The following is a 72,089-nucleotide window of genomic DNA, read 5'->3' as shown; positions in this document are numbered from 1 at the left end:
GAAACTTAGAACTTATCTTGGGGCTTTGTCCTAAACTCCATGCTGGTGATGAACTTTGAACCTTGTATTGTTTGACCATGTTTGTGTTTGTTGCATGACATGCATTCATTCCCATCATTTCAACCTTTTTTCCAAGGAACTTAAAGTGAGGATTGCAAATATTGCAGGAAACATGGATTTTGGACGGAGAAGTGTGAAAAAGTACAATCTCATCAATCCAAAGATAGATGAACTAAAGAAACTGGTTTCTTCGATCGCAGATCCTATTGGTTTCAGAGACAGATATGGGGCACTTATATCTTTATTGACACTTAGGATGGAAGAAGGGTTATTGCAGACATTAGTACAGTTCTATGATCCAGTCTATCACTGTTTCACATTCCCAGACTATCAACTCATGCCTACATTGGAAGAGTATGCCCAGTTGCTTCACATCCCAGTTGCTGATACAGTACCTTTCTCTGGTTCAGAAAAGTTACCCGAGCACAGTTCTCTTGCAAAAGTGTTGTACATGAAGAAGTCAGAATTCAAGAATAACTTCACCACCAAAGGAGGACTTCCAGGTTTCACTGCCAAGTTCTTAATGGGGAAGGTTTCTTATTTTACCAGTCAAGGTTGTGATATTATTGTGGAGCATCTGTTCGCCTTGTTGATCTACGGTTTGTTACTATTTCCTAATATTGAAGGTTTTGTGGATTCATATGCTATACGCATCTTCCTAAGTGGTAATCCTGTTCCAACTTTGCTCGGAGACACCTATCATTCCATCCATTACCGTACTTTGAAAGGAGGAGGAACCATAGTCTGCTGTATACCGTTACTCTACAAATGGTTTGTCTCTCATCTTCCTAAGTCAGCTACTTTTTGGGATCGCAAGTCAGGACTTCAGTGGTCACAGAGGATTATGTCTCTTACCCAGTCAGATATTGCATGGTATAGTAGAGTTTTAGACGATGTGAAGATCATTGATAGTTGCGGGGAGTTCCCCAATGTGCCCCTCATGGGCACAAAGGGAATCATTTCTTATAATCCAGTACTTGCTAGGAGACAACTCGGTTACCCTATGAAGGACAAGCCTCCTAACATTCTTTTAGAAGGTATTTTCTTGAGGGATAACGAGGAGGACCCTACCATGAAAGAGAGAGTAGTAAGAGCTTGGCATCGTGTTTGTCGCAAAGGGAGACTTGAATTGGGTAAGAAAGATTGTACCTCCTATGAGTCGTACCTCCAGTGGATCAGAGCCAGAGCTATACAGTTGAAAATGCCATACCCACATCATGATCCTATCAAACCCGCTCCGTTGAAGACCCCCTACCTTCCGCTAGATGACAAAGAAGAACTCCAAGCCACCTTGGAGAGGGTCAAGAAAGAGAGAGACGCTTGGAAGGATAAGGCCCAGGTGCTCGAAATGGAAAATGAAGAGACAGTTAAAGGAGCAGAGTGGAGAAGATCGTGCAGGTAAACGTCCAAGGGTGCAAGAGGATTTATTTTCCTCAGGCACAACAGATTACTCCCAGATTCCACAGTCCTCAGGTGCATGGAAAGGTCTTGTAGACAGTTTGGTGAAGGAGAAAGCTTTTATGCAGAAGGCCTATGAAGAAAGAATTGAGAGACTTGAAGGACAACTCCTACTTGTTTATGCTCGTCCTGATGACACATGTCCTTAAATGGTTTTCTTGGTTGTATTTTGGGTTGATAACTTTGTTTTGTTATCAAAAATGTTTGCAATTCTATCTTTTCCTTCACTTAGAGTTCCTTGGAAAATCATTCATTTTGCATATCCATGCATCACGTGCATACGGGTTGTCTGTCTTGGTCCAGTCTTCTAACAGTTGCTTCCCGCCAGCAGATCCATTTCAAGCTGACGCATAATTACAACACAAGAGCTAACTACAAAAGAAGGCCCCAGATTTGTGACACCAGGAGTAGTTATGAAGAACTGGACCGCAGTCGACATCCCACATTGTGTCCACATATCAAAGTAATTAAGCTTTTCAGTTTTCAAAAATCTTCCGCTTTAGCCCAAAGCGCGAAGCATTAATTTTGTAAAATGGGCACTTTTGTCAAAAACGTACTATCCATGAAAAAGATCTTTTGTGTTCCTATACACTTGTGTCCTTTTATCTTTTCAGCTTTTTCGGAAAATGGTAACACAAAAAAAACCTTAAAAAAAACACATTTTTGCATGTCATGGTCAGTCCTCTAAAAACAATTGTTTGTACAGGTTACTTAAACCCGTTGAACACAATGACATCATGCCCTCTCCCAACTTTGAACATTCTGTATTCAAAGCTGAAGAGGAAGAGTGGGATGAGATTCCAGAAGAGGTCGCCCGCCAGCTTGAAAATGAAGAAGACACTATTCAGCCATACAATGAGCCTTTGGAAACAGTCAACTTGGGTTCGGAAGAAAATGTGAAAGAAGTAAAAATTGGAGCATTGTTATCCCCACAGGTCAAGGAGCAATTGATCAGCCTGTTGAAAGAGTATGTAGATGTGTTTGCTTGGTCTTATCAAGATATGCCTGGTCTCGACACTGACATCGTAGAGCACAAGCTACCTTTGAAGCCAGAATGTCCACCGGTCAAACAGAAATTAAGAAGAACACATCCAGATATGGCCGTCAAGATTAAAGAAGAAGTTCTGAAGCAAATAGATGCTGGTTTTCTTGCCACTTCAGTGTATCCAGAGTGGATAGCAAATATTGTGCCAGTTCCTAAGAAGGACGGGAAGGTACGAATGTGTGTCGACTATCGTGACTTAAATAGAGCAAGCCCAAAGGATGATTTCCCCCTGCCTCACATTGACATGTTGGTAGACAATACAGCAAAGTTTGACATATTCTCCTTCATGGACGGATTCTCCGGGTATAACCAGATCAAAATGGCTCCCGAAGACATGGAAAAAACTACATTCATAACACCATGGGGAACATTCTGTTATCAAGTGATGCCGTTTGGGTTGAAGAACGCAGGTGCTACTTACCAGCGAGCCATGACAATGCTCTTTCACGACATGATGCACAAAGAGATTGAGGTTTATGTGGATGACATGATCGCGAAGTCTCGTTCAGAAGAAGGTCACTTAGTAGATCTATTGAAGCTGTTTCAACGATTGAGGAAGTTCCGTCTTCGCCTCAATACGAACAAATGCACATTTGGCGTCAGGTCAAGTAAACTCTTGGGCTTCATTGTCAGCCAAAAAGGCATTGAAGTTGATCCAGATAAAGTAAAAGCTATCCAAGAGATGCCCGCACCAAAAACAGAAAGGCAAGTGAGAGGTTTTCTAGGACGATTGAATTACATATCCCGGTTTATTTCTCACATGACTGCCACTTGTGAACCTATCTTCAAATTGATGAGAAAGAGTCAGAATTGTGTTTGGACAGAGGATTGTCAGAAAGCATTTGACAGTATCAAAGAGTACCTCATGGAGCCTCCTATCTTGTTACCACCTGTTGCTGGAAGACCGTTGGTTATGTATTTGACAGTGCTTGAGAATTCTATGGGCTGTATTCTGGGTCAACAAGACGAAACTGGAGAGAAAGAGCATGCCATTTACTACTTAAGCAAGAAATTTACTGACTGTGAATCACGATACTCCTTACTCGAGAAGACATGTTGTGCATTGGCTTGGGCTGCTAAGAGATTGAGGCAGTATATGTTAAGTCACACCACTTGGTTGATATCCAAAATGGATCCAATCAAGTACATTTTTGAGAAGCATGCACTCACTGGTAAGATTGCAAGATGGCAGATGTTGTTATCAGAATACGACATTGAGTATCATACCCAGAAAGTTATCAAGAGCAGTGTGTTGGCTGAGTACCTTGCTCACCAACCCGTTGAAGATCACGATGATAATGAGGATGAGTTTCCTGATGAAGATGTCATGTTCCTAAAATCCAGAGATTGTAAAGAGCCACTTCCTGAAGAAGGGCCTGAACCAGATTCTCAATGGGGTTTAGTATTTGATGGAGCTTCCAACGTTTATGGACATGGAGTAGGTGCAGTCATTATCACTCCAGAAGGTTCTCATATTCCTTTCACGGCAAGAATTTGCTTTGAATGTACAAACAACATTGCTGAATATGAAGCCTGTATCATGGGTCTTGAAGAAGCCATTGACCTCCGCATCAAAAATCTTACTGTTTATGGTGACTCAGCGTTAGTTATCAATCAGATCAAAGGAGAATGGGAAACACGCCACCCTGGCTTGATCCCATACAAAAACTATGCAAGAAGATTGTTGACTTTCTTCACCAAGGTTGAATTGCATCACATTCCTCGGGATGAGAATCATATGGCGGATGCTCTAGCTACGTTGTCTTCAATGTATCAAGTGGGTTTTCCAAACGAAGTACCCAGAATTGTGATCAAGCGACTTGATAGACCAGCACATGCGTTTACAGCTGAGGCCAGTTTTGATGATAAACCATGGTACCACGATATCAAGCATTTCCTTCAGACTCAGGAGTATCCTCTTGGAGCAACAGAAAAAGATAAAAAGACTTTGAGAAGATTGTCATGCAGTTTCTTCCTTAATCAGAATGTGCTCTATAAGAGGAATTATGACATGGTCTTACTCAGATGTGTTGACAAAAAGGAAGCAGAAATGTTGATGAAAGAAGTTCACGAAGGGTCCTTTGGTACTCATGCAAACGGCCACTCTATGTCAAGAAAGATGTTGAGAGCTGGTTACTACTGGTTGACCATGGAATCAGATTGCTACAAATTTGTAAAGAAGTGTCACAAATGTCAGATCTACGCTGATAAGGTTCATGTACCACCAACCTTTTTGAATGTGATTTCTGCTCCCTGGCCATTCTCAATGTGGGGCATTGACATGATCGGTATGATTGAACCCAAAGCTTCCAACGGACACCGTTTCATTCTCGTGGCAATTGATTACTTCACCAAATGGGTGGAAGCAGCTTCGTATGCAAAGGTGACAAAGCAAGTGGTGGTCAGATTCATCAAAAATAATCTCATTTGCCGATACGGCATTCCAAACAAGATCATCACTGACAATGGCTCCAATCTGAACAACAAAATGATGGATGAATTATGTGAAAGTTTCAGGATCGAGCATCACAACTCTTCTCCTTACCGTCCCAAGATGAATGGGGCAGTTGAAGCTGCAAATAAGAATATCAAGAAGATCATTCAAAAGATGGTTGTTACCTACAAAGATTGGCATGAAATGCTGCCTTTTGCACTACACGGATATAGACCATCAGTCCGTACTTCAACTGGGGCAACCCCATTTTCACTTGTATACGGTATGGAAGCTGTGTTACCGATAGAGGTTGAAATTCCATCAATGAGGATACTAATGGAAACTCAGTTGTCAGAGGCTGAATGGTGTCAAAGCAGATACGATCAGTTGAATTTGATTGAAGAAAAAAGAATGACTGCCTTGTGCCATGGACAGTTATATCAAAAGAGAATGAAGCAGGCATTTGATAGGAAGGTTAAGCCGAGAGAATTCAAAGAGGGTGACCTTGTGCTCAAGAAGATGATATTATTTCACAATGATTCTAGGGGCAAGTGGACTCCTAACTATGAAGGACCCTATGTTGTCAAGAAAGCCTTCTCAGGCGGTGCTTTAATTCTTACAAACATGGATGGTGAAGAGCTTCCACGTCCCGTGAATACAGATGCAGTCAAGAAATACTTCGCCTAAAAAATGAAGAGAACAGCTCGCTAAGTTGAAAACCCGAAAGGGCGGCTTAGGCAAAAATGAGCGTCTCGGTGGACTGAAAACCTGAAAGGGCGGTCCAAGCAGAAATTAGAGACATAAAAAAACAAAGAGAATATTATCCCGGTAGATTGAAAACCCGAAAGGGCAATCTAGGCAAAAGTTAGGGATTTCAGGCAAGTAACTGCATAACAGAGATAAGATCATTGAAGTATCAGAATATTTTCAACAGTTCTCCGACTTTCTCAAGGCTGCAATACAGGTCAAAAATGGAAGAGAGAATGATGTCATTGTAGTTCAACATACCCTTTTTCCACGAAATTACCATTTTCCAATTTGTAAAGATCTATGGAATCACGCTGTTGGCTGATTACCATCCTATCAAATCAATTTGAGCCTTTCTATATTTCTTGGCACTCTTAATTTTCATTTCAATTTACGAAAGTTCTTTTACTTTGACATATATGTTTTGAAACAAAAGTTTTGAATTAAAAACAGTTTTTGAAAAATATAAAGATTATTTATTTTGATTTGTGGACATCAATAAAAGGATTGAGACATGTGGTCCCAGTAATTCTGAAATCATGTGATTCCAACTAGACATGTTCATGTTACTATCCTCATATGTATATGATGAAAAGATCTCCACAGGTGTCTTGGCAGTAATATTTCTCCAGCAGAGGTTGTGATTCTGGATATCCCCATCTATGCTTCCTAGTTTTCCTCAAGAGATCATGCAAGAAATATTTCAAGAAGTTTATTCCCTTCACTTGGGGCATGAAGACTCCCCAGTTAATTGATCATGAAGACTCCCCAGTTTAATTGATCATGAAGACTCCCCGGTTAATTGATCATGAAGACTTTGATCCAGGTTTTAAGTTACAGATTTGGCCTATGGGATTACTACAGGTATTTCCCTAGTAATTTATTAAGGCGGGATCAGCAATGTCCCCAACAGAGGATGAGAAGGAAGATTTGATTTCCCTGAGCAGGAGTAATACAGAGGTCTCCATCCCTCAGTGAGTGAAGAAAGTTGATATTCAGAAACTACAGGGAATCTCCTGTTGTTCTCTGTCCATTCAATAGAAGGATATGTCTCCTCCTCAGTAATGTTTTGTAGTAAAGAAGAGTGTGTTGCATTTTAAGCAAATTCAAGAATTACAGGATTCCTCCTGAATTCTCATTTACATTCAAAGGTCAGACATCACTGTTCCCCGGCAGAGTCTCCTAGAGGAAAGATCTCGTAACCAGATATCAGACACCATAATCCCCTGCAGAGTCTTCAGATACAGAAAGTCTCCATGATAATTAAAGTAAAAAAATCAAGGATAGATTTCCCCTATATTCTTATTCCCTGGAAAGATACCACCTATCCCCAGCGGACTTTATCTCCAGCGGAGTCTTCCAGAAGAATAATCCCTTCTGCATTATCAGCAAATTCAAGAATTGCAGGACTTCTCTTACAATATCATCTTATTTCCAGAGGATAACACCTTGTATCCCCAGCGGAGTCCTCAGAAAGGTCCAATCCTCATATACCTCACAAATTCAAGAACCACAGGGAATCTCCTGCATTTTTTAAGTAGAAGGCATCTCCATTCTTCTACGGAATCCTCAACAGAGACAGACTTTTAAAGAAACCTGGATATGGTGCTCTTGTACCAATTCCCCAGCAAGTCTTTGTACTACTCCCTAGCGAGTCTCAGTGCAAATCTCCAGCAAGTCCTTATGCAGCTGTTAACATTTTTAGTTATTCCTAGTTTTGTCTGTCCATCATGCATTCATTACTAAATATTCATGCATATCTATGACATATCATGCTTGCATTCATATGCACCTTGTTTCCTTGTTTATATTGTGGGTTGAGTCAATCTCTCCATATAGAGTATCCTCATAAGCAGCAAAATACCTTTTATTGGTCATGTTCCCCACAGAGATCTATGCCTCGTGGAAGATGGTTGTTTCAGTTGTAAATCCTGATGAGTTCATTCCTCTTCAGTTGAAGTCTTGTTTGACCGTTTCATTCTAGTTCTATCCTAGTTTGAACCTCGTGTCTCCAGATAAAGCTCAGAAATTGCCAGTAAAAGAAGGCAACAATATAGTCTTTGTGACTCTTATTCAGTAAAACAGACATGACAGATATTGTGTCCAAGTCCTTTATGCCTTCATCTTTGAGTTGGTACCCATTACAAACTTGAGTTACCTACATCCATGAGTGGTAACCTTTGTTATCCCTCGGATAAATTAATTACTATCTCCATCTATGAGTTGATAACATCCTCACAGAAAGTTCCATGGTTCTACCTGCAACTTTGAGCTGGTAGCGTGCTTTCGTCTTTGAGTTTAGCACAGATTCCTTTTGATTCCACCTTCGTCTTTGAGTTGGTGAAGTACCTGCAACTTTGAGCTGGTAATATGCATTCATCTTTGAGTTCGCACATTTTCCTGTGATTCCATCTTCGTCTTTGAGTTGATGGAGTACCTTCATCTATGAGTAGGGTATGTTTGATCCTTGTTGAACTGATAGTGTGCTTTCATCTTTGAGTCTGCACAGATAACTTCTGATTCCATCTTCGTCTTTGAGTTGATGGAGTACCTTCATCTATGAGTTAGGTACATTTTGTCCTTCCACCGTCATCTTTGAGTCGGTAATGATAAACATCTCCAGGAGAATATGTTCTAAATTCTTTTAAACACCTTTGTCAATGAATCGGTGGTTGCCTTCAACTTTGAGTCGGCATTTCTCTGTCTACCTCATCAATGAGTTGGTAGTGCGCATTCAACTGTAAGTCTGCACAATGATCCTTAGATCTGATTCTTCATCTACACCATCATCAATGAGTTGGAATTTGATTTCCCTAGCAGTGTTATTATCAATCTTTTGAAGCTTGCCTTCAACTTTGAGTTGGCATGTCCTGTTTACCTCATCAATGAGTGGGTAGTGAGCTGTCAACCATGAGTTAACGCAGTTCGATTCTTATTATGCCCTTGTTATACCTTCATCCTTGAGTTGGTATTCATCTTTTCTGTTACCTTCATCTTTGAGTTGGTAATGTACTGTCACATCAGTACTCTTGTTATATTGATCTTTTCCCACTTTCATCTATGAGATAGTGATGTATCGTCAACATTGAGTCGATATCTCTTTTCCTCCTATTTTCCATCTATGAATAGGTAGTGAATCTTCCCCAGCTGAGTATTCTCAGTGTTTACCTTCATGCATTGAGTCGGTGTATGTCCTTCCCCAGTAGAGTTTGCACTCCTGTGTCTTTGTGTCTGTCTGTCTTTTGCATCATGCATACATGCATTTGCGGTCAAATTTTGTGGCGTTTGTCATATTTAATTACCTTACGGCATTCGATAGCCTCCGGCTATCTGGCCTAAGTTAATTAAATAGGGGCATCTGTCGCACCCCAAAATTTGACTTTGGCTTTGTTGACCACATCTTGATTAATCTCGTTGTCTCGTATTCATCTCAATTTCTTAAACTTCGCGTGACAACTGGTTTGATTAGGTTTTGTGTGTTTTCGTTGCTTACCGTGTTGTATTTCGTTGTTTTAGCAAAACCTGGCCGATATCGTTGCCTCGTATTTATCTCGCTTATTTCTTTTGTGCGTGGCATCACTTCGATTAGGTTTTGTGCGTTTTTATCTATTTAATTGTTTGTTTGTCGGTATTTTGACTGTATTTCAAATATATTAGAGTTTTCGTATTGTCCGATTATTTGTGATTGTGTTTGTCAGCGTTTTCGTGATGTCGTGTTGATTTTATTATTGCCTAGGGTTGTTTATTTAATTACGTGTTGTGCCGTGTGATTTAATCGAGTCTGTTTGAGTCGTGTTGTTGATTTTACTGGTTTACCGGTTTACTGATTTATTGGTTTTATCAATTTGTCTGTTTTGCTGTGTAAATTGTCATCATTTTTATCGCGTTCGTGTCGCTCGATTTTATCGTATTTTAATCGTGTGCCGTTAATATTATTTGTGCTTAATATTAATTGTGTTTAGTTGTTAATTAGTTTATTTAATTAGGATTAATATTATATTAGTTTATTATTATTATTATTATATAATATATAAATATATATTATTAATTTATGTTAGATATTTTTTAGGTTTCTTATTGTTTAAGTAATCTAAATATATATTATTAATTTATGTTAGATATTTTTTAGGTTTCTTATTGTTTAAGTAATCTAAATATATAGTATTAATTTATGTTAGATATTTTTTAGGTTTCTTATTGTTTAAGTAATCTAAATATATATTATTAACTTATGTTAGATATTTTTTAGGTTTCTTATTGTTTAAGTAATCTAAATATATATTATTAATTTATGTTAGATATTTTTTAGGTTTCTTATTGTTTAAGTAATCTAAATATATATATATATAGATGTGGTTAGTAAGAAAGAGGAAGAAGGTGGATCAGTAAGGAAAAAACGTGTGGTGAGAGAAACAGAGAATTGAAAAGAAATATTTTTCCAAAAAGCAATAAAATCAAGTTCTTTTCTCATCTCCCCAATCAAACGATCAAAGCGAAAAAAGCAAAGCATTCACATAAACATAAGCAAAAAGGTTCCTGTGGAGTACCACAGATGTAGAGGATGCTAATACCTTCCCTTTGCATAACCAACCCCCGAACCCGTAACTCTAAAGGGATTTATCGTTATTTTTCCCTTCCTCTTTTTGGATAAAATAAAAGACGGTGGCGACTCTTGCATTTAAAATATTTTTCAAACGGGTTAAGTTCAATCAATACTTAATCTCGTGAAAAATCCCGTCGCGACAAAGAGTACCCTGCAGGGGCATCCAACAATGATAGAAAGACTTTGAGAAGATTGGCAGGAAGTTTCTTCTTGAACAAAGACGATGTGCTGTATAAGAGGAACTTCGACATGGTTTTGCTCAGATGCGTGGATAGACACGAAGCGGACATGTTAATGCAGGAAGTTCATGAAGGCTCCTTCGGTACTCATGCCGGCGGACATGCAATGGCTAAGAAATTGTTGAGAGCGGGTTATTACTGGATGACCATGGAATCTGATTGTTTCAAATATGCTCGGAAGTGTCATAAATGCCAGATTTATGTTGATAAGGTGCATGTGCCGCCAAATCCTCTGAATGTGATGTCTTCGCCGTGGCCGTTTGCTATGTGGGGCATTGATATGATTGGAAAGATTGAGCCGACTGCTTCCAATGGGCATCGCTTCATCCTTGTTGCCATCGACTATTTCACCAAGTGGGTCGAAGCAACGTCATTTGCGAAGGTCACCAGACATGTGGTTGCCCGATTCATTAAGAAAGAAATCATTTGTCGTTATGAGATTCCCGAAAGAATCATTACTGATAATGTTCTAATCTCAATAACAAAATAATGAAGGAGTTGTGTAAGAACTTCAACATTCAACATCATAATTCTTCCCCTTATCGTCCTAAGATGAACGGTGTTGTTGAGGCAGCAAATAAGAACATAAAGAAGATTGTGCAGAAGATGGTCGTTATGTACAGAGATTGGTATGAGATGCTACCCTTTGCCTTGCATGGGTACCGTACTTCAGTACGTACATCGACCGGGGCAACCCCTTACTCCCTTGTGTATGGTATGGAAGCAGTCCTACCTGTTGAAGTGGAGATTCCTTCTCTAAGAGTCATGTTGGATGTCAAGTTAGACGAAGCTGAATGGATTCAGACAAGGTTCAATGAGTTGAGTCTTATCGAAGAGAAGCGAATGGCAGCCATTTGTCATGGGCAGTTGTATCAAAGTCGGATGAAGAGAGCCTTTGATCAGAAAGTGCATCCCCGATGCTTCCAAGTCGGAGATTTGGTGTTGAAAAGGATCCTTCCTCCTCAGACAGATCACAGGGGCAAGTGGACTCCTAACTATGATGGACCATATATTGTCACCAAGATTTTTGATGGTGGAGCCTTAATGCTTGCAACTATGGATGGTGAAGACTTCGCTTCCCCTATGAACTCAGACGCAGTTAAAAAATACTTCGCATAAAATAGACCTGCTGGACAATAAAAAGAATAGTCCAGGCAAAAAATGGGCATCCCGGCAAACCAAGAAAATGAAAAAGGTTTGGGCAAAAGTTAGGGATTAAAAATGAAAATATTTTTACACCTGGTAAGTTGAAAACCTGAAAAAGGCAACTTAGGCAAAAATGGGTATCCCGGTGGATTGAAAACTCGAAAGGGCGATGTCGCAACCTGAAAAATACAGTGTGCAAAAAAACAACCGGCGAAAGAAAATGACAGAAGAGTCGCCACCGTGCGTTATTCATCCCAAAGGAGGGAAAGGAAACGCTCGAAGTAAACCTGAAAAAGGAAAGGACAAGACGGGGTCTCGCAACCAAATCTTGGGTTCGGGAGTCGGTTATGCGAAGGGAAGGTATTAGCACCCCTACGCATCCATAGTACTCTACGGGATCCACTTTTGTAGTTTTTGTCTAAAGGGTGTGGGTTTACCTAACGTGTTTATTTACTAAAAAGGTTAAGAGAAATGACTCGCGCGGATGTCGCATCCACTGCATACGTATCTCATCTGAATATGAGAATCAGAGTCTTCGTAGCTCGGCTGACCTATGAGTTGGGGGGATGTGTGCTCGCTAAGACATCGCGTCTTATGCCTACGTATCTCATCTGGAATGAGAATCAGAGCAAGCCGTAGTTCGGCTAACTACGGGGTTATGGATTGGGTTTTGGACGAACAACGTTACTACGCAATCTACTGGATGCTCGACCTTTGGAGACTTACTCGCCTGTAGTAGAAGGAGTAAACGTGTTGCTTTGGGTTTTAGGGTTTGGGATGCTCGAGGGCAAAAAGGCAGTCCTTGACGAAGGAACCGCGCTACCTGCAGGGATATGAATACAAAACACAAAACATGTATCTCAAAGTAAAATGCCACCAAGGGGCTCAAACATTGCCTCCTATCGAGGTCTTCCAGCTAAGAAAGCGATAAAGTATGAGAAAGGGAAAAAATTACCACACGGATAAAGATCCGAAGCTATAGCAGTTAAAGGGGCAAGAAACCCTGAAATGTCTCCAGCTGGACCGTCAAAGGAAATCAGTCAACACGAATAATCAGAATAAAACTCCAGGGGGTATCCCACAAATAAAGTGGGAAACCACGCGAGTGTCTCTGCGAAAGCCATGTGAGCCCTCACAAAACTCGACAAAGGGTTAGAGTAGTAGGATGAAATCAAGAGAAAACAATGCCATGGAAACACAAGACAGGTTAGAATAAACAAAATAGGGTAACCCAGAGTTGCCCCTAAATCAAAATGTAACCACATGAATAATTCCATCAAAATTCACAAAAGGCTCACAAAAAGGTATCAAATTCACCCATAATACCTCATACATTTAGAGCATTCAAATAAAAGGCATAAAGATGATGGATATAGGGCAAACCTGATTGGAGAGCTTGATTGAGTTGCGCCCGTGAGGTTTACAAGTTGAGTTCCTTTCAGGGTTTGGAGGTTGCTCTGAACTCTGTTGGCTTTTCTCTCACTATCTTTTCCTCAGGGTTTTGCTTCTCTTCCTTCTTTCTCCAGTGAATCTCCCAGTGTAACTCCAAGTGTGTCTTCCTCTACTGAAAATTCAGTATTTATAGACTGATTTTCGTGGGTAATGGGTTCAAATGAGGGAGACCCAAGTCCAAAATAATTTGTTATATTTTATTTATTTATTTTATTTATTTAATTAATTAATTAATTAATTAAATTATTTTTATTTTTTTTCAGGAAAAATGAAGGGTAAATTTTGGGGTATTACAGTTGCCCCTATTCAATCAACTGGAGACCCGGAAAGAAGATGGCAGTTGCTTTCGTACTTTCGAGGTATCAAGGGATTGAATACAATAAAAGCCCAAAAATTTGCACTGAAGTGAAGTGAAGTAACAATGTCTGTCAGAATCAGCAAAGAGGTGGTCTTGAAAGAAGAATTCGTCTGTACGGTGAGAGTCAGTTTGAATATCGAAAAAGAATGTTAAACTGGATACCAAAATAAATGGTAACACAGAAATAACCATGGCTTGAATGCCGCTCATCAGTCTGAATACTGGAAAGGATTTCGATCTGAACATCGGAAAATGGGCCTGAATGCCACAAATCGCATCGACCTGAACGTCGGAACCTTCTTCGATCTGAACATCGGAAAATTGGCCTGAATGCCACTTCGATCTGAATATCGGAAAATTGGCCTGAATGCCACTTCGATCTGAATACCGGAAAACTGGCCTGAATGCCACAAGTTGCATCGACCTGAACATCGGAAACTTCTTCGATCTGAACATCGGAACACTGGCCTGAATGCCATTTCGGTCTGGATACCGGAAAACTGGCCTGAATGCCACTTCGGTCTGGATACCGGAAAACTGGTCTGAATGCCACTTCGGTCTGGATACCGGAAAACTGGCCTGAATGCCACTTCGGTCTGGATACCGGAAAACTTCATGCCTGTCAGCATTGGCAGAAATAGGGAATGATAATAGAGGCGGCGCATGGGCCAATGACACTTGCTGGGGATAACAAAGGTAAGTCATGAACAATCTTCAGTCTGAGTACTGGAAACAACTTCTAGCTTATCACTTGGGATACCGAGAATGTTTTATGCTTACATGCGTATGTTTGAATTTTTCAATGGCGTAATGCTCCATAAAAATGGAAATGCTACGCGATTTGGAAGGATGCAATGCAATATGATTCTACATGCAGGGATGCGAAATGCTAGGAAGAATGCCAAGCTGAGGCAAGGGATCTGCTGGAGAAATGATCACCATTTTCTGGACCCTGGCAAGGCTGTTGGAGATGCACAGCGCAAAGAACTCTGTGGGGAGATGACTAGCCATGCGGTGTTCTGGCCATACCGAGACTCTGATCGGGGAAAGAATGGCATTGGAAGCCTGCTGCTGAGGAAAGCTACAATGATTCTGGCAACCACGGTTTACGAGAGATGACTCAGCAGGGGGAGCAAACACTGATACGGTATCGAGGTTCTGCTTCAAGGAAAGAAACCATGGATCTGGCATTGGGATTATCGATCTGGCATCGAACTCTAAGGAGCAGCCACTTCTGCTGGGAAGATACAGTCTGGCACTGTCAACTCCGCTGGGGATATATAGTCTGGTACTGTCAACTCTACTGGGGAGTGTATGTCCTGAAACAACCGCTTGGGGAAGTACGGTGGTGAGAAACTGCTGGGGATTGAAGAATCCAACACTCTGATCAGCTCTGCAGGGTCAAGACATTGAATTCGTCTGTTGGCGACTTCACTGGGGAAGATATTCACGACCATCTGCAGGAGATTTTAAGGAAATGCCCCGAGGGTATCTGTTCTGAATAGACGATCCAAAGCACTTAAAATTTACAGCAATTTTAAATGTTTATTAAGCATGTACCTGTAAAGCCCTTATGTGTCATGATGCAATGTTTATCAAAAATTCGAACGTCATTTTTGCAAACAAAACAGTAAAATGAAAATGAAAACAGAGATATACTGAATAACATGATTTTATTGATTGAATGGCCTCTGAATAGGCATTTACATTAGGAAGCAATCCCTGGAAAGAGGTAATCGCACAATAGATAAAAACAGAAATTAATCTAATGGCAATGTGAAATGGATTTCTATTGGGTTCCAATTCTGCTATGACTTGCCCGTCTTCAAGATCCTCCAGATAATCAGCCTTCTGAAAGAGTGATTGGACTGTTTCCTATCCTTCAAAAATTTCTAGTCATTGGCACGAGATGAGATTTAGAACTACTCAGAACGCAGTCATTCGCTTAATCCCTAACTTTTGCCTGGATCGCCCTTTTCGGGTTTTCAATCCACCGGGATACCCATTTTTGCCTAAGTTGCCTTTTCAGGTTTTCAACTTACCGGGTGTACGATCTTTTCATTTTTAATCCCTAATTTTTGCCCGAACCTTTTCATTTTCTTGGTTCGTCGGGATGCCCATTTTTTGCCTGGACTATTCTTTTTACTGTCCAGCGGGTCTATTTTATGCGAAGTATTTTTTAACTGCGTCTGAGTTCACAGGGGAAGTGAAGTTTTCACCATCCATAGTTGCAAGCATTAAAGCCCCACCATCAAAAACCTTGGTGACAATATACGGTCCATCATAGTTAGGAGTCCACTTGCCCCTGTGATCTGTCTGAGGAGGAAGGATCCTTTTCAAAACTAAATCTCCGACTTGGAAACAACGAGGACGCACTTTAGGATCAAAGGCTCTCTTCATCCGACTCTGATACAACTGACAATGACAAATGGCTGCCATTCGCTTCTCTTCGATAAGACTCAACTCACTGAACCTTGTCCGAATCCATTCAGCTTCGTCTAGCTTGATATCCAACAAGACTCTTAGAGAAGGGATCTCCACTTCAACAGGTAGGACTGCTTCCATACCATACACAAGGGAGTAGGGGGTTGCCCCGGTCGATGTACGTACTGAAATACGGTACCCATGCAAGGCGAAAGGTAGCATCTCATGCCAATCTCTGTACGTGACGACCATCTTCTGCACAATCTTCTTTATGTTCTTATTTGCCGCCTCAACAGCGCCGTTCATCTTAGGGCGGTAAGGGGAAGAATTATGATGTTGAATGTTGAAGTTCTGACACAACTCCTTCATCATTTTGTTGTTGAGATTAGAACCATTATCAGTAATGATTCTTTCGGGAATCCCATAGCGACAAATGATTTCTTTCTTGATGAAACGGGCAACCACATGTCTGGTGACATTCGCGAACGACGCTACCTCGACCCACTTGGTGAAATAGTCGATGGCAACAAGGATGAAGCGATGCCCATTGGAAGCAGTCGGCTCAATCTTTCCAATCATGTCAATGCCCCACATGGCAAACGGCCACGGCGAAGACATCACATTCAGAGGATTCGGCGGTACATGCACCTTATCAGCATAAATCTGGCACTTATGACACTTCCGAGCATACTTGAAACAATCTGATTCCATGGTCATCCAATAATAACCCGCTCTCAACAATTTCTTAGCCATTGCATGTCCACCGGCATGAGTACCGAAGGAACCTTCATGAACTTCCTGCATTAACATGTCCGCCTCGTGTCTGTCCACACATCTGAGCAAAACCATGTCGAAGTTCCTCTTATACAACACATCGTCTTTGTTCAAGAAGAAACTGCCTGCCAATCTTCTCAAAGTCTTTCTGTCATTGTTGGATGCCCCTGCAGGGTACTCTTGATTCTTCAGAAAGCACTTGATATCGTGATACCAGGGCTTGTCATCGACTGCCAGTTCAGCAGCAAACACATACGCGGCCCTGTCAAGGCGCATCACATCGATCCTGGGAGCATGGTTCCAACGAATTACCTTGATCATGGAGGATAGAGTAGCAAGTGCGTCTACCATCTGGTTCTCATCACGAGGTATATGATACAATTTTACCGTTGTGAAGAAAGTCAAAAGTCTTCTCGTGTAATCTCTGTAGGGGACCAGAGTGGGCTGGAGAGTATTCCAATCACCATTCACTTGATTGATCACCAGAGCTGAATCTCCGAAGATGTCCAGAGTCTTGATTCTCAGATCAATGGCTTGCTCAATACCCAAGATACAGGCCTCGTACTCAGCTTCATTATTTGTGCACTCAAAAGTCAAACGAGCGGTGAAAGGCATGTGGGCACCCTTCGGAGTAGTAATGACAGCGCCAGTTCCACTACCTCTAGCATTGACAGCCCCATCAAACAACAAAGTCCACTTTTCGTTTGGATCAGGTCCCTCCTCAACAACTGGCTCTTCACAGTCTTTCATCTTGAGGAACATGATGTCTTCATCAGGGAATTCAAACTTCATTGGCTCATAATCATCAATCGGTTGCTCGGCAAGGTAGTCTGACAGAATACTCCCTTTGATGGCCTTCTGTGACGTGTACTGAATATCATACTCTGTTAAAATCATTTGCCAACGAGCGACCCTTCCGGTGAGAGCTGGCTTCTCGAATATGTATTTCACTGGATCCATCTTAGAAATCAACAAGGTAGTATGGTTCAACATATACTGTCTCAGTCGGCGAGCAGCCCAGGCCAAAGCACAGCAAGTTTTCTCAGGCTGCGAATATTTGATTTCACAGTCGGTAAACTTTTTGCTAAGGTAGTATATGGCATGCTCTTTTCGACCAGACTCGTCATGCTGTCCCAATACACACCCCATCGAGTTCTCGGTCACTGATAGGTACATTATCAGAGGTCTCCCAGGAACTGGAGGTATAAGGATCGGAGGTTTCTGTAGATACTCTTTTATCTTCTCGAAAGCCCTTTGACAATCTTCATTCCACCTGATAGCCTGATCCTTCCTCAGCAATTTGAAAATTGGCTCACACGTGGTTGTTAGGTGAGAGATGAACCTTGCAATGTAGTTCAACCTCCCTAAGAAACTACGGACTTGCTTCTCTGTTCTTGGCTCAGACATTTCTTGTATTGCTTTTACTTTGTCAGGATCCACCTCAATCCCTTTTCCGCTAACAATAAAACCCAGCAATTTTCCCGATCTCACCCCGAAAGTGCACTTATTCGGATTAAGTCTCAGTTTGAATTTCCTCAAACGCTCAAACAGTTTCTGCAAATTCAACAAATGTTCTTCTTCTGTCTGAGATTTGGCAATCATATCGTCCACATAAACCTCGATTTCATGATGAATCATATCATGGAACAGAGTCACCATTGCTCGCTGATATGTTGCTCCGGCATTTTTCAGACCAAACGGCATCACCTTGTAGCAGAAGGTGCCCCATGGGGTTATGAAAGTTGTCTTTTCCATGTCTTCTGGTGCCATCTTGATTTGGTTATAGCCAGAAAAGCCATCCATGAAGGAGAATACCGAGAACTGAGTTGTATTATCCACCAAAACGTCGATGTGAGGTAATGGGAAATCATCTTTAGGGCTAGCTCTGTTCAGATCCCGGTAGTCGACACACATCCGTACCTTTCCGTCCTTCTTAGGTACTGGGACGATGTTTGCAACCCATGGCGGATAATTGGCGACTGCTAGAAACCCTGCATCCAACTGCTTTTGCACTTCTTCCTTTATCTTGACAGCCATCTCTGGTCTTGTTCTTCTGAGCTTCTGCTTGACCGAAGGACAACCTTCTTTGAGAGGCAAGCGGTGCACCACGATGTCTGTGTCCAGCCCAGGCATGTCCTGATAAGACCAGGCGAAGATGTCAACGTATTCTTGCAGCAATTCAATCAGCCCTTTCTTCACATTGTCTTCTAAAGCAGCCCCTATCTTGATTTCTCTCTTGGTGTCCTCGGTGCCGAGATTAATCACTTCAACAGACTCTTGATGCGGTTGAATAACCCTTTCCTCTTGTTTTAATAACCTGGTAAGTTCTTCATGGAGTTCACAGTCTTCATCACCCTCTTCTTCGGCTTGAAAGATTGGATTTTCAAAGTCGAAACGAGCCATAGCAGAACCGTTATCAATGGGATCCGGTGTTGTGCATCTGCATGAGTGATGGTATGTGCTTATGAGTGTGAACAAGAAGTGAAAACTAAACGAAACATTGCCATTTTTTATTTATTTATTTTGAAAAAGTGCAAAAATAGAAAGACAGGGAACGAAATATTTGAATGCAAAAAGACGTCCTTTATTTATGATAAAAAATACAAGCGTCACATAGATGGGCCCTACAATGAGTCATTACGCCCTGGGCGGAACGTAAGACTTGGATATGCATGAATAAACAAAGAAAATTACTCTTCAAGAAGAGTGACTTGGATAATCTCCTCAGAAGACCAATTGTTGATGACTTCATCCGGGATCCTCGGACGCACCCAGTTGTCAATGTCACAATCGCTATCCCCATCTTCTTCATTGATTGTAGAGACTTGACCATACTGAATGATGCCAGCGCTGGAGAAAGTAATCGGCCCCTGATGAGTCTGAGGCGTTGAAGTACACACATCCGAAACATCGGAATCCATTTCAGTTACATCATGGATTACAGAATCAGTAGGAACAACATCTGCGAATTCATCAGTAGCATCTTCAAACCCTTCTTCCTCAACCCCTTCCGCAGACTTTTGGACAGACAGACCCTCAACCTGGAGGATACCTTTGTCGAGCAAGGCCTGAATACCCTGCTGTAGTTTCAAACAACCTCCACTCTGAGTGGCACAATCCAAACAACCCTTCCCACAACCGGGGAAGACATCGGCCTTCAGCAAGCATCCTTTGATATCCAACAATGGAGTCTTCAACTTCAACACATCCTTAATGGGCTTGGCTTTTCCCTCTATCATATTAACGTTCGCACCACCATGCTGGGGCATGGGATTGTTGACGACATTCGGAGCTGGTGCAAGGTCGATGGCCTTTGAATCTATGAGATCCTGAACTACGTGCTTAAAAGCTTTGCAGTTCTCAATATTGTGGCCAGGTGCCCCAGAGTGGAAGCTACACCTAGCGTTGGCGTCGTAACCCACCGGAAGTCTACCAACAGGAGGAGCCAGAGTGCGCAGTTGCACAAGCTGTAGTTGTTGAAGACTAGAAAGCATCTGAGCGTATGACATTGGAAGGGTGTCGAAACGCCGGTCCATCATCCTTTGCCTCTGTTGATAAGCGGGTTTGTTACCCGGTTGTTGCTGCTGTTGATACTGAGCTGGTTGACGTTGTGATTGTTGTTGTTGTAGTGGTGTTGCAGCTGGAATGGTCACCAATGCGGCAGTACCTGTTATGCAAGACATGCTAATGAATATGCAAATGCAATGACATGTTTATCAATTCCAAAAGTATTCTACCCCCTTGATTCCAGTCTCACATTTGATAAACAGCGTAAGAAGAAAACCCCGACTAGAATCAAGAAGAAGATTTAAACCCCCTTGAAAAGGATAAACATGTGTTAAATGATATGAATGCAAATGATGTGATGATGTGAATGCAATGCAGTGGTATGTCAATCAGGATTGCTATATCTGCTTGAACATCTGTCAGGTTGCACTGTCTAGAGAGAAATTAAGAGCACACCGAACAAAGGTCATGGGATGGATCATTTTATCCTTAATATCAACCACCCATTTTGGCGGATTATGGTTTACACCTTATCAACACCCGAGTTTCATTGATATTAAGGATACCTGATCGGATCAACCATGAATCAAGGGTTTGTCGCAAGTCACGAGCATGGAGTTTAGGTTAAGAACCACCCAAAAGGAGTGTACTAAGGTTTAAACCTGCCAAACATGTTCTACAAAAAGGTTCCCATAGTCATAATCCCATCTTTCGGATATTATTAGAGGAACGACTACTCGTATTCCAACAATATTCTCAAGAGAGACTCTTATGAGTGTAGTATCGCGTAACAATCGTATCAAATCTTACATTTGAACAACTTTCGCACTAAGTCCTACGAATAGGCCAAGATGGGTTAGGTAAACTAAGGTCCTTGGCTTCTTAGGTCTATATTGGAACAAGTAATGTCTAACCACAACTTACTTATGTGACATTATTGATCTCAACATGACCTCCACCAAGTGAATGGGCTTGCAAGTCAACTCGCTAAGGAATACTCCACACAAGTTGACAGGACTATGCCATTCTCCTATCTTAAGTGCACTCGAGTTCGGGTATAGAACTCATCTCACAAAGATCACCAAGCAGCCATAGCCAACCAACTGATACAACAATGATATGTACACAATGTAATAAGGTAAAGCAGGTAAATAAATAACTGTACAAAAGCATGAACACCCAATAAACAAACAAACTACAAAAGCTAGGAGGGACTCGCTTAGGGAAGATGGACCAGCAAGAGGTCAACTTCTTAAAGTCCCCAGCAGAGTCGCCAGCTGTCGCAACCTGAAAAATACAGTGTGCGAAAAAACAACCGGCGAAAGAAAATGACAGAAGAGTCGCCACCGTGCGTTATTCATCCCAAAGGAGGGAAAGGAAACGCTTGAAGTAAACCTGAAAAAGGAAAGGACAAGACGGGGTCTCGCAACCAAATCTTGGGTTCGGGAGTCGGTTATGCGAAGGGAAGGTATTAGCACCCCTACGCATCCATAGTACTCTACGGGATCCACTTTTGTAGTTTTTGTCTAAAGGGTGTGGGTTTACCTAACGTGTTTATTTACTAAAAAGGTTAAGAGAAATGACTCGCGCGGATGTCACATCCACTGCATACGTATCTCATCTGAATATGAGAATCAGAGTCTTCGTAGCTCGGCTGACCTATGAGTTGGGGGGATGTGTGCTCGCTAAGACATCGCGTCTTATGCCTACGTATCTCATCTGGAATGAGAATCAGAGCAAGCCGTAGTTCGGCTAACTACGGGGTTATGGATTGGGTTTTGGACGAACAACGTTACTACGCAATCTACTTGATGCTCGACCTTTGGAGACTTACTCGCCTGTAGTAGAAGGAGTAAACGTGTTGCTTTGGGTTTTAGGGTTTGGGATGCTCGAGGGCAAAAAGGCAGTCCTTGACGAAGGAACCGCGCTACCTGCAGGGATATGAATACAAAACACAAAACATGTATCTCAAAGTAAAATGCCACCAAGGGGCTCAAACATTGCCTCCTATCGAGGTCTTCCAGCTAAGAAAGCGATAAAGTATGAGAAAGGGAAAAAATTACCACACGGATAAAGATCCGAAGCTATAGCAGTTAAAGGGGCAAGAAACCCTGAAATGTCTCCAGCTGGACCGTCAAAGGAAATCAGTCAACACGAATAATCAGAATAAAACTCCAGGGGGTATCCCACAAATAAAGTGGGAAACCACGCGAGTGTCTCTGCGAAAGCCATGTGAGCCCTCACAAAACTCGACAAAGGGTTAGAGTAGTAGGATGAAATCAAGAGAAAACAATGCCATGGAAACACAAGACAGGTTAGAATAAACAAAATAGGGTAACCCAGAGTTGCCCCTAAATCAAAATGTAACCACATGAATAATTCCATCAAAATTCACAAAAGGCTCACAAAAAGGTATCAAATTCACCCATAATACCTCATACATTTAGAGCATTCAAATAAAAGGCATAAAGATGATGGATATAGGGCAAACCTGATTGGAGAGCTTGATTGAGTTGCGCCCGTGAGGTTTACAAGTTGAGTTCCTTTCAGGGTTTGGAGGTTGCTCTGAACTCTGTTGGCTTTTCTCTCACTATCTTTTCCTCAGGGTTTTGCTTCTCTTCCTTCTTTCTCCAGTGAATCTCCCAGTGTAACTCCAAGTGTGTCTTCCTCTACTGAAACTTCAGTATTTATAGACTGATTTTCGTGGGTAATGGGCTCAAATGAGGGAGACCCAAGTCCAAAATAATTTGTTATATTTTATTTATTTATTTTATTTATTTATTTATTTATTTATTTAATTAATTAATTAATTCATTAATTAAATTATTATTATTATTTTTTTCAGGAAAAATGAAGGGTAAATTTTGGGGTATTACAGGCGATCCAGGCAAAAGTTAGGGATTAAGTGAATGATTGCGTTCTGAGTAGTTCTGAATTTCATCTCGTGTCGATAACTGGAAACTTTCGAAGGATAGGAAATAGTCCAATCACCTTTTTCAGAAAGCTGATTATTTGGAGGATCTTGAAGACGAGCGAGTCATAGCAGAATTGGAACCCGATAGAAATCCATTTCACATTGCCATTAGATTAATTTCTGTTTTTATCTTTTATGCAATTACCTCTTTCCAGGGATTGCTTCCTGATGTAAATGCCTATTCATAGGCCATTAAATACATAAAATCATGTTATTCAGTATATCTCTGTCTTCATTTTCATTTTATTGTTTTGTTTGCAAAAATGACGTCCGAATTTTTGATAAACATTGCATCATGAAACATAAGAGCTTTACAGGTACATGCTTAATAAACATTTAAAATTGCTGTAAATTTTAAGTGCTTTGGATCGTCTATTCAGAACAGGTACACTCGGGGCATTTCCTTAAGGTTCCCAACAGATGATCGCGGATGTTTTTCTTCAACAGTTGGTATTTGGTATCTTATCCCTGCAAAGTTGGTCCAAGCATTGGATTCTTCAATCCCCAGCAGGTTCTCACTATTGTACTTCCCCAAGCATTTGTTTCAGATTATACATTCCCCAGTAGAGTCGACAGTGTCAGACTGTATCTTCCTAGCAGAAGCGGCTGCTCCTCAGAGTTCGATGCCAGATCGATGATCTCGACGCTAGATCCATGGTCTCTTTCCTTGAAGCAGAATCTCGGTATCGCATCGGTGTTTGCTTCCCCTGCTGAGTCATCTCTCTCGCAGATTATGGTTGCCAGAACCACTATCGCTTTCCTCAGCAGCAAGCTTTCAGTGGCATTCTCTCCCCAATCAGAGTCTCGGTATTTTGTTATTTCCAGAACACCGCGTGGCTGGTCATTTCCCCACAGAGTTCATTGTGCTATGTATCTCCAACAGCATTGCCAGGGTCCAGAAGATTGTGATCATTTCCCCAGCAGAATTCCTTGCCTCGGCTTAGCGTTCTCTCTAACCTAGCATTTCGCATCCCTGCATGTAGAATCACATCGTATTGCATCCTCCCAAATCGCGTAGCATTTCCATTTTCATGGAGCATTACGCCATTGAAAAATTCAAACATACGCATGTAAAGCATAAGACATTCTCGGTATCCCAAGTGATAAGCCAGAAGTTTGTTTCCAGTACTCAGACTGAAGGTTGTTCATGACTTATCCTTTATTATTCCCAGCAGGGGTCGTTGGCCCACGCGTCGCCTCAATTATCATTTTCCCTATTTCTGCCGATACTGACAGGCATGCAGGTTTCCGGTATTCAGACCGAAGTGGCATTCAGGCCAGTTTTCCGATGTTCAGATTGAAGAAGTTTCCGACGTTCAGGTCGACGCAACGTGTGGCATTCAGGCCAGTTTCTGGTATTCAGACCGAAGTGGCATTCAGGCCAGTTTTCTGATGTTCAGATCGAAGAAGTTTCTGACGTTCAGGTCGACGCAACTTTTGGCATTCAGGCCAGTTTCCGGTATTCAGACCGAAGTGGCATTCATGCCAGTTTTCCGATGTTCAGATCGAAGAAGTTTCCGATGTTCAGGTCGACGCAACTTGTGGCATTCAGGCCAATTTCCGGTATTCAGACCGAAATGGCATTCAGGCCAGTTTTCTGATGTTCAGATCGAAGAAGTTTTCGACGTTCAGGTCGACGCAACTTGTGGCATTCAGGCCAGTTTCCGGTATTCAGACCGAAGTGGCATTCAGGCCAGTTTTCCGATGTTTAGATCGAAGAAGTTTCCGACGTTCAGGTTGATGCAACTTGTGGCATTCAGGCCAGTTTTGTGGTATTCAGACCGAAGTGGCGCTCAGGCCAGTTTCCCGGTGTTCAGACTGATGTTTGATAATCTAGTATCTTCCGATGCTCAAATCGAAGTCATTTCCAGTATTTAGATTGATGAGCGGTATTCAGGCCATGGTTATTTCTGTGTTACCATTTGTTTTCGTATTCAGGATAACATTCTTTTTTCGATGTTCAGACCGACTCTTGCCGATCCTGACAGACATTATTACTTTATTTTTCACTTTCCTACTTCAGTGCAAATTTTTGGGCTTTTATCGTATTCAATCCCTTGATACCTCGAAATTGCGAAAGTCGTTGCTATCTTCATTTCGGGTTTCCAGTTGATTGAATAGGGGCAGCTGTAATACCCCAAAATTTACCCTACAATTTTTCCTGGAAGCATGGGATTATGTTTCACACTTCATTGGCATCATACTCATTGCATACTGCATTAGTGACTTGGAAATCAGGTTTTGATTGATCACTCCTTAACAGAAGGAGCCCACATAAAGAAAGTTGAGAATTGGACTTCATTCTTTAAGTATACAAGTCTCAAGGGTCTCAGGGGGCTCTAGGTATCTTATTATGGTCCTCAATTCATCAGTGAAGGATTCAGAGCTATCAGAGTGTTCATCTGGATTTAATCAGGAAATTAAGGTTTCATGGCTACCTGCAACAGGAAATGTTTGGTTGGAAGTAGAGGAGCTCATCCATGTCATGATTGGAGAGGCATCTTGGCCTAGGAAGACTCACAATTATCTCAGAAAGATCCATTGGCAACCAGTGCAATCAATTCCCGATCAATTTTCCCCTAAAATTAGGGTTTGGTATAAAATCAGTTTATTTCTGATTCTTTGGGTGAAACTCTTATCCATGGCCCTCCATATGTCCACAAGGGTCTACATACAAAAAATCAGTTTTTAATTTGAGCCAGAAGTGCTTCAATTGATCACTGGAATCGGGAATCATACAGTTTGGGAAAAGTCAACTGTGGGGCCAGAAAAGTCAACTTCTGACTTTTTGAGAGTGGAATCTCAAAATTCATGCCTAGGGGAGCCTACATGTGAAATTCGATCAAGGTTGGATCATGGATTTGTCATTTAATCAGGAATTGGAAAAGTTACTTAATTTGGAAATGGTTGACTTTCCATTTTGGGCAAGTTTTTTATGATTTTGCACTCACTTTAAGCCTGTTTTCCATCAAGATAAAAGCTCCATTTGAAAATTTCTCCAACATGAAAGTTGTTCCTCTTGTTCCAAGATTTCTAGAAATATAAAGTTTGCTCCATTTGGATCAAAATTGAGAAAGTTATGCTTGGTCAGAGTAGGGCATATTTTTAGGACACTTAGAAAAATTTCTAAGTCTAAAAATCTTTAAATTTTGTCAAAACTTTTTGGCCAGTTTTCTTGCACTTCAAGGAACCAATTGAAAATATTTTCTTCAAAATAATTATACCTTGTCATGTCCTATTTCACCTCCCTTTGGAGTCATCTCATTTGGATCCATGGTTTGAGAGATACACTCACTTAAAGTCGGTACCATGACTTGAAATTTCTACGCAGATTTCAAGTTACCTTGGCCAGCCTTGCATTTTTTCAGTTTTGCTCAACTTTAGGCATCTTTTTAGGTTACTTCTACTCACCATTTCTTTAACTTTGAACATCAAAGATACTCTCCAATATGTTATCTTTCATATGCCTTTGGAATGAGATTCATAGGATGTTTCATTTGTAAGATATTAACCTTTAAAGTCATCACTTAGACCTGATTTTTGTGCCCAGCATTTATGCCTAACTTGCCCAACCAATCTTGCAATGGTGTGACATGAGCTTGAGGTCCCTTTTTCATCTTCTTCCACTCATTATTTCCACCCATTCTCAACATGAAACATGCCATACTCCATATTATCTCTCTACTGTTTGCATTATCTCCTCAATTTGTGATTTGCTCATCAAGTTATGTTGCCACAAAGTCACCATCTTGAATTGATTTCTTGCTTGCTGCCAAACCAAGCCATGTATGCTGCACAAATGCAAGACTACACGACCAATGTTTTGTTTTCCTTAATTGGCCATACATCATATTTCCATTCACCTAGAAGTCTTGCCAAAATAAGAAACATTGGTCTTGTCATACAAAACCCTGACCTCAGCACCTCACGTGCCCTCTTTCCCATTTCTAATACACCTCACCAAATGCAACTAACTTGCATCACTTGCTCACCCCATGGATAAACAAATTATTTTAGAGCCCATTAAGGAGTATTTAACCCACAGTACTTAAAGCAAGAAACCCTAAGCATGAAAGGAGGGCAGTGGATTTTCGAGCAAGAAAGGGAAAGATTCATTAGAGGTCAGCTTTTATTTCTCAGCAAGTTCTCGAGGTGAAGCTCTTGAAGCACCAAGGAAGCATCATTTTCTTCTAGTCTCTCCACAGTCAAGAAGCAGTGGACTAGAATGAAAGTGACTGATTGATGTATGTTCACATGGTTATTTTAATTAAAACGTTCATTTTAAGATGTCATGCCCTGATTTAATTGTGGTTTGGATCGTGGGCTTTCACTGTTTACTTTTAACACCCCTTGTTTAAGGCCCATCAGTGCATATCACTTATTTCCAGTTCAGTCATAAAATGCTAATACACCTCCCTTTTCATGTTCTCTTTTAATTCCCAATTTATTTCTGTTTTGATTTTAATTAATTTAAAATGTTTTCTTTGTTCATAAAAATATTCAAAAATATTTTCCATATGGCTTGATGCCTTATATAATTTTATTTAATTTTTATTTTCGCATTTATTTAGTATTAATATTTTATTTTAATTATTCATTCTAAGTGGTCCATTTTAGCATACATTTGATTCTTGATTTTATTTTTATAACTTAAAATAATTTTCAGCTTTTGATTTTTGGGATGAAGGTTGACCACTGCCCCATGGTCAACCTGAATTTTTATTAGATTTTTATTTCACATTTTCAATTTATTCTTGATTTAATTTTAACCTAGTTTTGTTGATTGACTTTTGGTTTGACTTCTGTTTTATTTCAATTAATTCATGTACTAATTTTCATTATTTTTAAAATCTTCTTGGGTGATGATGATGTCCTGACCCCACCTTACTTAGTTTAATTTTTCATAATTTTCCTGATTAATTTGCTATTTATTTGATTCTTATTAAGTTGGCTCAAAATTTCAGTTGACTTCTTTATGATCAATGTTTGATTTAGGGATTACTTATGGCAATTGAAGAGATCTTTTGATCCTCCCTTGTTCATCTCATAGGCCATGTATTAGAGGCCTTTTATCTTGATTTTATCTGATCCTTACCTCATTTCTTGATTTAATTATTTCAGTGGACCCTTTTTGTGCATCTTTTCATCTCTCTGATTCATCTCTTATCTGTTATACTTGTTTCTTTCATCCATGCTTACTATTGCTTGACTGTTTAACATGTTCATACTTCCCATGCCTTGTTTAATGCTCTGTTATTTCATTCTTTGATTCTCTGATTTGATTATATACCTGTTTACTTATCTGGTTTGATTGATAACTGTTTCCTACTTGTATGATGATTGAGGCATATATTCTTATTGTTTGATTGCCATGAACCATCCCCGTTCGTAACAAATGTACCCCTATCCCATAAAGTGTATAATATTTATTCTTTCATTCTTTATTCATCTGTTAATACAAGAATTAAAATGAACATCCGATAATCATTTCAAAACAAGATCAAAAGCTCGATCCAACGTCGAGTAATCATTTTCAAAACTTAACAGAACCAGCACACATTCATCCATCCTCTTGTAAGTCGATCGCCTCAAGCATCGCCATCTACCCTTATCAGTGGCTCCTCTCCTTACTTCGTCCGTCGACTCTTGTTCCGTTTAGGTAGCACCCATTAGGTAGAAGCCTTTGTATGATAACATAGGTAGAATTCCCTTATTCTTTGTATGATAACATAGGTAGAATTCCCTTATTCTTTGCATGCTAACATTAGGTAGATGTTCCCCTCTGTAAATCCTAACACATAGGTCCACATTGCATGACAACTCTAGGGCAGAGCTTCCCCACTTTTAGACCTTCTGTGCATCTCCGATCTTGTGGCATGTTAGTCTGTTCTATTGCAAAGAGGTAACTGCCTAAGACTCGATTCAGCGAGCTGCGACACCTACTGCTAGGACGTGAACACATTGCCCACTTTCCTTTGACACAACTGGTGTCCTCTTTTGTAAGTACATGTTCAGATGGCAATCCTTAACCCCTAGTTAGCCGAACTACGACAACTCTGATTCTCATGTTCAGATGAGATACGTAGGCACGAGACGCGATGTCTTACCGAGTTTGACTGACGACTAACAACTAATCCTTGCTTGCTTTCGCCCTTGCTGCGATTCTTTTCTATCGCCCTTGTTGCGATCGAGACCTTCCCTTTCTCTTGCCCTAGTTGCAATCAAGACCCTTGTTCCCGTAGTTATTTGAACTACGTTTTGCTTTGATTCTCATTCTAGATGAGATACGTAGGCATAAGACGCGATATCTTATCGAGCACACTTCTCTTTCGCCCATAGGTATCCGAGCTACGAAGACTTTGATTCTCATACTCAGGTGAGATACATAGGCAGTTGATGCGACATCCTTGCGAGTCATTTTCTTTTGACCTTCTTTCAGCAGATAGTACCTTAGATATACCTACACCCTTTAGACTAGAACAATAAGAGTGGATACCGTAGAGTACTATGGATGCGTAGGGGTGCTAATACATTCCCTTCGCATAATCGACTCCCGAACCCTATATTTGGTTGCGAGACCTTGTCTTTTCCTCTCTTCAGGTTTTCTTCAATCGTTTCCTTTCCCTCCTTTGGGATAAATAACGAACGGCGGCGGCTCTTCTGTTTTTTTCCCGCCGGTTGTTTTTCGTGTTGCGACAAGCCTGTGCCCCCTTGTTTGTGAAAACCATTATGTTAATCATAATCCAAACACTTCCTACCTTCGCTCGGCATGACTGTTGTAGTTCCAAATTTGTGCAAAAAGATAAGTTTGAGGTGGTGATCCTTAGAATAATTGAAAAAGGGCAAGTGCAATAAAAGAAAAAAAATTATGAAAACATATACTTCTACTAAAAAGAAAAAAAAAGAAATGAAAAATGGAGATGAGGTAAAAGCACTTGCCTAAGTCAAAGACCCATGCCATAATGAGATACTCAAAAGAAAAATTGAGTGAAAAAAAAGGAGTCAAGTTGGACAACACCACATGAAATAATTTGTGCACAAAGAAAAGCAACAATATAAATGCCGAGTTTTAAACCTTTGTCATCCATTTCGTTGTTTATCCCCACCGTACATAAGCCCAGTTACAACCCGAAACACCTATAAAAGTGTGTGGATTTGGTTTGTGAAGTGAACGTAAAATTTATTCAAAAATTAAGAGTTGATATTGCATACCTTAATATTATGAGTGTTAAACACTTTAACCCCGAGAGATTTGGTGAGTGGTGTGAAGGAGTTTGCAGGTAAAGAAACACTCTGATATGATAATACGGTGGATAGTTCGAATGGGTGAACCAGAAGCTTAATCGGGAATGAGGAAGATAAGTTATGAATAGCATCAGCTATATTGCGGAAAGAAGAAAATCCATGGTTGACCTCTGTGTTGTCTCTTACATCACTTGAGGACAAGCAATGAGATAAGTTTTGGGTTGTGGTCGGTCACCATTTGCACTTAGTTTTCATCATCCATCCAGCATGAATCTTCAAGAATCGGTAACTTTTGTTCATTCTTTTAGTTGATTTCCTAAGTTTTATCGCATTTCATAATTTCCTTCTTGTTTTATGTTTTATTAGTGGATCATCTCTTTTTGTCGCATTTTATGTGTTTCCGTGGTAGTTCTATTTGGTTTCCATGTCCAACAATAAGGCTGAAAGACGCGTAAGGGAAGAACGGGAGTCAAAAACAGTTTGCAAAGCGAAATATGCGCAAAACAGGTGCCTGACACGGGTGCCAGTGTCAGCTGACACGGCCCGTGTCAGCTTATGCAGAAGGTGGAAGACTTGAAGGCAAAAACAGGGTGCTGACACGGGTGCCCGTGTCAGCTTGTGCAGGAGTGGAGAGCAAGGAAGCAGAAAACAGGGGGCTGACAAGGGTGCCTGTGTTAGCTGACACGACCCGTGTCAGCAAAGGCTGAAGGAAAAAAAGTTAACAAAGAGCCAACACGGGCGCCCGTGTCAGCTGACATGGCCCGTGTTGGCCAATTCGCCCCTTTTGTGGTTTTTATTATTCAAGTCTCTTTGTAAGTCTGGAGGGCAGTCTTGGTATTTCACGATGCTTTTAGATGATTTGGAACTATTTAGTCTACTATTGGTAAAGAGAAAAGGGACTTTTTGAGGGTACGAAGAATAGACAGAGAAGAGAACAAAGCTTTCAAGGGCTTTGGAGAAGAAGATATTTTCAAGATCGGAAGAGATTGAATATCAACCTTCATCACCAAAGAATTGTAATGTCTCTATTTTGTAATTTGTTTTCTTTGAATACTATGAGAAGATAAAACCCCCAATGCTAGGGGGTGTCCCTGAATTGCTTATGTATGAACAATATTTCTATGTTTTTATGATCATCAACATTGTTCTTTATTCAAATTATTATACAAAGTTCTTAATGCTTTTTCTATCGGACAAATAGAATTGTGATCTATGGTTAGGGTTGAGGTCGGATAAACCACCTTATCGCTTTTTGTATAATAATACTTTGGTTTAATCGATTAGGAATAAGGATCAAATTGTAGTAGCCGTAAATTCTTGTTACAACTGCGTTTTTCTTAACGTCATTTTGAATAGCTAAGGAATTAGGATGGAAAATGACTGTTAATGGTTTTCGGCTAAGGAATTAGAGAAAACAATTCTTGAGAATCGGCGTTGAATAATTACAACGTAGATATTATATAATATGGAAGTAGTGTAGTACAAACAATTCATACATCTTGCCCTAACATGCTTTCTTATATCGATTAAAAGATTTTTATATGCTTTGTGTAATTTATTCTTGTAATTATCATTTCAAAAATAATCAACAAATCCCCTTTGATCTTTTGTTCAATGGAATTATTGTAAAGGTTTGTACTTAACACGCAGTCCTCGAGATCGATACTCGGGATAACTCCCATTTTATTACTACATTGGTGCAAATAGTACACTTGCTATTTTACCGATCAAGTTTTTGGCGCCGTTGCCAGAGATTGCCAAAGTATAAGTTGAATAATAATTCTATTGAAATTTTGTTACTCTACAACCAAAATTTTATTTCTCTGTACTATTGTTTCGTTTTATAAATTATAATAATTGTCTAATCTTTGTATGCGAGGTAAGGCCTCGGCTGAATTTCTTTTTGATGCAGAACCAGAAAGATTATTGTGTGCAAGACGCCGAAAAGCTAGACTGTAACTATCAGAAGCGACCCCCATTATTTCTGAGTCTAAAAAAGAAGAAGTTGTTTCTGTTCATTCGGAAGACTTCGACACCGTATCTGAAATGATGGCTGAAGCTCCACCTCCCGTGGAAAGACTTCTGGGTGACTATGGAGGTGCAAATGCGCCGACTGGAAGGTTAACAATAGTATACCAACCAGTGAATGTTGATCATTTTCAGCTACACCCTTCAACGATTCGTCAACTCGAAAGGAGACCGTTCTCCGGAAAAATCAATGAAGATGCCAACAAGCATTTACAAAGATTTCTGACCATGACGACATCGTTGAAAATTGAGGGACGCTCAGAAGAAGCTAAAAAGTTGGTGATGTTTCCGTTTACATTATCGGAAGATTCCGAAGAGTGTTTTTACTCTTTACCCGAGGGAAGCATTACAACTTGGCAACAAATGGAGACAACATTTTTGAATGAGTACTTCCCTGTCTCTGTTTATATCTGTAAGAGATATGACATAGTTAATTTCAAACAGAAGGAAGGAGAGTCATTCGGAGACGCTTACAAGAGGTTCAAACGATTGTTGGTTGCATGTCCTATTCATAACATGGATGCAACTGACAGATGCAAAATTTTGTGAATGGTCTTAGAATGAAAACTAAGCAACTCATAGACACCGCTGCCAGTGGCTCAACAAATTTTACAACAGCCACTGGAATAAAGAACATCATCGAAGCCATTGCAGCAAATGAGCATTTAGAGCTCTATGACAGAAGTGTAAGTCAACCTGAAGGTATCATTGATCTCAAGCTAGCAAATCAAGTTGTGAAGATGGAAGATCAAATAACAGCTGAAGTAGAGCGAAGAATCTAGAAAATGGCTTTTAACACTCAAACGGTGGCACAAGTTCAACCGGTTCAACCAATTCAAGCGGTTAGTTGTGAAATTTGTGGGGGACCTCACTTCGCCATGCATTGTGTGGCAACTGCACAACAGGTAGAAGAGATTAATTTTCTGAAGCAGAACAACCCTTACTCAAATACATATAATCCTGGATGGAAAAATCATCCAAATTTCTCCTAGAAGGACCAGCAAGGAAATATTCAGAAGCAAGCGCCCAATCAATATCAAAGCCAACTACAACAATAATATCGACCACAACAACAACAACAACCATACCAACAACAGTTTCAACAACACCAACAACAATTTCAACAACAGGTACCAAGAAAAGCAGATTGGGAAATTGCCACTGAAAAAATGGTGGCTCAAAGTTCCCAATTTCAATAGGAGACTAGAAGTAATCTAAGAAACACTGGTGCTTCGATAAAAAATCTGGAAGTGCAAAGGAGTCAAATTGCTCAACAACTCGCGAATTCTCAAGCACCGGGTGCATTACCTAGTGCCACAATTACAAATCCAAGAGAGCATAATAATATGAGTGTTGTAACCACAAGGAGTGGTAAATCGAAAGAAGTCCATGAGAAAGATGACGAAGAAGACCAATTGCTTGAAGTTGAGTTGGAAATAAAAGAAAATGAGGTTGTGAGTGAAGAGGTGGTGTTGCCTAAACTGGTGGTTAAAGAAAAAGTTAGTGAACCAAAGCCGATTGTCAAACTCCCTTTTCCCACAAGAAATAAGGAGAAAGCATAACATGAGAAGAACTTCGAGAAATTTTTAGAGATGTTCAAAAAGCTTGAGATTAACATTCCGTTCTTGGAGGCACTTGAACAAATGCCCTCTTATGACAAATTTATGAAGGATATTATTTCAAAGAAGAGGAGCATTGATACTGACCCTATTGTACTAACCGAAACTTGTAGTGCAATTTTGCAAGGTATGAAGATTCCGGTGAAGAAGAAAGATTGAGGCTCGGTAACTATCCCTTGCACTATTGGGGATAGATATTTCAAAAAGGCCCTTATAGACTTGCGGGCAAGTGTGAGTCTCATGTCGTTATCCATTTACAAGAGGTTGGGGATCGGAAAAGTGAAAGATACCAGAATGACACTTCAATTTGCTGACCACTCTGTGAAGAGACCCTATGGAGTAGTGGAAGATGTTCTTGTGAAGATTGATAAGTTTGTGTTTCCGGTGGACTTTGTCATCTTAGAAATGCCGGAAGATGAAGAGATACCACTCATTCTTGGTAGACCATTTTTGGAGACAGGAAGATGTTTGATAGATATAGAAGAAGGCACCATGACTCTAAAAGTTTATGATGAAAAGTTGAAAATTGATGTGCGAAACACCATGAGATACAAAGATGATGTGGTCACCAGCTATAATACCCCAAAATTTACCCTTCATTTTTCATGGAAAACATGGGATTGTGTTTCACATTGCATTAGCATCATACTAGGTCATACTCATTGCATACTGCATTAGTGACTTGGGAAATCAGGGTTTGATTGATCAATCCTTACCAGAAGGAGCCCACACAAATCAATATTGAGAATTGGACTTCATTCTCCAAATATACAAGTCTCAAGGGTCTCAAGGTGGTCCAGGTATCTTATGTTGGTCTACAGTTCATCAGTGGAATATTCAGAGCTCTCAGAGTGTGCATCTGCATCTAATCAGAAATTAGGGTTTCATGGCTATCTGCAACAGGCAATGTTTGGTTGGAAGTAAAAGGGGCTCATTCATGTCATGATTAATGAGGCATCTTGGCCTAGGAATATTCACAATTATCTCACAAAGATCCATTTGCAATCAGTGCAATCAGTTCCTAGTCATTTTTGCCCTAAAACTAGGTTTTGGTATAAAATCAGTCTATTTCTGATTCCTTGGGTGAAACTCTTTTCCATTGCCCTCCATATGTCCACAAGGGTCTACATACAAAAAATCAGCTCTTTATTTGAGCCAGAGGTGCTTCAATTGATCAATGGAATCAGGAATCAGACAGTTTGGGGAAAAGTCAACTGTGGGGCCAGAAAAGTCAACTCCTGACATTTTGAAAATGGAATCTCAAAATTCATGCCTAAGGGAGCCTACATGTGAAATTTGATCAAGGTTGGATCATGGATTCATCATTTAATCAGGAGTTTGAAAAGTTACTAAATTTGGAAATAGTTGACTTTCCATTTAGGGCAAGTTTTTATGGTTGTTGCACCCATTTTAAGCCCATTTTCCATCAAGATGCAAGCTCCATTTGAAAATTTCTCCAACATGAAAGTTGTTCCTCTTGTTCCAAGATTTCTAGAGATACAAAGTTTGTTTCATTTGGATTAAAATTGAGAAAGTTATGCTTGGTCAAAGTGAGACATTATTTTAGAACACTTAGAAAAATTTCTAAGTCCAAAATCTTCAAGATTTGTCAAGACTTATGGGCCAGTTTTCTTTCACTTCAAGACATCTTTTGAAAACACTTTCTTCATGACAATTGTACCTTGCTATGCCCTCTTTCACATCCTTTTGGAGTCATCCGATTTGGATCATTGGTTTGGAAGATACACTCAACTAAAGTTAGCCTCATGGGCTGATTTTTTTGGCAGCATTTAGGCCAAACTGACCCAACCATTCTGCAGTTGTGAGACCTGAACTTTATGGCCATTTTCCACCTATTTACACTCATCATTTCAATTTGTGTTCAACATTAAAGATGTTAAGCTCCCATGCCCTCTTTCTACTGTTTGCATTGCCTTGTCATTTGGACATGTATTCATCAAGATACAAAGCCTCAAAGTCACCCTGTTGGACTGTTTTTGTGTTGCACAAGAAAACCAAGTTAGACCACAAAACCAACCAACACACTTTTTACCTCATTTGGTCATGCACCTTTATGTTCACTCACTTAAGTTTTGCCACATTGAGAATTTGCTCATACCACCCCACTTTTTGCATCATTTTGCATGAATCAAAGCCAAACACTTTCAAGCCCATTAAAAGCACTTTAACCCACCATATTTAAAGGGCATAAACCCTAATCTGAAGGGAGGCTACTACTATTTTCGAGTTAAGGGTGGTGGCTGTTATTTTAAAAAGAGGCAAGGCAAGCAAAAGTTCCATTTCCATTTCACAAGTTCCTCAAGCACAAGCATCAAAAGAGCATCTCTTCTCTCTTCCATTCTGTCATACCCCAAAATTTGCCCGTTAATATTACAAGGCATTTCTAAGGCACTCCAACTTATTTTTCAAGGCATTGATCTTAAAAGAACAAGGACCTAGCACACAGAGTGACAAAATCCAGAAAATGGCCTAAACTGGTTTGCTCGCTAGGCGAGCAATTCCTTCGCCTAGCGAACCCTTCGCTACGCCACTCGCCTAGCGAAGCTTACGAATACCAGAAAATTCTGGGCTTCATTCTGAGCCCATTAGGTCATAAAAAGAGCATTATAAATACCACAACTTCAGTGAGAAAAGGGAGAACGGAAACGGAAGGAAAACGGGAAAGAGGCGGACGAACCGGAACCCTAGCAATCAAACCCTGGAGGCTAACCAAGAGAATTCAGAGCAACCCTAAAGGAAACCCTGAAGGGAACTCATCTGCACAAAGGTTACCTCCGCCCAACTCAATCCGATATCAAAAGTGATCTGCCAATTCAACATTGCAATTCAATTGCAAACAGGTTTGCGCATCACTACTGTTTTATGCTTCCAACCTGTAATCTCTAAATACATAATGCATCATGACTGAATTTTTGGATATGTAATTAGATTTTGCATGTGAGTTTAAGTATGCCTTAATATCCTGAATGTTTGACCATGTTATTTCTGTAATTGAATGCCATAGGGTTCGGAGTTCCGGAAATTGTACTGCTATCAAACTCAAAACCCGTAGCCGCTCGCTAGCACATCGCTAAGCGAGCATGTAGTGAGCACTCGCTAAGCCTTCGCTAGGCGAGGCAGCAGCGAACATGACAGTCGCTGAATTTTTCTGTTCTGCTTTGTGCCGACCTGATCCGATTCATTATAATCATGCATTATTACTACTGCTGTGTTTCTTTTATAGTGCAATTCTCAATTGCACTTTGTCTCGATATTCTAACCTGTTTGCTGAATCTTGTAAGGGCTTACATACTCCCGAAGAAACGGCCTGCTAGGTATTCCACTTTATTTGTGGGATACCCTTATGGAGACATATTTTGAATTGCCTAATTGATTATAATATGGACCTAATTACCTAATTGATTACAACTACCTAATCGATTGTAAAATATTGCCTTTGAATATGTGATTTTGGACCTCTCTTTGTTGCCTTACGATATTACGGTATTATGGTCACGTCCCGCGAATGTAGGGATACACTTAGCAAAGACCCTTCGATTAAATCATCATGTCCCTATAAAATAAATCATAGTCCCTCGGATGTTGCCTGCGAATATATGATTTTGTCCCTCGATGACCCTTCGTTGTAGCCTACGGTTAAAGGATGATTGTCCCTTCGAATGCTAAGGTATCCTTACAAACGTTGCCTTCAATGACCAATCGATGACCCTACGATGTCCCTTTTACATCCAAAGGATAAAACTACTTACTTCTCAATAGTAAGGACAGTTTTACCCTCATAAGGATAGGAAATGCCCATAAAGGCCTTGGGTAGGTATAACCCTTAATTGCTGACTCACAACCTAAAACATTTTTCACACCCCGCACCTTTCAAAACATCTTTAGAAAATCACCACTTGGTATACATTCATACTAGAATCATTACCGAGTTATATTTTTCTAAACAACTTTCAAAACTAAACGAGATAACCACTTTGTATACATTCATACAAGAATCATTACAAAGTTAAATTCTCTTTTCAAAACATTTTTAAGCAATTCACAAACACTTTTTCAGACAAACATAAGTGATCCAGCAATTAAGAGCCCATGGATAACCATGGATACAAAGGGTGCTAACACCTTCCCTTTGTATAATGTACCTCCCGAACCCAAAATCTAATTAAGGTCTTTCCTGTTCTTTTCCACCTTTCCTTATTGGATAAAAGAAAAGTCGGTGGCGACTCGTGTTATCCGCGACATTTGCTTTCCAAAGCAAAAACACATAAAGTCAGTTCACCGTATGACAGAACTGGCGACTCTGCTGGGGACGTAAAAAGAGAGGTTACCTTAAAAAACAAGATCACTTATTCAAATTGTCTGATTTACTTTTAAGGGATTGCTTGGGTATTTTATGCTTGAATGAAAGATCCTACACCCGGATCTAGTGTACCTTAGGTAAGTAGCAATAGATCATCGCGACTATCCGGCGTATACTGGAATGGTCAAAATGATGGCTACGGTTAATGTGACACTTTGGATGTCCTGATGTTCCTCATGTTTACTTGAGGAAAAATTTGGCTCCCGCGTGGTGTCATCAAAGCATTAACCAGACCTTTAGAACCCTAATTGACTCATCCTAGCCATTAGAAAGTAGTGAGATAACTGACTTCGGTTCCGACTGGGGTTGGTTGAGACTCGATACTACACTCTTTGAGATTGGACTTTAGGGAAGCTTCGGTCAACCACTTGGTGTTGCACTGAGGTGGACTTAAAGGAAGGTCAATGATTGGAGATCCTTCTAGAACCCGGTTACTATTCTAGGACAGGTTGAACCAACCAAACTTCAGTGGGGAGGGTATTTACCTATGGAACTCATGCAAGCCTTAAAACCTAAGGATGATTGTTGTGTGACTTGTTTGTGCTTGTTATTTATTTAACATCATAACATCATAACATCATAACATCATAACATTGTACTAACCATTTCAAGGACTTAGGGATTTAGCTTTGCTCTGTTAAACAGGTTATGGCTTCCAGGAAGACCATCCGGATCAATCTTGTAGCAATCTCTCCTCAACTCAAGGATTTAGTGTCAGAACTTCCCGATCACGCTCAGTTCATCAAGAGACATGGTTCTCTCCTTAATTTGGTGACCACTGGTTTCAAAGAAGATATGATGAGAGTTCTATTCCAGTTCTTCGATCCTAAACATCATTGCTTCACATTCCCAGATTATCAGTTGGTACCCACATTAGAAGAATTTTCCAGGCTGCTTGGGATACCTATTCTTGATCAAACACCTTTCAGTGGTTTAGAAAGGATTCCAAAGTCTGAAGAAGTTGTCGCAGCTTTACACATGACAAAATCAGACATTGAAACCAATTGGGTAACAAGAAGTGGAATTAAGGGTTCACTTGCCAAATTGCTGATAAATAAGGCCTGAGAATTCCTAAAAGTTATGAATGTCCAGGCTTTCGAAGATGTTTTAGCATTACTAATCTATGGTTTGGTGTTATTTCCTAACCCCCACCAATTCATAGATATGAATGCTATTAAGATATTTCTCACTCATAACCCTGTGCCTACCTTGCTTGGAGACATTTTGCATTCCCTTCACACTCGTACTATGAAAAGGCAAGGGAGTCTCATGTGCTGCATACCTTTATTGTCTAGGTGGTTTATTTCACACCTTCCTCAATCAGTCTTGAAGAATGAGCAAAATCTGAAATGGTCTCAAAGGATAATGTCGCTCTCCCATTCAGACATCCATTGGTGTCCTCATCTCAAAGAAAATGTTATCATCATTGACCGTTGTGGAGAATTCTCTAACGTACCACTCCTGGGGATAAGAGGAGGTATTACTTATAACCCAGCTTTAGCCCTACGCCAGTTTGGTTATGCTCGAAGAGACGGTCCACATGAAATAATTATTCAAGGCACGGTGTTTGACTATGACAATGATTCCCAAGGTCTCCGTCAAAGATTTGTACGAGCTTGGGGAATGGTGAAAAGAAGTACTTTAGGACCGAAAAACTCTATTCCTATGGAACCTTATCTCAGATGGGTACGCGCAAGAGCTCGGGAACTTGTCATGCCATATCTCGCAGTCGGACCGCTGATTGTTGAACCAGAAGTTGAGGGAGGTACTCCTCAGATCATTCCTTATCCAAATATGCCTACCAATGTGGAAGAATTAAAGAGATCCTGGATCCAGTTGAGGGAGGAAAGGGATACTTTTGAAGCCCAGTTCTGTGCTGAAAGGAAGAAAGTGTTGGGACTCACCTGCCAGCTTAATGAGGAACGAAGACTCAATACATATCTTCGCCCGAAAAGAAGCCGCCCCTGGGAGACTTGAGCTTTTATTGTATTTTATTATTTATTGTAATGAACATTGATTAAAAATTATTAATAAAAGTCCTTTCTTGGTGGTTCATGCAAAGTTAAATTCCAAAAGTCCTTGAAAACATTTCATACATTGCATAGCATGACATAACATTGCATAACAGGTATTCTAAAGGATCTATGTTCTCACGGTCTTCCTATTGCAAACAGAAAAATGGCCCTCGAACAAACTGTCAAAGATCTCCAGGCTCAGAATGCTTAATTCCAGGAGATGATGCTGAGCTTATCCAAGGGGCAGGAAGAACTGAAGGCTCTCTTGCTCGAGAAGAAGAAAGACAAGAAACCTGTGAGTTACATTAACCCGGGAAGAAGGCTTAAAGGACAGGCTGCAGGAGTCAAGATTAGACTTCCGAAGGATCAAGAAGAGGAGACAGAAAATGATTCGGAAGATGAGAATGTTGATCCTCTCAACCAGGAGGACGACGATGAAGATTATGAAGATGAACAGTATTCTCCAAAAGAGGATAAGTATAAGTTGTTGGAAGAACGCATGCTAGCTGTGGAGGGCCAGAAGGCGCCCGGTCTGGATTTCGAAAGCTTGGGATTGGTCTCTGATGTGGTCATTCCTCGCAAATTCAAGATCCCCACTTTCACTAAGTATGATGGTGCGTCTTGTCCTCAAATGCATCTGAGAGCTTATGTGAGAAAGATTCAGCCGTATACCACTGATAGGAAACTATGGATCCATTTCTTCCAGGAGAGCCTGTCTGGCACACAGTTGGAGTGGTATTATCAGCTCGAGAGCTCTAACATCCACACCTGGACTGATTTAGCGACAGCTTTCTACAAACACTACCAGTATAATTCTGAATTGGCGCCTACTCGGCTACAGTTGCAGAATATGACTATGGGATCTAAAGAAAGCTTCAAAGAATATGCTCAAAAATGGAGAGATTTGGCTGGCAGAGTCAAACCCCCTATGACTGATCGAGAATTAGTGGACATGTTCATGAGTACACTGACTGGTCCATTCTACAGCCATCTACTAGGAAGTTCTTCATCAGGTTTCACTGACCTTATATTGACGGGTGAACGTGTTGAAAGCGGTATTCGAAGTGGAAAGATACAGGCAGCTACCTCTGCAAGCACCAGAAAGCCCCATCAGGGAAAGAATGAGTTAAATGTTATGTATGGTGAAAGGGGTCATAACAAGAAAAGTCGTGACCATACCATCGGAGCAGTTACAATTGCAGCCCCGCCAGCTCAAAACTTCCAGCACAGACAAGACAGGCCAAGAAGGCATTTTACCAAGATCAATATGACTGTAGCGCAAGCACTGCAGGGTATGCTAAAGGCAAATTTAATTACTCTCAGAGGCCCTCCTGCAAATCTCAACACTACTTCTCCCCGTTATAATCCCAATGTCAGGTGTGCGTATCACTCTGATAGCCCCGGGCATAATACAAACGATTGCTGGTTGTTGAAGAATAAGATTCAGGATATGATCGATGCTGGGGAAATTGAATTTGATCCTCCGGAGACTCCTAATGTCATCACTGCTCCTATGCCTAACCATGACAAGACTGTTAATTCTGTGGATGACAATTCTCACATTGCTAATGTAGCCGACTTAGTGTCTCCTCTCCTGACCATCAAGAAGAATTTATTGCAAGCTGGTTTATTTCCAGGTTGTGCTGAAAGTTGCGATCTTTGTGTACTCTGACCCAATGGTTGCCTGAAATTGAGGAATGGTATTCAACGGCTGATGGATGATCATACAATTCTCTTTGAAAGGACTCCTAAGGTGGAAAGCGTTGTTGAAGAAATATCTGTGATTGCTAGGTCCAAAGTTCCAGTGAAGATTACCGCTACTAGAGTACCTGTGAAGATTACTGCTGAGCCCAAGGTAGCTCCCCTAATCATTACTGCACCTGGCCCAGTACCGTATTCCTCAAGCAAAGCCATTCCGTGGAATTATGGAGGTGATGTTTACATCCATGGCGTGAAGCAAGTTGGTAATTCTGCTAATCCTAATGACATTGTTGGGACTAGTAAAGTTACTCGAAGTGGAAGGATCTTCTCTCCAGAAATCTCACCTCCCGCCCCTGAAATTCGAGGAAAGGAACCAGCGATCAACCCTGCTCAGTCGAAGACACCGGTCGAAGTTACTACCGATGATGTTGCCAAGCAGGAAGTGGAGGAAATGCTGAAAATCATCCGTAAGAGTGATTTTGATGTGGTAGAACAGTTGGGGCATACTCCGTCTAAGATCTCGATGTTATCCTTGTTATTATCTTCTGAATCTCATGCCAAAGCGTTGATAAAATTCTTGAAGACCGCTCATGTACCTCAGGAGACATCTGTCGATCAGTTCGAAAACTATGTTGCTCACTTGGCTGTTGACAATAGCCTAGGCTTTTCTGATGCTGACCTGACACCAGCAGGACAGAATCACAATAAAGCTCTGCATATCTCCATTGAGTGTAAGGGGATCACCTTGTCTCACGTGTTGATCGATAATGGCTCTTCTTTGAATGTGCTACCGAAAGCCGTGCTCGATAAACTTGACTGTAAAAGCATTGAACTGAAGCCTAGTGACATTGTGGTGCGTGTTTACGATGGTGCGAAGAGTGTTGTCCATGGTGAAGTGGTTCTCCCTATCAAGATAGGACCTCAAGTCTTCAACACTATCTTTCACGTAATGAACATTCGTCCTGCCTATTCCTGCTTGCTGGGACGCCCTTGGATTCATGGGGCAAGTGTTGTAGCCTCGCCTCTCCATCAAAAGCTGAGGTATCCAATAGAGGGCAAGATTGTCACTGTGTGTGGAGAAGAAGAATATATTGTCAGTAGTGTGCAGGCCTTCAGATACGTCGAGATGGATGGTGAATTCTTTGAGACTCCTTCTCAGTCATTTGAAGTGGTTCCTCCCCCCAGTCCTGTCCTTAAGCCAACTTCCCGTGTGCCCAAGGTTATCAGTGCTCCTCCTGCTATGATTTCTCTGAAGGACGCTCAAGCCGTGGTTGAAGATGGTGGTCGTACTGGCTGGGGTCAACTGATCGATGTACCGTACAAGTCGAATAAGTTTGGCCTGGGATTTAGCTCTGAGAAGGTAGTCAAGGATCAGATTAATGCTATAGAAGATGCTGACAGCGACTGCGACCTGGATAGCTGGATTTTCCCAACGATTGGTGACGGACTCAATAATTGGAGGGCTGAAGACACTATCCCGATTTCCTTTAGTCAGGAGTAATTGTTATTGCCTATTTTAGTGTTGCAAATTGTTAATTTTTTACAATTGAACTTCTTAAAGCATTGTGTCTATGCCCGGGGCACAATAGCTAATTTGTTAAGGGTTTTGTCATTTTCATAAGCATATTCACATTCAATAAATCAATGGACTTTTTGCATTCAAATATCGCGCTCTTTATCTTTCCTGTCATCTTTCAAACAAGTTATGCTTTCTTACACACACTCACGTAACAAATTGCAGATCCATACCCACTCTGGATCCTGTCGATAATAGTTCTACTACTGTTCATTATAACTTTGAAAATCCGATCTACCAAGCCGAGGATGGAAGTGAGGAAGATTGTGAAGTACCTGAAGAGCTTGCCAGACTGGTACTGCAAGAAGAAAAGTCTATACAGCCGCATGAGGAATCAATTGAAATTGTAAATCTGGGCACCGAAGTAGACAAGAAAGAAGTCAAAATAGGAGCAGGCTTGGAAAACAGTATCAAAGAAAGATTGATTCAGATGTTACATGACTATATAGAGATTTTTGCTTGGTATTATGAAGACATGCCAGGATTGGATACTGATATAGTAGTGCATCGTTTGCCAATGAAGGAAGATTGTCGTCCTGTTAAGCAAAAGGTTCGCCGCATGCGTCCTGAAATGTCTGAGAAAATCAAAGCCGAGGTTATGAAACAATTTGATGCAGGTTTTCTGGCTGTTACTTCTTATCCTCAATGGGTTGCTAATGTGGTACCAGTGCCAAAGAAGGATGGTAAGGTGCGAATGTGTGTAGATTACAGAGATTTGAATAAAGCGAGTCCCAAAGATGACTTTCCACTTCCGCACATTGATGTTCTGGTAGATAACACCGCTCAACATAAGGTATTATCATTCATGGATGGATTCTCGGGTTATAATCAGATTAAGATGGCACCTGAAGACATGGAGAAAACTACATTCGTGACGCAATGGGGCACTTTCTGTTACAAAGTAATGCCATTCGGTTTAAAGAACGTCGGGGCAACGTACCAGCGTGCTATGGTGGTTTTGTTCCATGATATGATTCATCATGAAATAGAAGTATATGTGGATGACATGATAGCCAGATCTCATACTGAAGAAGAACATCTCGACCATTTGTACAAATTGTTTGAGAGGTTGAAGAAATACAAGCTGAGATTGAACCCGAACAAATGCACCTTTGGAGTAAGATCCGGTAAACTCTTGGGATTTATTGTCAGCGGTAAAGGAATTGAGGTTGACCCGGCTAAGGTGAGAGCTATTCAAGAAATTCCAGTTCCCCGTACAGATAAAGAAGTCTGAGGTTTCTTGGGACGTTTGAATTACATTGCCCGGTTTATCTCCCATTTGACCGCTACCTGCAAACCCATCTTCAAGTTACTGAGGAAAAATCAAGAGATGATATGGAATGATGAATGTCAAGAAGCTTTTGACAAAATCAAGAAGTACCTCCAAGAACCTCCAATTCTGATGCCACCAGTTGAAGGAAAACCTCTAATCATGTATTTGACCGTGTTAGAAAATTCAATGGGGTGTGTGTTGGGGCAACATGACGAGTCTGGTCGAAAAGAGCATGCCATATACTACCTTAGCAAAAAGTTTACCGACTGTGAAACAAGATACTCATTGCTCGAGAAAACTTGCTGTGCTTTGGCCTGGGCTGCTCGCCGACTAAGACAATATATGTTGAGTCACACCACTTTATTGATTTCTAAGATGGATCCTATCAGATATATATTCGAGAAACCTGCCCTCTCCGGAAGAATAGCAAGATGGCAGATGATGTTAACAGAATATGATATCCAGTATACTACCCAAAAAGCAATCAAAGGAAGCGTGCTAGCTGATCATTTGGCTCATCAGGCAGTTGATGATTACCAATCTATGAATTTTGAGTTCCCAGATGAGGATGTCATGCTTGTTGCTGATTATGGAGAACCTGGACCGGATGAAGGACCCGAACTGGGATCCCGATGGACTATGGTTTTTGATGGATCTTCTAATGCATTGGGCAATGGTGCTGGTGTTGTAATCATTTCCCCCAAGGGTTTCCATACGCCTTTCACTGCTAGACTATGTTTTGATTGTACCAATAATATGGCTGAGTGTGAAGCATGTATTTTGGGACTCAGGGCCGCTATAGACCTAAGAATCAAGCTTTTGGGTGTGTACGGAGACTCAGCTCTAGTAATCAGTCAGATCAAAGGAGAATGGGACACTAAACATCCAAATCTCATCCCTTATCGAGAACGGGTGTTGACATTAATCCCATATTGTGAAGAAATTACATTCGAACATATTCCACGAGAAGAGAATCAGTTGGCAGACGCGTTGGCTACCATGTCATCTATGTTCAGAGTCAGATGGGACAATGAAGCTCCCATGATCACCATTAAACGATTAGATGAACCAGCATACTGTTATGAACTTAATGCTGATGAAGTAGAAGAGAAACCTTGGTTCCACGAAGTAAAGAGATATTTAGAAACTCAGGAATACCCTGAAGGGGCATCCATCAATGACAAAAAAATTCTGAGGAAGTTTTCCGCTAAATTCCTTTTGAGTAATGGAGTATTATACAAACGTAATCATGATTCGACTTTGCTTCGCTGTGTGGATAAAAAGGAAGCAGAAAATATTATGGGAGACATGCATGACGGTATTTTTGGGACTCATTCTAGTGGACATACAATGGCCAAGAAGATTCTGAGATCAGGGTATTATTGGTCTACCATGGAAGCTGATTGCCACCATCACTCCAGAACTTGTCACAAGTGCCGGATCTATGCGGATAAAGTACATGTGCCTCCTGCTCCATTGAACGTGTTGACAGCCCCTTGGCCCTTTGCAATATGGGGCATTGATATGATCGGAGAGATTAAACCTACTGCTTCTAATGGACATCGTTTCATCCTTGTTGCTATTGATTACTTTACAAAGTGGGTAGAGGCAGCCTCATTTGCTTCTGTCACCAAGAATGTGGTGGCACGATTCATCAAGAATAATCTCATTTGTCGATATATCATCCCTGAAAGAGTTATCACGGACAATGGCACCAATTTGAACAACAAGATGATTACTGAACTCTGCACGCAGTTCAAAATAAAACACCATAACTCTTCCCCGTATCGGCCAAAGATGAACGGCACCGTGGAGGCTGCTAATAAGAATATTAAGAAGATTATACAAAAGATGACAGTGACGTACAAAGACTGGCATGAAATGTTACCATTTGCTCTTCATGGTTATCGCACTTCAGTACGAACTTCGACAGGGGCAACTCCTTTCTCTTTAGTCTACGGAATGGAAGCCATCTTACCAGTGGAAGTTCAGATTCCCTCTCTAAGAATCATGAAAGAGGCAGGTTTAGACGAGGATGAATGGATTCAGAATCGACTCGATCAGATAAACTTGATTGATGAAAAGAGACTTGCGGCTGTTTGCCATGGGCAGGTATATCAGAAGCGCATGGTCCAGACATTTAACAAAAAGGTCAAGGGACAGGTGTATCAAATTGGCGACTTGGTGATCAAGCATATCATTCTACCACAAAGTGATCCCAGGGGCAAATGGACTCCCACCTATGAAGGGCCATTTGTAGTTAAGAAGGTATTCTCTGGTGGAGCCATGATACTTGCTACGATGGATGGCGAAGACTTCCCACATCTCGTGAACGCAGACATAGTTAAAAAATACTACGCATAAAAGAGACCCGCTAGGTCGACGTACCTAGGCAAAAGTAAGGGCATCCCGGCGAACCAAAAGGGTTCGGGCAAAAATTAGGGATAAACATATAAAAAGGTACACCCGGCAAGTCGAAAACTTGAAAAGGCGGCTTGGGCAAAAAAGGGTATCCTGGTGGACTGAAAACCTGAAAAGGCGGTCCAGGCAAAAATTAGGGATTAAAAGCATATGACTATGTCCCGTTCTCAAACAGCTTCATCCAAGTTCAAGGGACTGAACAAGCCAATCAATTCTATCCGACAGCAGTAGATGAGATGCTTGAAGACATAATGACAGTAGTAGAATTAAAATCAACAGGGCTTTTCCTTCATAGCTTTTCTTTATGTTCCCGACAATTTCCTCTTACTAGGATTTCTGTCTCCGTGTACACAAATTGCCTGTTTATAGGCCCTCTTTCAAAATCAATATAATTTTATTTCCAAAAAGATGCTTTTGTTTTACTTTTTCTGTTTTGTTTGCGTAAACGTCCATTGATTTAATTTGAATTAATATATGCATTTGAATATGATCGATGTGTACCAAAAATGCATGCATAAAATAGAAATAGCGATTACTACAAGACTTCAGGATCGAGGAGAAGGTCTAACCATGCTTTCCAATGAATCCGTTGCTAATTCTATTCCCCAGCAAAGCCAGTTATTCCCCAGAAGCAATTGGCATTACTAGAGAAATTGGTCATCTCTTCCACCCCCAGCCAGGCTTCTGTTAAATATTTCTACCATCGGACAGAAATCAAGTATCCCTAGATGAGAAAGGGTCATCAATACAAGTATCTCCAACCAGAAGATGGGGATTTATTTTCCCCAGGGGGTCGCCAGAAAAAAAAAACTTTTCAGACGCATAATTCATTCATTACATCATTTCACAGCATCCGCATGCATACATTGTTCGCATTTATTTTCATAAGCATAAAATATCTCATGCATCATGACATGGCATGAAGCTAACCTTATTTTTCAGGTTAATTATCCTCCTAGTACAGTCAAAACAAAGGTCCATTCAGACGGACATCTTTATCAATTACATTCGAGATTTAATTATATCTCTCAGATACAATCCATATGGGCATTTATTCCGACAGGCACTCTGATGGTGGCATCTTTAAGCCCACCCCAGATATTCATTGCAAATACAACATATACTATCAGATATGGCCTAGCGTACGGTTCATTCTGATTTAGCTCAACATATGACTCCTTCAACTCAGATACGATCTAACGTACGATCCATTCTGATCCTCAAATCCTCAGATACTGCCTAGCGTACGGTACATTCCGGGGTGTAGTCTAGCGTACGACTACTTTCTTCTTCAGATACAGCCTAACGTACAGCTCATTCTGCAACTCCAATACGGTCTAGCGTACGACCCATTTGGACCTTCAAATCCTCAGATACTGCCTAGCGTACGGTACATTCCGGGGTGTAGTCTAGCGTACGACTACTTTCTTCTTCAGATACAGCCTAACGTACGGCTCATTCTGCAACTCAGATACGATCTAGCGTACGATCCATTCTGATCTTTCATCCTCAGCGAAGTCACCCGCTTAATGGATAACTCTTTCTGTTACTCGGATACGATCTAGCGTACGATCTATTCTGATCTTTACCTCTCCCAAGGCAGTCTAATAGACGGTTCATTCTGCTACTCAGACACGATCTAGCATATGGTCCATTCTGATCCTTTATTCCCAGCAGCGTATGATCCATTCTGATCTCATCATCAAACTTCCCGGATGGCACCTTTAAGCCCATCTCCATCAGGAATAACCTCTGATTAACAAGTGCAAATTTTTTGGGCATTCTAGTGTTCAATAATCTTCCACCTCCAGACCACGAATGGCGTACACACCATTCTAACTCTTTCGGTTCAAGAATATTGAACAGGGGCAGCTGTCATACCCCAAAATTTGCCCGTTAATATTACAAGGCATTTCTAAGGCACTCCAACTTATTTTTCAAGGCATTGATCTTAAAAGAACAAGGACCTAGCACACAGATGACAAAATCCAGAAAATGGCCTAAACTGGTTTGCTCGCTAGGCGAGCAATTCCTTCGCCTAGCGAACCCTTCGCTACGCCACTCGCCTAGCGAAGCTTACGAATACCAGAAAATTCTGGGCTTTATTCTGAGCCCATTAGGTCATAAAAAGAGCATTATAAATACCACAACTTCAGTGAGAAAAGGGAGAACGGAAACGGAAGGAAAACGGGAAAGAGGCGGACGAACCGGAACCCTAGCAATCAAACCCTGGAGGCTAACCAAGAGAATTCAGAGCAACCCTAAAGGAAACCCTGAAGGCAACTCATCTACACAAAGGTTACCTCCGCCCAACTCAATCCGATATCAAAAGTGATCTGCCAATTCAACATTGCAATTCAATTGCAAACAGGTTTGCGCATCACTACTGTTTTATGCTTCCAACCTGTAATCTCTAAATACATAATGCATCATGACTGAATTTTTGGATATGTAATTAGATTTTGCATGTGAGTTTAAGTATGCCTGAATATCCTGAATGTTTGACCATGTTATTTCTGTAATTGAATGCCATAGGGTTCGGAGTTCCGAAAATTGTACTGCTATCAAACTCAAAACCCGTAGCCGCTCGCTAGCACATCGCTAAGCGAGCATGTAGCGAGCACTCGCTAAGCCTTCGCTAGGCGAGGCAGCAGCGAACATGACAGTCGCTGAATTTTTCTGTTCTGCTTTGTGCCGACCTGATCCGATTCATTATAATCATGCATTATTACTACTGTTGTGTTTCTTTTATAGTGCAATTCTCAATTGCACTTTGTCTCGATATTCTAACCTGTTTGCTGAATCTTGTAAGGGCTTACATACTCCCGAAGAAACGGCCTGCTAGGTATTCCACTTTATTTGTGGGATACCCTTATGGAGACATATTTTGAATTGCCTAATTGATTATAATATGGACCTAATTACCTAATTGATTACAACTACCTAATCGATTGTAAAATATTGCCTTTGAATATGTGATTTTGGACCTCTCTTTGTTGCCTTACGATATTACGGTATTATGGTCACGTCCCGCGAATGTAGGGATACACTTAGCAAAGACCCTTCGATTAAATCATCATGTCCCTATAAAATAAATCATAGTCCCTCGGATGTTGCCTGCGAATATATGATTTTGTCCCTCGATGACCCTTCGTTGTAGCCTACGGTTAAAGGATGATTGTCCCTTCGAATGCTAAGGTATCCTTACAAACGTTGCCTTCAATGACCAATCGATGACCCTACGATGTCCCTTTTACATCCAAAGGATAAAACTACTTACTTCTCAATAGTAAGGACAGTTTTACCCTCATAAGGATAGGAAATGCCCATAAAGGCCTTGGGTAGGTATAACCCTTAATTGCTGACTCACAACCTAAAACATTTTTCACACCCCGCACCTTTCAAAACATCTTTAGAAAATCACCACTTGGTATACATTCATACTAGAATCATTACCGAGTTATATTTTTCTAAACAACTTTCAAAACTAAACGAGATAACCACTTTGTATACATTCATACAAGAATCATTACAAAGTTAAATTCTCTTTTCAAAACATTTTTTAAGCAATTCACAAACACTTTTTCAGACAAACATAAGTGATCCAGCAATTAAGAGCCCATGGATAACCATGGATACAAAGGGTGCTAACACCTTCCCTTTGTATAATGTACCTCCCGAACCCAAAATCTAATTAAGGTCTTTCCTGTTCTTTTCCACCTTTCCTTATTGGATAAAAGAAAAGTCGGTGGCGACTCGTGTTATCCGCGACATTTGCTTTCCAAAGCAAAAACACATAAAGTCAGTTCACCGTATGACAGAACTGGCGACTCTGCTGGGGACGTAAAAAGAGAGGTTACCTTAAAAAACAAGATCACTTATTCAAATTGTCTGATTTACTTTTAAGGGATTGCTTGGGTATTTTATGCTTGAGTGAAAGATCCTACACCCGGATCTAGTGTACCTTAGGTAAGTAGCAATAGATCATCGCGACTATCCGGCGTATACTGGAATGGTCAAAATGATGGCTACGGTTAATGTGACACTTTGGATGTCCTGATGTTCCTCATGTTTACTTGAGGAAAAATTTGGCTCCCGCGTGGTGTCATCAAAGCATTAACCAGACCTTTAGAACCCTAATTGACTCATCCTAGCCATTAGAAAGTAGTGAGATAACTGACTTCGGTTCCGACTGGGGTTGGTTGAGACTCGATACTACACTCTTTGAGATTGGACTTTAGGGAAGCTTCGGTCAACCACTTGGTGTTGCACTGAGGTGGACTTAAAGGAAGGTCAATGATTGGAGATCCTTCTAGAACCCGGTTACTATTCTAGGACAGGTTGAACCAACCAAACTTCAGTGGGGAGGGTATTTACCTATGGAACTCATGCAAGCCTTAAAACCTAAGGATGATTGTTGTGTGACTTGTTTGTGCTTGTTATTTATTTAACATCATAACATCATAACATTGTACTAACCATTTCAAGGACTTAGGGATTTAGCTTTGCTCTGTTAAACAGGTTATGGCTTCCAGGAAGACCATCCGGATCAATCTTGTAGCAATCTCTCCTCAACTCAAGGATTTAGTGTCAGAACTTCCCGATCACGCTCAGTTCATCAAGAGACATGGTTCTCTCCTTAATTTGGTGACCACTGGTTTCAAAGAAGATATGATGAGAGTTCTATTCCAGTTCTTCGATCCTAAACATCATTGCTTCACATTCCCAGATTATCAGTTGGTACCCACATTAGAAGAATTTTCCAGGCTGCTTGGGATACCTATTCTTGATCAAACACCTTTCAGTGGTTTAGAAAGGATTCCAAGTCTGAAGAAGTTGCCGCAGCTTTACACATGACAAAATCAGACATTGAAACCAATTGGGTAACAAGAAGTGGAATTAAGGGTTCACTTGCCAAATTGCTGATAAATAAGGCCTGAGAATTCCTAAAAGTTATGAATGTCCAGGCTTTCGAAGATGTTTTAGCATTACTAATCTATGGTTTGGTGTTATTTCCTAACCCCCACCAATTCATAGATATGAATGCTATTAAGATATTTCTCACTCATAACCCTGTGCCTACCTTGCTTGGAGACATTTTGCATTCCCTTCACACTCGTACTATGAAAAGGCAAGGGAGTCTCATGTGCTGCATACCTTTATTGTCTAGGTGGTTTATTTCACACCTTCCTCAATCAGTCTTGAAGAATGAGCAAAATCTGAAATGGTCTCAAAGGATAATGTCGCTCTCCCATTCAGACATCCATTGGTGTCCTCATCTCAAAGAAAATGTTATCATCATTGACCGTTGTGGAGAATTCTCTAACGTACCACTCCTGGGGATAAGAGGAGGTATTACTTATAACCCAGCTTTAGCCCTACGCCAGTTTGGTTATGCTCGAAGAGACGGTCCACATGAAATAATTATTCAAGGCACGGTGTTTGACTATGACAATGATTCCCAAGGTCTCCGTCAAAGATTTGTACGAGCTTGGGGAATGGTGAAAAGAAGTACTTTAGGACCGAAAAACTCTATTCCTATGGAACCTTATCTCAGATGGGTACGCGCAAGAGCTCGGGAACTTGTCATGCCATATCTCGCAGTCGGACCGCTGATTGTTGAACCAGAAGTTGAGGGAGGTACTCCTCAGATCATTCCTTATCCAAATATGCCTACCAATGTGGAAGAATTAAAGAGATCCTGGATCCAGTTGAGGGAGGAAAGGGATACTTTTGAAGCCCAGTTCTGTGCTGAAAGGAAGAAAGTGTTGGGACTCACCTGCCAGCTTAATGAGGAACGAAGACTCAATACATATCTTCGCCCGAAAAGAAGCCGCCCCTGGGAGACTTGAGCTTTTATTGTATTTTATTATTTATTGTAATGAACATTGATTAAAAATTATTAATAAAAGTCCTTTCTTGGTGGTTCACGCAAAGTTAAATTCCAAAAGTCCTTGAAAACATTTCATACATTGCATAGCATGACATAACATTGCATAACAGGTATTCTAAAGGATCTATGTTCTCACGGTCTTCCTATTGCAAACAGAAAAATGGCCCTCGAACAAACTGTCAAAGATCTCCAGGCTCAGAATGCTCAATTCCAGGAGATGATGCTGAGCTTATCCAAGGGGCAGGAAGAACTGAAGGCTCTCTTGCTCGAGAAGAAGAAAGACAAGAAACCTGTGAGTTACATTAACCCGGGAAGAAGGCTTAAAGGACAGGCTGCAGGAGTCAAGATTAGACTTCCGAAGGATCAAGAAGAGGAGACAGAAAATGATTCGGAAGATGAGAATGTTGATCCTTTCAACCAGGAGGACGACGATGAAGATTATGAAGATGAACAGTATTCTCCAAAAGAGGATAAGTATAAGTTGTTGGAAGAACGCATGCTAGCTGTGGAGGGCCAGAAGGCGCCCGGTCTGGATTTCGAAAGCTTGGGATTGGTCTCTGATGTGGTCATTCCTCGCAAATTCAAGATCCCCACTTTCACTAAGTATGATGGTGCGTCTTGTCCTCAAATGCATCTGAGAGCTTATGTGAGAAAGATTCAGCCGTATACCACTGATAGGAAACTATGGATCCATTTCTTCCAGGAGAGCCTGTCTGGCACACAGTTGGAGTGGTATTATCAGCTCGAGAGCTCTAACATCCACACCTGGACTGATTTAGCGACAGCTTTCTACAAACACTACCAGTATAATTCTGAATTGGCGCCTACTCGGCTACAGTTGCAGAATATGACTATGGGATCTAAAGAAAGCTTCAAAGAATATGCTCAAAAATGGAGAGATTTGGCTGGCAGAGTCAAACCCCCTATGACTGATCGAGAATTAGTGGACATGTTCATGAGTACACTGACTGGTCCATTCTACAGCCATCTACTAGGAAGTTCTTCATCAGGTTTCACTGACCTTATATTGACGGGTGAACGTGTTGAAAGCGGTATTCGAAGTGGAAAGATACAGGCAACTACCTCTGCAAGCACCAGAAAGCCCCATCAGGGAAAGAATGAGTCAAATGTTGTGTATGGTGAAAGGGGTCATAACAAGAAAAGTCGTGACCATACCATCGGAGCAGTTACAATTGCAGCCCCGCCAGCTCAAAACTTCCAGCACAGACAAGACAGGCCAAGAAGGCATTTTACCAAGATCAATATGACTGTAGCGCAAGCACTGCAGGGTATGCTAAAGGCAAATTTAATTACTCTCAGAGGCCCTCCTGCAAATCTCAACACTACTTCTCCCCGTTATAATCCCAATGTCAGGTGTGCGTATCACTCTGATAGCCCCGGGCATAATACAAACGATTGCTGGTTGTTGAAGAATAAGATTCAAGATATGATCGATGCTGGGGAAATTGAATTTGATCCTCCGGAGACTCCTAATGTCATCACTGCTCCTATGCCTAACCATGACAAGACTGTTAATTCTGTGGATGACAATTCTCACATTGCTAATGTAGCCGACTTAGTGTCTCCTCTCCTGACCATCAAGAAGAATTTATTGCAAGCTGGTTTATTTCCAGGTTGTGTTGAAAGTTGCGATCTTTGTGTACTCTGACCCAATGGTTGCCTGAAATTGAGGAATGGTATTCAACGGCTGATGGATGATCATACAATTCTCTTTGAAAGGACTCCTAAGGTGGAAAGCGCTGTTGAAGAAATATCTGTGATTGCTAGGTCCAAAGTTCCAGTGAAGATTACCGCTACTAGAGTACCTGTGAAGATTACTGCTGAGCCCAAGGTAGCTCCCCTAATCATTACTGCACCTGGCCCAGTACCGTATTCCTCAAGCAAAGCCATTCCGTGGAATTATGGAGGTGATGTTTACATCCATGGCGTGAAGCAAGTTGGTAATTCTGCTAATCCTAATGACATTGTTGGGACTAGTAAAGTTACTCGAAGTGGAAGGATCTTCTCTCCAGAAATCTCACCTCCCGCCCCTGAAATTCGAGGAAAGGAACCAGCGATCAACCCTGCTCAGTCGAAGACACCGGTCGAAGTTACTACCGATGATGTTGCCAAGCAGGAAGTGGAGGAAATGCTGAAAATCATCCGTAAGAGTGATTTTGATGTGGTAGAACAGTTGGGGCATAATCCGTCTAAGATCTCGATGTTATCCTTGTTATTATCTTCTGAATCTCATGCCAAAGCGTTGATAAAATTCTTGAAGACCGCTCATGTACCTCAGGAGACATCTGTCGATCAGTTCGAAAACTATGTTGCTCACTTGGCTGTTGACAATAGCCTAGGCTTTTCTGATGCTGACCTGACACCAGCAGGACAGAATCACAATAAAGCTCTGCATATCTCCATTGAGTGTAAGGGGATCACCTTGTCTCACGTGTTGATCGATAATGGCTCTTCTTTGAATGTGCTACCGAAAGCCGTGCTCGATAAACTTGACTGTAAAAGCATTGAACTGAAGCCTAGTGACATTGTGGTGCGTGTTTACGATGGTGCGAAGAGTGTTGTCCATGGTGAAGTGGTTCTCCCTATCAAGATAGGACCTCAAGTCTTCAACACTATCTTTCACGTAATGAACATTCGTCCTGCCTATTCCTGCTTGCTGGGACGCCCTTGGATTCATGGGGCAAGTGTTGTAGCCTCGCCTCTCCATCAAAAGCTGAGGTATCCAATAGAGGGCAAGATTGTCACTGTGTGTGGAGAAGAAGAATATATTGTCAGTAGTGTGCAGGCCTTCAGATACGTCGAGATGGATGGTGAATTCTTTGAGACTCCTTCTCAGTCATTTGAAGTGGTTCCTCCCCCCAGTCCTGTCCTTAAGCCAACTTCCCGTGTGCCCAAGGTTATCAGTGCTCCTCCTGCTATGATTTCTCTGAAGGACGCTCAAGCCGTGGTTGAAGATGGTGGTCGTACTGGCTGGGGTCAACTGATCGATGTACCGTACAAGTCGAATAAGTTTGGCCTGGGATTTAGCTCTGAGAAGGTAGTCAAGGATCAGATTAATGCTATAGAAGATGCTGACAGCGACTGCGACCTGGATAGCTGGATTTTCCCAACGATTGGTGACGGACTCAATAATTGGAGGGCTGAAGACACTATCCCGATTTCCTTTAGTCAGGAGTAATTGTTATTGCCTATTTTAGTGTTGCAAATTGTTAATTTTTTACAATTGAACTTCTTAAAGCATTGTGTCTATGCCCGGGGCACAATAGCTAATTTGTTAAGGGTTTTGTCATTTTCATAAGCATATTCACATTCAATAAATCAATGGACTTTTTGCATTCAAATATCGCGCTCTTTATCTTTCCTGTCATCTTTCAAACAAGTTATGCTTTCTTACACACACTCACGTAACAAATTGCAGATCCATACCCACTCTGGATCCTGTCGATAATAGTTCTACTACTGTTCATTATAACTTTGAAAATCCGATCTACCAAGCCGAGGATGGAAGTGAGGAAGATTGTGAAGTACCTGAAGAGCTTGCCAGACTGGTACTGCAAGAAGAAAAGTCTATACAGCCGCATGAGGAATCAATTGAAATTGTAAATCTGGGCACCGAAGTAGACAAGAAAGAAGTCAAAATAGGAGCAGGCTTGGAAAACAGTATCAAAGAAAGATTGATTCAGATGTTACATGACTATATAGAGATTTTTGCTTGGTATTATGAAGACATGCCAGGATTGGATACTGATATAGTAGTGCATCGTTTGCCAATGAAGGAAGATTGTCGTCCTGTTAAGCAAAAGGTTCGCCGCATGCGTCCTGAAATGTCTGAGAAAATCAAAGCCGAGGTTATGAAACAATTTGATGCAGGTTTTCTGGCTGTTACTTCTTATCCTCAATGGGTTGCTAATGTGGTACCAGTGCCAAAGAAGGATGGTAAGGTGCGAATGTGTGTAGATTACAGAGATTTGAATAAAGCGAGTCCCAAAGATGACTTTCCACTTCCGCACATTGATGTTCTGGTAGATAACACCGCTCAACATAAGGTATTATCATTCATGGATGGATTCTCGGGTTATAATCAGATTAAGATGGCACCTGAAGACATGGAGAAAACTACATTCGTGACGCAATGGGGCACTTTCTGTTACAAAGTAATGCCATTCGGTTTAAAGAACGTCGGGGCAACGTACCAGCGTGCTATGGTGGTTTTGTTCCATGATATGATTCATCATGAAATAGAAGTATATGTGGATGACATGATAGCCAGATCTCATACTGAAGAAGAACATCTCGACCATTTGTACAAATTGTTTGAGAGGTTGAAGAAATACAAGCTGAGATTGAACCCGAACAAATGCACCTTTGGAGTAAGATCCGGTAAACTCTTGGGATTTATTGTCAGCGGTAAAGGAATTGAGGTTGACCCGGCTAAGGTGAGAGCTATTCAAGAAATTCCAGTTCCCCGTACAGATAAAGAAGTCTGAGGTTTCTTGGGACGTTTGAATTACATTGCCCGGTTTATCTCCCATTTGACCGCTACCTGCAAACCCATCTTCAAGTTACTGAGGAAAAATCAAGAGATGATATGGAATGATGAATGTCAAGAAGCTTTTGACAAAATCAAGAAGTACCTCCAAGAACCTCCAATTCTGATGCCACCAGTTGAAGGAAAACCTCTAATCATGTATTTGACCGTGTTAGAAAATTCAATGGGGTGTGTGTTAGGGCAACATGACGAGTCTGGTCGAAAAGAGCATGCCATATACTACCTTAGCAAAAAGTTTACCGACTGTGAAACAAGATACTCATTGCTCGAGAAAACTTGCTGTGCTTTGGCCTGGGCTGCTCGCCGACTAAGACAATATATGTTGAGTCACACCACTTTATTGATTTCTAAGATGGATCCTATCAGATATATATTCGAGAAACCTGCCCTCTCCGGAAGAATAGCAAGATGGCAGATGATGTTAACAGAATATGATATCCAGTATACTACCCAAAAAGCAATCAAAGGAAGCGTGCTAGCTGATCATTTGGCTCATCAGGCAGTTGATGATTACCAATCTATGAATTTTGAGTTCCCAGATGAGGATGTCATGCTTGTTGCTGATTATGGAGAACCTGGACCGGATGAAGGACCCGAACTGGGATCCCGATGGACTATGGTTTTTGATGGATCTTCTAATGCATTGGGCAATGGTGCTGGTGTTGTAATCATTTCCCCCAAGGGTTTCCATACGCCTTTCACTGCTAGACTATGTTTTGATTGTACCAATAATATGGCTGAGTGTGAAGCATGTATTTTGGGACTCAGGGCCGCTATAGACCTAAGAATCAAGCTTTTGGGTGTGTACGGAGACTCAGCTCTAGTAATCAGTCAGATCAAAGGAGAATGGGACACTAAACATCCGAATCTCATCCCTTATCGAGAACGGGTGTTGACATTAATCCCATATTGTGAAGAAATTACATTCGAACATATTCCACGAGAAGAGAATCAGTTGGCAGACGCGTTGGCTACCATGTCATCTATGTTCAGAGTCAGATGGGACAATGAAGCTCCCATGATCACCATTAAACGATTAGATGAACCAGCATACTGTTATGAACTTAATGCTGATGAAGTAGAAGAGAAACCTTGGTTCCACGAAGTAAAGAGATATTTAGAAACTCAGGAATACCCTGAAGGGGCATCCATCAATGACAAAAAATTTCTGAGGAAGTTTTCCGCTAAATTCCTTTTGAGTAATGGAGTATTATACAAACGTAATCATGATTCGACTTTGCTTCGCTGTGTGGATAAAAAGGAAGCAGAAAAGATTATGGGAGACATGCATGACGGTATTTTTGGGACTCATTCTAGTGGACATACAATGGCCAAGAAGATTCTGAGATCAGGGTATTATTGGTCTACCATGGAAGCTGATTGCCACCATCACTCCAGAACTTGTCACAAGTGCCGGATCTATGCGGATAAAGTACATGTGCCTCCTGCTCCATTGAACGTGTTGACAGCCCCTTGGCCCTTTGCAATATGGGGCATTGATATGATCGGAGAGATTAAACCTACTGCTTCTAATGGACATCGTTTCATCCTTGTTGCTATTGGTTACTTTACAAAGTGGGTAGAGGCAGCCTCATTTGCTTCTGTCACCAAGAATGTGGTGGCACGATTCATCAAGAATAATCTCATTTGTCGATATATCATCCCTGAAAGAGTTATCACGGACAATGGCACCAATTTGAACAACAAGATGATTACTGAACTCTGCACGCAGTTCAAAATAAAACACCATAACTCTTCCCCGTATCGGCCAAAGATGAACGGCACCGTGGAGGCTGCTAATAAGAATATTAAGAAGATTATACAAAAGATGACAGTGACGTACAAAGACTGGCATGAAATGTTACCATTTGCTCTTCATGGTTATCGCACTTCAGTACGAACTTCGACAGGGGCAACTCCTTTCTCTTTAGTCTACGGAATGGAAGCCATCTTACCAGTGGAAGTTCAGATTCCCTCTCTAAGAATCATGAAAGAGGCAGGTTTAGACGAGGATGAATGGATTCAGAATCGACTCGATCAGATAAACTTGATTGATGAAAAGAGACTTGCGGCTGTTTGCCATGGGCAGGTATATCAGAAGCGCATGGTCCAGACATTTAACAAAAAGGTCAAGGGACAGGTGTATCAAATTGGCGACTTGGTGATCAAGCATATCATTCTACCACAAAGTGATCCCAGGGGCAAATGGACTCCCACCTACGAAGGGCCATTTGTAGTTAAGAAGGTATTCTCTGGTGGAGCCATGATACTTGCTACGATGGATGGCGAAGACTTCCCACATCTCGTGAACGCAGACATAGTTAAAAAATACTACGCATAAAAGAGACCCGCTAGGTCGACGTACCTAGGCAAAAGTAAGGGCATCCCGGCGAACCAAAAGGGTTCGGGCAAAAATTAGGGATAAACATATAAAAAGGTACACCCGGCAAGTCGAAAACTTGAAAAGGCGGCTTGGGCAAAAAAGGGTATCCTGGTGGACTGAAAACCTGAAAAGGCGGTCCAGGCAAAAATTAGGGATTAAAAGCATATGACTATGTCCCGTTCTCAAACAGCTTCATCCAAGTTCAAGGGACTGAACAAGCCAATCAATTCTATCCGACAGCAGTAGATGAGATGCTTGAAGACATAATGACAGTAGTAGAATTAAAATCAACAGGGCTTTTCCTTCATAGCTTTTCTTTATGTTCCCGACAATTTCCTCTTACTAGGATTTCTGTCTCCGTGTACACAAATTGCCTGTTTATAGGCCCTCTTTCAAAATCAATATAATTTTATTTCCAAAAAGATGCTTTTGTTTTACTTTTTCTGTTTTGTTTGCGTAAACGTCCATTGATTTAATTTGAATTAATATATGCATTTGAATATGATCGATGTGTACCAAAAATGCATGCATAAAATAGAAATAGCGATTACTACAAGACTTCAGGATCGAGGAGAAGGTCTAACCATGCTTTCCAATGAATCCGTTGCTAATTCTATTCCCCAGCAAAGCCAGTTATTCCCCAGAAGCAATTGGCATTACTAGAGAAATTGGTCATCTCTTCCACCCCCAGCCAGGCTTCTGTTAAATATTTCTACCATCGGACAGAAATCAAGTATCCCTAGATGAGAAAGGGTCATCAATACAAGTATCTCCAACCAGAAGATGGGGATTTATTTTCCCCAGGGGGTCGCCAGAAAAAAAAAACTTTTCAGACGCATAATTCATTCATTACATCATTTCACAGCATCCGCATGCATACATTGTTCGCATTTATTTTCATAAGCATAAAATATCTCATGCATCATGACATGGCATGAAGCTAACCTTATTTTTCAGGTTAATTATCCTCCTAGTACAGTCAAAACAAAGGTCCATTCAGACGGACATCTTTATCAATTACATTCGAGATTTAATTATATCTCTCAGATACAATCCATATGGGCATTTATTCCGACAGGCACTCTGATGGTGGCATCTTTAAGCCCACCCCAGATATTCATTGCAAATACAACATATACTATCAGATATGGCCTAGCGTACGGTTCATTCTGATTTAGCTCAACATATGACTCCTTCAACTCAGATACGATCTAACGTACGATCCATTCTGATCCTCAAATCCTCAGATACTGCCTAGCGTACGGTACATTCCGGGGTGTAGTCTAGCGTACGACTACTTTCTTCTTCAGATACAGCCTAACGTACAGCTCATTCTGCAACTCCAATACGGTCTAGCGTACGACCCATTTGGACCTTCAAATCCTCAGATACTGCCTAGCGTACGGTACATTCCGGGGTGTAGTCTAGCGTACGACTACTTTCTTCTTCAGATACAGCCTAACGTACGGCTCATTCTGCAACTCAGATACGATCTAGCGTACGATCCATTCTGATCTTTCATCCTCAGCGAAGTCACCCGCTTAATGGATAACTCTTTCTGTTACTCGGATACGATCTAGCGTACGATCTATTCTGATCTTTACCTCTCCCAAGGCAGTCTAATAGACGGTTCATTCTGCTACTCAGACACGATCTAGCATATGGTCCATTCTGATCCTTTATTCCCAGCAGCGTATGATCCATTCTGATCTCATCATCAAACTTCCCGGATGGCACCTTTAAGCCCATCTCCATCAGGAATAACCTCTGATTAACAAGTGCAAATTTTTTGGGCATTCTAGTGTTCAATAATCTTCCACCTCCAGACCACGAATGGCGTACACACCATTCTAACTCTTTCGGTTCAAGAATATTGAACAGGGGCAGCTGTCATACCCCAAAATTTGCCTGTTAATATTACAAGGCATTTCTAAGGCACTCCAACTTATTTTTCAAGGCATTGATCTTAAAAGAACAAGGACCTAGCACACAGATGACAAAATCCAGAAAATGGCCTAAACTGGTTTGCTCGCTAGGCGAGCAATTCCTTCGCCTAGCGAACCCTTCGCTACGCCACTCGCCTAGCGAAGCTTACGAATACCAGAAAATTCTGGGCTTTATTCTGAGCCCATTAGGTCATAAAAAGAGCATTATAAATACCACAACTTCAGTGAGAAAAGGGAGAACGGAAACGGAAGGAAAACGGGAAAGAGGCGGACGAACCGGAACCCTAGCAATCAAACCCTGGAGGCTAACCAAGAGAATTCAGAGCAACCCTAAAGGAAACCCTGAAGGCAACTCATCTACACAAAGGTTACCTCCGCCCAACTTAATCCGATATCAAAAGTGATCTGCCAATTCAACATTGCAATTCAATTGCAAACAGGTTTGCGCATCACTACTGTTTTATGCTTCCAACCTGTAATCTCTAAATACATAATGCATCATGACTGAATTTTTGGATATGTAATTAGATTTTGCATGTGAGTTTAAGTATGCCTGAATATCCTGAATGTTTGACCATGTTATTTCTGTAATTGAATGCCATAGGGTTCGGAGTTCCGGAAATTGTACTGCTATCAAACTCAAAACCCGTAGCCGCTCGCTAGCACATCGCTAAGCGAGCATGTAGTGAGCACTCGCTAAGCCTTCGCTAGGCGAGGCAGCAGCGAACATGACAGTCGCTGAATTTTTCTGTTCTGCTTTGTGCCGACCTGATCCGATTCATTATAATCATGCATTATTACTACTGATGTGTTTCTTTTATAGTGCAATTCTCAATTGCACTTTGTCTCTATATTCTAACCTGTTTGCTGAATCTTGTAAGGGCTTACATACTCCCGAAGAAACGGCCTGCTAGGTATTCCACTTTATTTGTGGGATACCCTTATGGAGACATATTTGGAATTGCCTAATTGATTATAATATGGACCTAATTACCTAATTGATTACAACTACCTAATCGATTGTAAAATATTGCCTTTGAATATGTGATTTTGGACCTCTCTTTATTGCCTTACGATATTACGGTATTATGGTCACGTCCCGCGAATGTAGGGATACACTTAGCAAAGACCCTTCGATTAAATCATCATGTCCTTATAAAATAAATCATAGTCCCTCGGATGTTGCCTGCGAATATATGATTTTGTCCCTCGATGACCCTTCGTTGTAGCCTACGGTTAAAGGATGATTGTCCCTTCGAATGCTAAGGTATCCTTACAAACGTTGCCTTCAATGACCAATCGATGACCCTACGATGTCCCTTTTACATCCAAAAGATAAAACTATTTACTTCTCAATAGTAAGGACAGTTTTACCCTCATAAGGATAGGAAATGCCCATAAAGGCCTTAGGTAGGTATAACCCTTAATTGCTGACTCACAACCTAAAACATTTTTCACACCCCACACCTTTCAAAACATCTTTAGAAAATCACCACTTGGTATACATTCATACTAGAATCATTACCGAGTTATATTTTTCTAAATAACTTTCAAAACTAAACGAGATAACCACTTTGTATACATTCATACAAGAATCATTACAAAGTTAAATTCTCTTTTCAAAACATTTTTTAAGCAATTCACAAACACTTTTTCAGACAAACATAAGTGATCCAGCAATTAAGAGCCCATGGATAACCATGGATACAAAGGGTGCTAACACCTTCCCTTTGTATAATGTACCTCCCGAACCCAAAATCTAATTAAGGTCTTTCCTGTTCTTTTCCACCTTTCCTTATTGGATAAAAGAAAAGTCGGTGGCGACTCGTGCTATCCGCGACATTTGCTTTCCAAAGCAAAAACACATAAAGTCAGTTCACCGTATGACACATTCCTCCAACACCAAGAGGCAGTGGACCTTGCATCCACTAGGTACCTTTACTTCTCCATTTTCATGACCATATATCCATGTTTATCATCATGCTTACCATTTTCCATTACTATTTTTCATGCCATTGCCATGCTTGTATCATGTTGTTTTTCTATGTTAACAATATGCTTTGCATGCTTATGAACCCTTCAACATGAGACATTGTGATTGAGATTGAGTTTATGTTGTGAAATTTTTGTTGTATCCGTGTGCATGAGCCTCCCTTGTTGTTCACTTTTCACCATGTTTAAGTCATTATTTTCAATAAAACAAAATACCATTGTGTTCTACTCATTTAGTACTAGAACTTTGGTTTTTACTTTATCTCATTTGGAGCACCATAGCGTGAGATATGTCGTGTGGATGTTGGAGAGAATATGCTGCGTTTTTGCATTTTTTTCTGCATTTTGCATGGAGTAAGGGTTTGCATGGGAGAGTTGATACGTGGCACGCCCAAGGCCCTCAGATCATGCGGCCAGCTTTTAATTTCACCCATTCGCTCTCGTTTTGTCTTCTAGCGCGTAAGTGGGAGCTGGACCGGTTGATGAAGGTTCACATAACCTTTTTTTAAATAAAACGTTACTCTCTTTTTTAATTATGTCACATGCTGGAATTTTTATTTCCTTTGGACCGGGCCTAGCGCTTGCTGTTCCCACCTCCACCTCAAGGCCCATCAACCATTATTTCCCATTTATTTTCATTCTTTCTTTTATTCATTTTTTATTTTTCTGTTTTGCTTTTAATTAATAAAAATATTTTATTTGTTCATAAAAACACCAAAAAATATTTGTTACTTTCCTTAATGTTTTATTTAATTTATTTAATTTTTTATTTTCATGTTTTATTTAATGTTAATATTCTATTTTAATTATTTGTTTCAAATAGTCCATATTAACACACATTTTTTCATTTATTCTATTTTCATGACTTAGAATTATTTTTAGGTTTTGATTTTTGGGATGAGGGTTAACCAATGTCTCATGGTCAACCTGACCTTTTATTGGAATTTTATTTCCCATTTTTAATTTATTTTGGATTTATTTTTGACCTAGTTTGTTTGGTTGACTTTTCATTTGACTTCTGTTTTATTTCAATTAATTTGTACACTAATTTTCATTATTTTTGAAATATTTTTGGGGGATGATGATGTCCTGACCCCACCTTATTTAGTTTAATTTTTCATAATTTTTGTGATTAATTTACTATTTATTCTTGATTTATTTCTAACCTAGTCTTGTTGTTTGACTTTTGGTTTGACCTTTGTTTTGATTCAATTAATTCAATAATCAATTTTCATTATTTTTGAAATCTTTTTGGGGGATGATGATTTCCTGACCCCACCTAACTTAGTTTAATTTTTCATAATTTATTTGATTAATTTACTATTTATTTGATAATTTTTAAGTTGACTTGACTTTTTAGTTGACTTTTCCATGATTGATGTTTGACTTAGGGATTGCTTATGGCAATCGAAGAGATCTTTTGATCCTCCCTTGTTCATCTCATATGACACATATTAGAGGCCTTTCATCTTGATTTTATTTGATCCTTTCATCATTTCCCGATTAAATTATTCAGTGATCCTTTGTGTGCATAGTTTCACCTGTCTGATTCATCTGATATTTTTTATACTTGTTTCTTTCATCCATGCTTCTAATGTTTGATTGCTTAACATGTTTATACTTTCCATGCATTGTCTAATGCTCATTCATTTCATTCTTTGATTATTTGACTTGATCATATACCTGTCTATTTATCTTACTGATTAAATTGTTGCCTACTTGTATGTTGTATGAGGCATATACTTTTATTGTTTGATTGCCATGTACAACCCCCATTCATAACAAATGTACCCCTCTCCCATGAAGTGTATAATGTTTATTCTTTCATTCTTTATTCATCTGTTAATACAAGAAATAAAATAAACATCCGATAACCATTTCAAAACAAGATCAAAACCTCGATCCAACGTCGAGTATCATTTTCAAAACTTAACAAAACCAACACGTGTTCATCCATTCTTTTGTATGTCGATTACTTCATGCATCGCCATTTCTCTTGTAAGTCGATTGCTTCATGCATCGCCATCTACCCCCGTAAGTCGATTGCTTCATGCATCGTCATCTACCCTTTACCCCACTCCTCTTCTTGCTCCATTCGTTGACTCTTATTCCGTTTAGGTAGCACCCATTAGGTAGAACCCTTTGTATGATAACATTAGGTAGTATTCCCTTATTCTTTTGTATGATAACATAGGTAGAATTCCCTTATTCTTTTGTATGATAACATAGATAGAATTCCCTTATTCTTTGCATGCTAACATTAGGTAGATGTTCCCATTTGTAAATCCTAACTCATAGGCCCACATTGCATGACAACTCTAGGGCAGAGCTTCCCCACTTTTAGACCTTCCGTGCGTCTCCGATTCTGTGGCATGTCACTCTGTCCTATTGCAAAGAGGTAACTGCCTAAGACTCGATTCAGCGAGTTGCGACACCTAATGCTAGGACGTGAACACATTGCCCACTCTCCTTTGACACAACTGGTGTCCTCCTTTGTAAGTCCATGTTCAGATGGCAATCCCTAGTTAGCCGAACTACGACAACTCTGATTCTCATGTTCAGATGAGATACATAGGCACAAGATGCGATGTCTTGCCGAGTTCTTTTTGGACTGACAACTAACAACTGATCCTTGTTTACCTTCGCCCTTGTTGCGATTCTTTTCTCTCGCCCTCGTTGCGATCGAGACTTTCCCTTTCTCTTGCCCTAGTTGCAATCGAGACCCTTGTTCCCGTAGTTAGTTGAACTACGTTTTTCTCTGATTCTCATTCCAGATGAGATACGTAGGCATAAGACACGATTCTTACCGAGCACACTTCTCTTTAACCCATAGGTAGCCGAGCTACGAAGACTCTGATTCTCATATTCAAATGAGATACGTATGCAGTGGATACGACATTCGTGCGAGTCATTTTCTTTTGACCCTTCTTTTTAGTAAATAGTACATTAGATAAACACACCCCCTTTAGACGAGAACAACAAGAGTGGATCCCGTAGAGTACTACGGATGCGTAGGGGTACTAATACCTTCCCTTCGCATAATCGACTCCCAAACCCAAGATTTGGTTGCGAGACCTTGTCTTTTCCCTTCCTTTTTCTTCAGGTTTACTTCGAGCGTTTCCTTTCCCTCCTTTGGGATAAGAAACGCTCGGTGGCGACTCTTGTGTCATTTCTTTTTTCGCCGGTTGTTTTTTTTCGCAGGCTGCGACACCAGTCAACACATCGAGGTGATTGATCAAGTGGTTTTGCAAGAAAATCCTTTAGGAGAACCAAAATTTCCCTTGGAAAGAGTTCTTAGTCTATCAATTTCTGAAGGCACTCAAGAAGTTGATGAAAAGGAGAGGGAAGTGTTAGCTATGATGGAAACACAACCACAATTTAAAGGATCCCGATCACTCCGGTGGGAAAACTTGAGGGAACCTCAGTTGGAGGAAAAAGAAGATAAGACCAAGAAAGTAGCTGAACTAAAACAACTGCCTGAAAATCTCAAGTATGTTTTTCTAGATTCTGATAGGAGATGCTCGACTATTATAAGCTCTAATTTAAAAGGTTCCCAAGAAGACAAGCTCGTCAAGGTTATGAAGAAGCACAGAAGTGAAATGGGATGGGCCATAGAAGACTTGAATGGGATTAGTCCTACGGTATATATGCATAAAATTCTCATGGAGGATGGTCACAAACCAGTGGTGCAACCCCAAAGAAGACTAAATCCCGCAATGAAGGAAGTGGTTAGGAAAGAGGTTGTTAAACTATTAGATGTGGGGTTAATTTATCTCATATCCGATAGCTCTTGGGTAAGTAATGTTCATGTGGTTCCAAAGAAAGGAGGGACTACCGTGATAAAGAATGAGAAAAATGAGTTACTCCCTACAAGGACAGTCACGGGGTGGCGTGTTTGCATCGATTATAGAAGGTTGAATTTGGCGACAAGAAAGGATCACTTTCCTTTACCATTCATCGATCAGATGTTGGAAAGGTTGGTTGGTCATGACTACTATTGTTTCCTTGATGGCTACTCAGGATATAATCAGATAGCGGTTGCACCAAAAGATCAAGAGAAGACAACTTTTACATGCCCCTATGGTATTTTTGCTTACAGAAGAATGCCATTTGGTTTATGTAATGCGCCAGCCACATTTCAAAGATGCATGACTTCCATTTTTGCAGACATGCTTGAAAAGCATATGGAGGTCTTCATGGATGACTTCTCGGTATTTGGTTTCTCTTTTGATAATTGTTTGACTAACCTTTCCCTTGTCTTAGAAAGATGCCAACAGACCAATTTGATTCTCAACTGGGAGAAGTGTCACTTCATGGTTCGAGAAGGCATAGTCTTGGGTCACAAAATTTCCCACAAGGGAATCGAAGTGGACCAAGCCAAGATCGAGGTAATAGCAAAGCTGCCCCCTCTAATAAACGAAAAAGGTATAAGAAGTTTCTTAGGGCATGCGAGTTTCTACCGCAGGTTTATAAGAGACTTTTCTAAGATAGCTAAACCTTTAACTACCCTTTTGGTTAAAGACAAGGCTTTTATTTTTGATAAAGAGTGTGTCGTTGCATTTGAAACTATAAAAAATAAACTGGTAACGACACCAATTGTCATTGCCCCAGATTGGTCTCTACCGTTTGAGATCATGTGTGATACGAGTGACATTGCAGTAGGAGCAGTTATTGGGCAACGTAGAGATAAACTGTTGCATGTCATATATTATGCTAGTCATGTTTTGAACCCTGCACAGATGAACTACGCGACTACCGAGAAGGAGTTGCTAGCGGTGGTCTATGCCTTCGATAAATTCAAGCAATATTTGTTGGGTTCTAGAGTCATTGTTTATACTGACCATGTTGCCTTGAAGTATTTATTTGCTAAGCAGGACTCTAAGCCAAGACTATTGAGATGGATCTTACTCCTCCAAGAGTTTGATGTGGAAATTCGTGACAAAAGAGGGTGTGAAAATACTGTGGCTGATCACCTCTCTCGGATGTCCCCTATAGAGGAGAATGAGGAAAAGCGTCTAATAAAGGATGAGTTTGGTGAGGAACATATCCTTGTTGTTATTGGACTGCCATGGTTCGCAGACTACGCGAATTATCTAGTAGGTGGGGTGATCCCTAGAGAATTTGACTCTAACAAAAAGAAAAAGTTTATGCTTGATTGCAGGTTTTACTTGTGGGATTACCCATTCTTATACAAGAAAGGAGTAGACGGGTTGGTTAGAAGATGTGTTCCCGAAGAAGAACAGAGAGATGTCTTGAAAGCATGCCATGACTCTGACTATGGTGGACACTTTAGTGGTGATAGAACCACAACCAAAGTCCTCCAATCAGGCTTATACTGGCCTACACTTTTCAAAGATGCTCAGCAATTAATCAAAGAGTGCGATAAGTGTCAAAGGATGGGTAACATCTCGAAAATAAATCAGATGCCTCAGAACCCCATGTTGGAAGTTGAACTCTTTGATGTTTGGGGTATCGACTTTACGGGACCATTTCCACCTTCATTTGGAAAAAAACTATATTTTGGTGGCGGTGGATTATGTATCCAAGTGGGTAGAAGCAGTTACTCTACCAACGAATGATGCAAAAGTGGTAGTCAAGTTTCTAAAGAAGAACATATTTGTCAGGTTTGGAGTGCCAAGAGCTCTAATAAGTGATGAGGGAACTCATTTCTTAAATCACCTAATGGAGAAGTTACTCTTGAAGTATAATGTAAAACATTGTATAGTCACTCCGTACCATCCGCAAACAAGTGGTCAAGTTGAAGTGTCGAATAGGCAGTTGAAACAAATTCTTGAGAAGACGATTAACTCATCTCGCAAAGATTGGGCAAGTAAGCTTGATGATTCGCTTTGGGCATACCAAACTGCTTTCAAAACACCAATTGGTATGTCTCCTTATCAATTGGTATATGGTAAGGCCTGTCACTTACCCTTAGAACTTCAACACAAAGCTTTGTGGGCTTCAAAATTCCTTAATTTGGATCTTTCGAAAGCGGGAGAGTCCCGAATTCTTCAACTCCATGAGTTAGAAGAATTTAGGAACCGAGCATATGAAAATGCCAAAATTTACAAAGATCAAACAAAAAATGGCATGATAGAAGGATCCAAAAGAAGGAATTTTGGGAAGGACAAATGGTGTTATTGTTTAGTTTGAGGATGAAGTTGTTCTCGGAAAAGCTGAGATCAAAATGGTCGGGACCGTTTATGGTACACAAGGTATATCCCCATGGAGCAATCAAAATAAAAAATCAATCCAATAGGGACATTTTTAAATTGAATGGCCAAAGGTTAAAACCTTACAATGTGGAGCAAGAAGTTGGTCAAATTGATGTTGTTCATCTTGTCTGATAAGATGAACAACCGTCGAGCAAGGCGATGTTAAACGAACCGCTACGTGGGAGGCAACCCACGCTTTTGTGTCTAATTATTTTCTTTGTTTTGTTGTGTGTTATTGACTTATAGGTTTGAACAATGTTTGCTAGAGGAGCCAAAAGTTCATGTGCAAAAAGTCTCTGGAAAAATCGGAAGAAGAAGCCCGACACGAAGCTTGAAACGAACAGTGAAAGAAAAAGAAAAACAGGGGCCTGACACGGGTTCCCGTGTCAGCTGACACGGCCCGTGTCAGCCCCTACTGAAGCAAATTTTGAAAAAAAAGGAAGAGAGAGGCAGAGCGCTGACACGGTCGCCCGTGTCAGCAATCGCGTTTTCAATTTTTTTTGAAATTTTTGACCGTTTGGACATGGGGCCCACCTCCAATTACACCCACTAACTACCTTTTATCACTCATTCACTCCTCATAAACCCTTTCTCTTACCTATTCTCTCACCTTCATCTCTATTCCTCTCAAGAACACCTAAGAGCCTCCACTTTTCTTCACAAAAAGCTTCAACCTTTTCCCTCAAAACTCCATCAAATCTCCAACCACCTTCACAAAAGCTTCTCCATTTGCCATCCTCTACCTTCCTACGGTAATATTTTTCCCTAATCTTTATTTTCAATTTCAAGTTTCTTTTTGTGTGCAGGTAATAACATGTCTCGCCGAGTAGACAAGAGCACGAACGCGGCAGAATCATCCCGACCACGTCAAAGGGCAAGAAGGACTCCGAATGAGGACGGTATTGTGTTTGAAGACTTAGAGCACCAAAAAAGGTATACTGCTCACCTTAATAGAAAATTGACACCCACTAGATACATGTGTGATAGCACTTTGCAGGAATTAGGATTGCAGGCTGAAATCCACTGAATGTTCCATAGCTTAGGTATGTTGGAATTCATGCAGTTTGAAGCGCCGACTTTTGCGCGTATTACTCTTGAATTTTTAAGTACCATTGAATTTAAATTGAAAATCGGTGGAATGGAACTGAGAAAGAGTACTACGGTACTTTACGTTTTTGTTTGTTTAATACTAATTTGGAATTGTCTGTGGATGAATTGGGGAGTATCCTAAAACTCCCAATAGTAGGCCCTGGAACGGTGCCCGATACTTTTGTTCCGGCTGAATTCTGGACAGCTATAACAGATAATGCTAAATATATCTCCAAGGGGGAAAAAGCATCGAGTATCCATAACCTTTGTTTCAGGTACGCTCATAAGGCTTTGGCGTACACCATGTTCGGTCACGGTGATAGCACCGGTGTCGCCACCCAAAAGGAGTTTTTCTTTTTGTACAGTATGGCAGCACAAACACCTATCAATGTAGCAGCATTTGCAGCTGACTACCTAGGCAGAGTTGGTCGCGCTACTTCAGGCGACATTTCGGTTGGCGGAATGATCACCCAGATTGCCGACCATTTTGAGTTTGGTGTTGTGCTTGCTGAAGCTCCACA

Source organism: Lathyrus oleraceus, chromosome 6, assembly GCF_024323335.1.
Source record: "Lathyrus oleraceus cultivar Zhongwan6 chromosome 6, CAAS_Psat_ZW6_1.0, whole genome shotgun sequence".
In the NCBI taxonomy this organism is placed as follows: Eukaryota; Viridiplantae; Streptophyta; class Magnoliopsida; order Fabales; family Fabaceae; genus Lathyrus; species Lathyrus oleraceus.
Note: the sequence above shows the minus strand (reverse complement) of the source record.